At 51.6% G+C, this 71,180-nt stretch overlaps 2 protein-coding genes across 2 annotated transcripts; both read right to left on the bottom strand.

The window, feature by feature from the left end:
- Positions 1–27,754: 27,754 nt before the first annotated feature.
- LOC149349864 (endothelin-converting enzyme-like 1) lies at positions 27,755–30,229 on the bottom strand. Its single transcript, XM_089576832.1, has one exon. The coding sequence runs from the start codon at positions 30,227–30,229 to the stop codon at positions 28,196–28,198; it is 2,034 nt and encodes a 677-aa protein (XP_089432958.1). The 3' UTR covers positions 27,755–28,195.
- Positions 30,230–38,335: 8,106 nt separating this feature from the next.
- LOC149349863 (uncharacterized) lies at positions 38,336–57,550 on the bottom strand. The gene is made up of 2 exons (XM_089578837.1): positions 53,671–57,550; positions 38,336–45,101 (listed from the first exon to the last, which is right to left on the bottom strand). Exons 1-2 carry the CDS (start codon positions 57,526–57,528, stop codon positions 38,406–38,408), a joined length of 10,554 nt encoding a protein of 3,517 aa, XP_089434963.1. The 5' UTR covers positions 57,529–57,550; the 3' UTR covers positions 38,336–38,405.
- Between the last annotated feature and the right edge of the window lie 13,630 nt (positions 57,551–71,180).

Below are 71,180 nucleotides of genomic sequence, written 5' to 3'. Positions count from 1 at the left end.
GAAGGGGCTGCCACCAGGGAAGTGACGGACAACGAGGGCTTCCACGCCACTTGTGGCGCGGAAGCAAATAAACGCGCTGCTTTATGGCGATGGGTGCGACGCCTCCGCGAGCATCAGTTGCAGTTATCCTCCTCACGACTGTGCGTCTTTGAGCGTGCTATAATGTAGGAGGCTGCTTACCTTATTAATCACCTCTGGTGCCAGCCTGCTAGACACCTTGTTTGTTCCTTTTTTAATGGGAGCAGATGCGCGTTCATCAAAAGTTAGCGTGCACACAGGCCCCTGCATTGTGGCATGGTATATATGGTGCAGGGCAGTTTCAGTGACTATGATTTTTGTAATAGATATCGTGAAAAGTAACTTTCTTTGGCGGTGTTAATTCTGGTTTCGGCACTTCCAAAATACCTCTAGGTTCGCTCTGTTTTTCAGGATTATGGAACACTCCAGAGAGTTCCATAGAATACGCATACAAGAGGACTTTCTGGTTCACTCTGGTTTTGGTCACTTAGCACTGCATTTTAGGAGTTCTTCTCTTGCAGTCTGTGCAGTTTCACGTCCTGATATATCTTCTTTGCCAAGTCCGCGAAGGTGGAATTTTTCCTTTTTAAAGACACGTACATGGTCTGTTCTGAAAGTAGTAGGACTCATTTTTTTAAACAAAATTTATTCAAGAGAATAGCACAAACGATTACAATTTTTCAAGGTAGCACCCTTCCGCACCTACACGCTGCTGCCAATGAGTTTTACAGTTTTCCTACTCCTCCAGGAACGCCTGGACCGGAATGCTGTTTAGCTCCCTCGTCACGGCCTGTTGAACCACCTCTACCGATCCGTGATGTTCCCCCTTGAGCGTCGATTTTTTTCTCGGGAATAGAAAAAAGTCTGGCGGGGCCAAGTCGAGGCTGTAGGGGGGCTGAGGCAGCGTTGCCGCCATGTGCTGGGCAAAAAATCGGGGTCCTCATTCACATGATGAAGAAGATCCTACCGGTTGGCCTTTTCCTCCTCTGACAACACTCCCAGCACCAACTTCGCGCACGCTTTCCTCATGGATAAGTTTTCTGTCACGATCTCAAAAACTTGGGTTTGAGGAATGCTCAAGTCATCAGCAATCATTCTGATACTTATTCTACGATCTCTGTTAAGTAAATGTCTCACTCGCTACACATTTCCGTTGGTCTTGCTGGTCGAAGGGCGTCTAGAGCGGTCGTCTTCCTCCACTCTTTCCTTACCTTCTCGGAACACCTTGTGCCACTCAAAAAACACCTGATCTACCCATGGAAGCGTCACCGTAGGCCTCCTTAATCATGTTGCGAGTCTCTTTGCCGGTTTTACCAAGATTTACTCAAAATTTGATCGCGTATTGCTGATCCAGTAAACGCTCTATGATTCTGCGTGACGAGACGTTTCGACAGGGGTTCACAGTACAAGCGACCTGCTCTCTTAAACGGCCGAGAGCCGACTGCCGATTTTCCCCAGCATTCCCAATATTCCCCTTCCACGATCCTGCACGCGCAGACCACCTCTCGTCCGCCAGTTCGCCCAGGAAAAAACCAGTCCTACTACTTTCAGAACAGACCCTGTATACGAAGAGAAGCTGCGCTGATTCTTAGCCGATACTGCGCTACGGTTAATTGCTGTTAGATGTTTGCATAACAGCGCCCTCGTAGCTGCCTTGGTGTTCCCGTGAACTTATTTTTTACTGCGTACCTAATACTGGCTCCTTTCTGACAGGTGCACTGTCCAAAACGATGGCGGAATACCCGCCGCTTCCATTGTCCACCTTGGGTAAGATTTTGTAAGCTACAAATCAGCTAAACGCAAACGAAGTCACCTCACAGCTCCCGGAATCGTCCACCTTACCAGAATAGGGAGACACGGTGTATGACGGTAGCTGCACCGAAGTCGTAAATACATCGATTAAGTATGAACATGGTGCCACCAAGTACACCAACCTGCCCAGTGTCAGTGCCCAGGCTTACACGATTTCCACCGTATACCTGTCGCGGCTATGGACAATATGAATGTTCTTAAAAGTGAGGAAAGGGTTCCACATCTTGGAAAGCTGGCTCTTCGGTTAACGAGGCCCATATCGGCGCTACAAGGAACTATTTGTCGATGTATTCAGCCGAGCAAGGTCAAAGCCGTGTGCATGCTATATGGAAGAACTCCACAGCGCTCGTTCTCCGCAAATGGAAGCAACACAACCGCGATCATGGTTTCAGATGTGGGCTTGCACGTCAATAGGGACCTTTAGAATAGGGTGACGCTATCGGCTAGGGGCATAGGGTAGTATCGAGGGGGCGGGGGGGGGGGGGGGGGGGGGGGGGGCAGTGAGCAGGCACAGGAAGATAACCGGACAATGACCCCAGTATAAGAATTTTCGACACCCACTGCTTCCGACGGTCGAGCGGCTGTTATGACCCTACAGTTGGCGACGCGCAGTGTGGCGAGCCGAAGATCGAACAAGGCGTGGTGCAGCGCGGAGAGAGCGTCTGCGGGGGTTTCCCCCGCTTCGAGGGACGAAGAATCCTTCCCGGAAACGGGAAAAAAGGGCGGCCGTTAGGGTGAAGGAAGGGACGGAGCCATAAAGCGATTACACGCATCCGTTAGGAGCCGTGTTAAAAAATGTAGAGCCCGCCGTTGTTTTGTACCCGTGTATTTCGGGTCAGCAGCCGAGCGCCGTAACCACTGAGCCACCGCGGCGGCTCCTCTTAGTGGTGCAGTGGGGCACTTACGGCACCCGTTACGCTCTAAATCTGTGCAAGGTAAAGAGAATCCTTGTCCTCACATTCCGAGGCCTTTTAGTCTTGACGGGGTGCCGTAAGGGTTCCCCTGAAAAGCAAACTCCTCTGCACAGTTACTTCTTTCGAGATGGTGCCAATAGCTCGCGCACTCTAAGACATTTTAAATGAGAGATTCTTTTGAAAGAAATGAGTGAATGGCAGGTAGAGCACACCCTGAAAAAAAAAAAAAAACCCTGTGAGTTCGCAGTATCCACAATGTGTGCAAAACGCCTTAAAGGGCAACTGCATAGGTTTTAGAAATTGAAGAGCTTAAAGGGGTCGAATGTGTGAAAGTTGCAGGTAAAGCATGCCAAGTCCTTTTGGGCTAACATTTGAAACGGTCACGTAATCGCCGATTAAAATCGCGACGGCCTTCAATCTTCTCCGCAGCGCACAGCACCAAGTGGGGAGAGCATGATGACGTCATCGAAGGTACCGGTGCATTTCCAAGGCGTAAACACTTGTTTTAAAGGCAAAGAAAAAAAACCAACCCTACAAAAGGCAAAGCCCGCCGAGCGTTGTTTGGCAGCATCCAACGATGCACGGTAAGGTGTGGTTGACGGCAACGGCAATTTGAAATCTTACCTTCCGTGACGTCACACCAAACTTCCCCGCACTCCTTCATTGCTTTGAGGAGAAGCCGACAATTCAATCGTCGGTTACGTTGCTATTTTAAATGTTAGCGCAAAAAACATTTGGCATGCTTCACCTGCAGCCTGCATAGATTTGAATCCTTAAATATTGCGGAATTCTGATAAAAGTGGTGCACTTGCCCATTAATTAAAGGGTTAAGTCAGATAGAGGCACATTCGCATAGCGTGCCGCCGTTCGACTTGCCAAAACTTTCAGCGATTGCATTGTTTTGGGCTTGAGTCGCGAAGTCCCGGTCAGTCCATCGCGCCACCAGGCAAACAACACCGTTAACAGTGTCAACGACGAACCCCTCACAAGTGCGCGCGGCCACTTGGCCCTGCTCGGCCGTGCGTCTGCTCGAACGAGAGCGCAATCGTCTCAGAACAAAGAGGACCCACATCGTTCGTCGTTCTACACTTCTCTCGCCGTAGAACAGAGAGGGGGGGGGGGGGGAAGTGACCGTTTTGCATACACAGTGACGGGTGATTGCTCGCCGTTTATCTCGGAGGCCGAGCAAACACCTGCACGGCTCTCACTCGAGTCACGATAGAGGGGCCTTATGGACCCAGCGTTCTGATATCGCGCGGCGTAAGGCCTAGTGCGTGAGATATGCGTGCCGCTCTCGAGTAGATGCATCCCGATATACCGGCACACAAAAAGCCCCCCCCCCCCCCCCCCCCCCCCCCCCCCCCCCAGAAAAAAAAAAAGGCGAAAGTGCATCGGCGCCACGCGTGTGTACACAAGAGGGCCTCCTGTATACACCGCGTGATGCCGCACTGAGTTGTTTTGGAAACGAAGCCTTCCACCGAGTGATTTTAAATGTCGCTTGCAGCCCGAGAAAAGTGACACCCGCGACAGCTTATGGAAGCTCGGAAAAAGCGAGAGCATGGCATGGTGAAGACGGCGCGCAAACTGCGTGAAAAACGGAAGCGTTCCTGTTTATCGCGCACTTTTCCTCGGTCTTTTTCACGCTGTGTCGTCGTTTTTGTTGGACTCTTCGTGAACCGTGTCAGCAGATTGTCTATTCTATGCTTCAGAAACAATGCTTGCTGATTAAGTGCACCCTTTAGGTTGAGCGAGAGCTATATATGCTACATGCAGAACCAGCACCGTCGCGACGATAACGACTGGCGCTATTGCAACCCTAAGTGTGACCTGAAGATTACAATTATTTTGTCGTCTACACACATAGTAGCATCGTGCTTTCAACAACTTTCTGGTACGTGACCACAAAGTGTGAGCCGACTTATTCCGGGAAAATCTGCAACTTGGAAGGAGTCTACTGAAAAGAAAAAAATGTCATGCGGCTAATTGCAGCCATGTGGTCACATAGGAAACCAACTCGGCCCCTCTATAACTAACTTCGCTGTTGAGAAGGTAAATTGCCTTGGTCAGGTTATTGAGCCCGTTAGCACCACTTGATAAGGATAGCCGATCTACTAGGTTGGCTGATAGACGCCTACCATTTGGCAATATCGAAGCAGTGAACAGCACTCACCAACGAAACATTCACAGCTGCTCACCACGTCTTCAAAATGCTTCCTCTTCCTTGAGGCGAATTGCGGCGTATTTCTCTGTCTTCCCTTCCTTTACGGTTTTGCCTGTACCTGGCGAACTCTTCGATGTGCGAATATTCGTTTCCTGACACGTTCAGTATACAAACTACTTTGGCTGCTTGCAAGCTGTGCTGATCTTCGGCTGCGAAGACTAGAACGACCATTTATATTGTGGATATTTCCAATGTCACAAAACTGGTTCTGGCGAACTGCCTAGAAATTGTCATTTACAAACGATGCGAATCATCAAGTGTTGAACGCAAGTCACCCGTGAAACCCGCGATGGAAAGGTTAGATCACCAGCGCGATACTAGCGGCTTAGACGACCCGCTTATTAAGCTCCAGCGTAGGGCTGTAGCATCGAATGATGTAACGGCGCCGGCGAATGGGTCAGGCGTCTAGTCAAGGTGGCCGAGGTAATTGCTTCAGAGAGTAACTCATTAGGTTTGCGTCCTGCATCTCTTTAAGAAAGATGCCTTTCGTGAGAGCGCCGCATTTACAAGAAATTTATTGCTATTTGTATTCCGAAAACAAAGAAGGGGTGAAACTACCGCGTGAAGCACAAAATGACGCTCAATCCAAAGGTGTCATCAAGCAAAAATAAGAAAAAAAAATCACGAGCAGGCAAGCGTTATAACTTCGCCACGGGGACCCCTCGCACGAATTCGACGCGATGCTTGCGAGAACTGGCCTCTAGGAGCTCGGCTAAATCCTTTGACCTTGTTCGAACGCTGGACAAATCGGCAGCGGGGAAGGAGCAGTTGGGAATTCGACCTTCGTGTCCGCGCGTCGGCGTCGCCAAACGGCCGTCACGCCGTTCGCCCCAGTGCGACTCTGCAGTTCCCCGACCTTGTCCGTATAGAAGCACTAGATCGTTGACCGAAGGAAATGCGCGTGCATTTACGACTCGCCCGAAGTTTCGCCTGTGCATGAGGAGGACCTAGTATACGCATGACACGTGTACTGATGTCTGCTTAATTTGACCCCCCCCCCCCCCCCCACACACACACACACTCACAAACACACCATTTAGTGTACTGTCCCGGAAGAAACAGACAGCGCGGGAGTTGACATCGGAGCTTTCATAATGAAGCAACGTAGTCGCTTTTGGCAGTGGAGCAAGCTCGTCTGGAAGCTCTAACTATGTCTCGAGACACGGTCGTTAGGCGGCTCGTTAGCCGAGGTCTACTCCTGTTGCATCAAGAAGCGTCGTCTTGTATTCCTAAGATGAACTCCTCGCGGGCCACCGCAGTGGCTCAGTGGTTATGGCGCTCGGCTGCTGACCCGAAAGACGCCGGTTCGATCACGGCCGCGGCGGTGGAATTTCTATGGAGGCTAAATTCTAGAGGCCAGTGTGCTGTGCGATATCACTGCTCGTTAAATAACCCCAGTTGGTCGAAATTTCCGGAGTTCACTACGGCGTCCCTCATAGCCTGAGTCACTTTGGGACGTTAAATCCCCATAAACCAAATAAACTATAAACGTTTCGCCATCTCCATCCGAATATCCTATGTATGGTGGCTGAAACCGTGTGCCAAGATTCACAAGTCTGTGCGCATGCCTACGCACAACCCTGGCAACGATGGCGTCAGTCACACCTGAAACCAATAGCTGGGGTAGGCATTAATAACAAGAAGGGAATTTATTTAGATCTTTATTTTAGATTGTGGATACAGTAAAAAAAAAAAAAAGAATCCACAGTATGACACCAACAGTGGCGTACTGTATTTTTCTTTATGTACAGTTCATAGACTAGCATCAAACAATGCTTCCTTTCCCGAGCTAACTTTACATGCCGTCCTTTGTTTCAGTATTTCTTGAAAGGTTCCATGGGTGCATATGCAGAGGACGGGCCTCCTCGTCCCCAGAATTATTGCTCTGCTAATCACGTAGCAGCTGCGCGATTTTCGGCCCCCGCCTGCGCCGGGGCAGCAGCTCGTACGCCCTGCGGCACGAGGCTGGCGGTCACGTGACCGGCGCTTTTGTACCGTTTCACCGTCGCCTCCCTTCCTCATTGCGGCTCGCCTCTGCTCGCGACGCACGTCGGCACCGGCCCCCGCCCGTGCCAAGGGCGCGCCACGGCCGGGCGTCATTGTCGGCAAAGGTCACAACTACGCGAGTCAAGCGTAATGAGAGAAGGCTCTGTTTTTCTCGACAAAGTCGACGGAACCACCAGAGTTTTTCAGACAGGCTTCATTTTCTACACCGACATTCCACGGCCCCCCCAAAAAAATCAAGAACAGAAGAGTCATTCAGCGATCTGAAAAGACCACGTACACCTGCCTTAGTTAAACCGTGTATCCACGCTATCCGGCGTCGATGTATCGACGCCACTCCTTCTCCGACCTGCCAGCTTTCAGCCAGGAGCAGCCATCGCTGAAATACCCTTTGCAGCCGGATTGAGACCGACAGATACACGAAGCGGCGTCACTTGGTCCTCTTGGATAGCCGAAACAACTCTTTCTGGAGCCAGGCTACGTGATTACCTGATTGGGGATTAGACAGAGAGAAAACTTTAATATGCGTTGCAGGTCAAGGTCGCACGTGGAAGTGGGTGGAGCGTGGTGTGAAGGTTAGCCACCAGGCAGGCGATATGAGCTACCAAGAGTGGCCACATTTTTGGGCGGGAGTGCAGGAGGAGGGAGGGTCTAGCTTTCCCACGAATAGGGTGCATGGGGAATTAGGGGAGGGGGTGGTTAGAAGGAGTTCACACGGGAGGTAATACGGTGATAGAGTGGCGCATACAATGGACCAATATGTATCTGTTTGGTCAGTGAAGGCCCCACATAGCCGACAGCGAGGGTGGCCAGCATGGTCCAGCATGCGGTGATTGTAGAGGGTTACAAGGTTGAGAATTTTGTTTTGTCTGTTGTGAGCAAATTCGCGGGGAGAGAGGTGTGGGGAAGGTAGGGGGCTGTGTGAGTGTCATAGTTTCTGAATCTCTCTATTCTGAGTTTTTGGTGCATGACTCACTAGTCCTTGGTGTTGCAATCTTCCAGTAAGGCCAAAGGGTTGCTTGGGAACGTCTCGCTAGCATGGAGAGAACCTGTTCGTTTCCGTCTTTGGCCCGGTGATAGGGGCATGAAGATGTACCAGGAGGGTATTGGTGGCGAACTCAAGTAGGGCACCTTGGCTGTGCGTTCGCACTGTGGTCGTTTTGTTTTGACGAGAGTTTTGAAGAATGGTTTCGACGATGGCTTTGTCTTACTGTCTTCATTTATAGATAATGCGGTCTTAAAAACAAGACCATGGTAGGCGGGTGCGCACAGTTGCACAATTACACGAAGAAATACAGCAGGCAAGGCGTCGCCAACAACAAAGGTACACACAACGCATTATACCACATCATTACTACAACATTAGAATACGACATCATAATAATGACATCGCGCACAGGAGCATAACATTATGATAATATTGTAGTAGTTTGAACAAAACAATTAAAATTACCGAGTACATCAGGATTCAGAAAATCACCGGTTATTGCAGATGCGTCTCAAACAATGTAAATGAATTCTGTGTTACCATATTATCAGCAAGCTTGTTCCGTTCAGTAATGGTGCTAGGAAAACGGGAATAATTGTAGCAGTTAGTTTTTGTTAACAAAGGTTTTACTCAGAAAGAATATCGTATGAACGTAGCATAGCAGAGTAACTAATTATTTGAGAGTTGTTGATAGTGTAATGTCGCTGATAAAGTGTAAAAAAGAATTTCAAGCGACAAAATACGATTCCTATTAGCAACAGACGGTAAGCCACTTTTTCTGAGAAGGTTGGTAATAGAGGTGCGGCTATAGGAAGTATAAATAAATCTCACTGCTTCTTTTTTACTCTTCCTAATTTGTGAGTATTGAACTTAGTTTAGGGGCTATCTCCAGTGGTGCTGCTTCCTGTAGTTGCACTTCCAGTTGCTTCCAAATAAACTGCGCTTGGCGATGGAACTAAAATTTCTGGATCTTGCACACTCTTTTGCCATGACCAGCAGAAGCCTTATTGCCCGATTCGAAGTTCGCTGTGGATACAAATAAATCGTCCGAGGAGTCGTTAACCACTGGACGTCTAGTATCCTGGCTATACTACTTAAAACCCCTCTATTGTCGCTGGAAACGTCATGGAGGGGCTTTATAGCTACTGATGAACTGGTGAAGCACTGCATCTAGGATGGAGTGGGCGAACAATGGATGGAACAGCGCAACCGCGCGAAAAAAAGAAAGAGCAAGGAAAATAATACAGATGGGCGCTGACTCGCAACTACATTTTTTTTTGCTTTCAGAAAACAACATATTTATAGCAACAACCACAAGGCACAACAGCTCTCGTGCACATGCTAAGGGTATACAATCTCTGTCAGCATAAGCCTAGAAGATTTCTCCTGGGAAGATTGCTCGATAGCGCACGTGTTGTCCACTTCGTTCCGTCCTTGTGTGCCAAGCGCTACAAGTTTCGCCGAAGAAATGTCTGTAGAGGAAGGGAAGTACTCAACTCAACGGTTTAGTTCGCTCCTTATCGATTCGTAAACAGTACAGGCCTACTTATAGCGGCGGCAGATATAACGAACGCTCGTTTATTACAAACAAGGGCGGTGCCGCCTTCCATGTATTGTGGCAGTGGCAATAAATCTCGGATAAAGCAAACAGCTCTGGCCGCACCACTCGGTTATCACTAACGGGGAGGCGCCGTAACCTCACCTCCGCAGTAGGAAAACTCACGCTTCAAGCAAGCGCCGAAACCGAACAGCGTGCCTTAGCCCCCGTGGCACCACCCCAGAACGAACATGGTGATATAAAAAAGCAATAAAAATGGTGACATCTAAACTGTGGGTAACTACCGGCCAAGAGCGCGCCGATGACCTACGAGTTCAATCAATGCGTGCATGTGTTCCGGCTGGGCAAACAAACGTCTAAAATAGGAGAAACGCCGTGGACGAGCGAGAGGAGTAGTGTGGAAAGCGGAGATATCTGCTGACAGTCTGGGACCGACCAAAGGCAGCGATTTGCGAAGTTTGAATGCCTTGCTGGCCCCTGCTGTTCACGTGGTACGCGATGCCTGCCCAGTTGGCTCTCCCCCTTTTGTGCTGATACAGAGTGTGGATAGCGTTCTGACAGGAAACAGTGCAGCTGATACGTATTGTGCTTAGGCGCGCTGCGCTACCTTCGTCGCTGCATGTGCTCAGGAGTTGCAGATGACGCTCGCGAAAACCCACGTGATGAGGCGCATGTGGATCTGTAGCAATGCGTATAGTTGATCCACGCCGTTCGGAAGCTGGTGTCGCCTAGTATTACCAGAGTCCCTCAATACTTTCTGGTATTACTTCGTTGATGGGTACACCGACATCGCAGCGACGCGCCCTAAGACAATTCTACGCGAAGTGCGGCCACTCCCTGGTCGCCAAGAATCTGAATAAGGAGGCCTACTTGCCACCAGCTGCTGTGAACGCTTCATCCGCGATTACATGTATCATGCCCGTAAAGCAGAGTGCTGGCAGCAAGGGTTTCGGCGAGGAAAACATGACCACGCTGGAGAGCTTGGAAAACGCCACGAGAGGGTCTGCTTTGAAGAAGTAGACGCATGCAGCTCGCTTTTTCAAAGAAATAAACGCCACTTTTGATAGACGGTATTTTACATTGTATGGCCTGCCATAAAATGGAAAGCATATTTACTACGCACTTCGGATACAACGAACGCCATCCGAGTGGCCGCCAGGTTCGTTATAAGTGGGCTCGACTGCATTAGTAAGAAGCACGCATAATTTCACAAGTTAAATTGAAAACGTCTGCATGCGTTTATTTGTAAATCTTTACTCTTTTTTTCAGCAGACAATTTCTGGGCCTCCCGCCCCCGCCCCTTACCCTCCACAGCGCCTGAAAGAGGGCTCGAGAAGGAATGCTTCTGTTTTGCTTCTGTACGCATCGGAACTACGATTTAGAAACCAAGAGTAAAAGTGGAAAGTTATGTTCAGAAAAAAGAATGTGCTCATGGTAGAAAAGCGCATTCAGCTTCAAGCGCGGCTCTCTTCCCTGCTTTTCTGGCAAATTTATCAATGTTTCCTATTTTGTAGTTACAGTGAACTGAAGAAGAAAGGTACGAGGAAGTTTTGTGATTATCTAGCTGTGATGACCGCTGAGTTCTGTTTCGTGGCACTAGTTCACCTGATTTATATCGCCCAGTGACAAAGCGGCAGCGAGTGATGAGTTGTATCTAAAGCATACTTGATTAGAAAAATTTCCGGCTATCAAAACTTTCAAAAATCAAGAAACTAAGCAGCAGTTACAAGAAAGATAGAAGCGATGTTGATTCACAAAATATAGGTTTGGTTTATGGGGTTTAACGTCCCAAAGCGACTAAGGCTATGAGAGACGCCGTAGTGGAGGGCTCCGGAAATTTCGACCACCCGGGGTTCTTTAACGTGTACTGACATCGCACAGTACACGGGCCTCTAGAATTTCTCCTCCAAAGAAATTCTAGCCGCCGCGGCCGGGATCGAACCCGCGTCTTTCGGGTCAGCAGCCGAGCACCATAACCGCTGAGCCACCGCGGCGGTGATTCACAACATATATACTGGAAACTCGCTCCTCGGCAACATTTTTTATTTTCACTTCAGGGAGACACAATGCATGTTCACAAACATAATGAAAATTATGCATCGTTCCAGCATAAAACTTCCAAATAACTGAATTTGACACATGGGGGTTTCAAGTTATTTTTCTTTGTTTCCGTGGCCATCGTGTTTCATGGCGCTGCAAACGCCCGTGCTGATGCCGAGATCCTCACACACGCTAACTGCGAGCTCAAGAATTTTTTTTTTTATTTATGATCCTGGCTATTTATAAAAACGCAGGCGGGGCCTCATTATTTTTAACCAGCTACGACCTATCGAACGTTTATAGAAACCCACGATCTCCGAATTCACCCAAATACGGCCGCCACCCCGGACGTGCATAGGACCAGCGTTCTCCCGCCCAATTTGTTGTGTTGGAAAGATCAGCCGTTTTTGAATTGTTAGAGCCAAGGTAAGTTTTGACGCCACCTGTCAACACCACATAATAGCGGATGGCGTTTGCTCATGAGGGTAAGTTCGCAGAAGAACGAAACCTAGTGCCCAGTTTTATCGAAAAATGGAAAAATACGTTGCTATTTGCCGCTTTCGGTTGTTCTTTATTAAGCCACTTTGAGCCGTTAAGAAAACTTTGGTCGCCTTCAAGTAGTTTGCCAACATTATTTAGCTTTTTTTTTTTACTTAGACGTGATTTCAGATGTTGGCGTTCTTTATCGGACCCGGCTAATCTTTCTCTCCTAATGTATTGAATGCGCGGCGGAAAATAAATAAAAGAAAACGTCATCACAAGTCTGAAATGAATAAAGTAGAAATATTTTCTGCAAATGATAGTGAACATCGAAAGCAAAAGGAAGTATACCATTCTGAGAAGAAAAATAACTCGGTTTATGAACACTGTGTATCTTTGAACTGGACTTAGAAAGGTGCAATACTAGGAGTTATTCAAAACCATAGTTTGCAGGTATGGGGTGAAAAGAAGCCAAAGAGGGTGGCCTGCTGAACAGCGCGGCGCCGCTGAAGACAAGTTCCGGCGGCCCGATTTCTGACATCACTGGAAGCAATAAAAAGACTACGACCTAAACTGCCAAGCCATTTTCCGGATACCGATCTTAAGCCGGGAAAAAAATATCAAAACCCTTTGTAAGGGAAGCTGAGAGGCAGCTTTCGAGCAGAAAGAAGGCCCCCCGAACGAGCCGCCCACTTGCGCAATCAGCCCGTTATACTAACAAGCTGACAAAGGTTTAGCGGAGGCGTTTTTGGTCAGCGTAGGCGATTATACACCGGTGTCGAGAATTTGGGACATTGCGAGCAGCCCTTCCGGAAAGGCGTGGCCTATCTGGTTTTTCTTATTTCTGTCTTTTATCAATGGCCGCTCTTACAAACCAGGGCTGCAGCTTTCGCTGAAATAGCTTCGCGCACACTGCGGCACACACCGAACAACGAGATGGGCCCTCTTCAAGCAGATTGCGCACCGCGGGGACAGCGGGGCCTGATTATGCTGCGTGAAACCTTCCAGCAAAGAGGAACCTAAACTGCTCCTTTGAAATTTGCGGCAATCGAGCGTCGCATTTGACGCTGCCAGATGGTTCGTGTTGTCGTGAGGCTGACTAGGGTCTCGCGCATATTGTAGCTTGTCTCCAGGAGCTGACCCCGTTGTTCGCGATCCTTCCTCGCAGTCTGTTCGATTGAAGGCCAGTACCACTAAACGACGGCACGAAACGGGTCTCACTCGGACCTTATACTACCGGGACCCCGCCCTTCTTCCAGGCAGTTTCACGTGGGCCGTAACTGTCGGTATAGTCTAAGAAGACGTGAATGTCAGCGTGCTAGCACTGACGTGACCATGCATATAAATATTTCTCTTCTCCGTCTCAGTGACGGCGTAGTGTGGAGAAACTGGATCATCTAGCAGATAGTTTTACCCTCTTCGGTTGGAGTGATTAGCCCATTTTGGTCCAGCCCGTGTAGTTGGAAGCGATAATATAGTAACAAAAAAGCACTTGAAGCCGAGCCTTCAAACCACTTCAGATTATGGCGTTTTTGTGCAAACCTTAACCGAGCTCTGCGTGCGAGACAAGTTACTCAGCTGAAGCGTTACCTTAAACAGGCTGACACAGGGCGTTGGCGTTGCTTGTGTGTTCTTTACGTGCTTCGCGACGCAAGAAGTTTAAAAATAAAAGCACGCGTTTCTTCTTTTTTGTAAGATGGAGAGTATGTCTTTCAGCCAACACCTCGATAATTCCGGTACTCAAGTCGGAAAGAACAGGCAGAAATTTTTTGTTTTAACCCAACACTGGTTAATAATAGTTGTAGTTAGCATGTGATTGTTAAGTAACTACAAAAATTATTCAGCAATTCAATAACAATCTCAATACGCCAGAGTTCATTACTAACTTAGCAAAGTAGGAGGGTTAGCTATTCACGGTAGTTATTTGGTGATCAGCAATCAGCGATATGCCCAGTAAGCGCTAGTTGATGAGATATTCTTTCATTAATTCGTAGTTAACTGTCCACTGGTTCGTTATCAGTGAATAACTAATCAGACAATATAATTAGTTAATTGTTACTTATTTTATTCATGAACTTATCTTCAATTTGTTGTAGGTTGATTAGTAATTCAAAATTTTATTGACGGGGCAGTTAAGAATAGTTGCTAACAGGCAGTAAATAAAAACTGATCACCTGTTTACTTCGCAGTAACTAGTTAATAGTTATCGCCTACATAGCTCCTCAATAGGTAATAACCAATGGGCTGATATTTCGCATCAAATTAGTAATGAACATATGAGATGTTGCTAACTATGTGGGAATAGGTAATTTATTACAGCAAATTATTAAGCAGCCAGCTGTCAGCCAAGATAGCTCAGGAGCAGCGGCAACTTCGTTTGCAACACTAGCAGCTTTTCTTGGTCCCTTACTGGCCGGAATGAAAAGCATGGAATGTGGAATGTTTTCCGCATTCTCGACTAGCCACAAAGCGGTCCTGTCTCTGTTTCGCCCCACTGTAAGCTCCGCGACCAGCCCAGAAATGTCAGCCGCCGCGGTGGCTTAGTGGTTATGGTGCTCGGCTGCTGACCCGAAATACGCGGGCTCGATCCCCGCCTTCGCGATCGCATTTTCGATGGAGGCGAAATGCTCGAGTCCCGTGTACTGTGCGATTTCACTGCACGTTAAAGAACCCCAGGTGGTCGCAATTATCCGGAGCCCTTCACTACGGCGTCCCTCATAGCCTGTGCCGCTTTGGAACGCTAAACCCCAATAAACCAAACCAAATCATCAATGTCATCGCGTCTAATTAACATCTCTAGTAGAAAGCTATAGATGTTGGTCCAAACATCTCAAGTCTCCTTGCATTCCCCCTTCAAGCATTTCTGATATAGTGGAAACACACCTGAGCCCGCATACCCTGCGTGGATATACTGCGTCTATCCAAGAGAAAAAAAAAGACAATTTTCGCGTTAAAAGCATGTAAATGTGGGGCGCGAGGGCCCGACTCCTGGTTTTGGTCTTGTAATATCAGGATCTCACTTTTGCCACTTTGCTTTTGTACTTAGCGATTTTTATCATTTGAAGCGATCCACTCCGCCGTGCCTGGGATACATTCGCGCTGGCGGAAGGGAGCAGTAAATGCGCTTGGTTTGGTGCACATAAAATTCTCCAAGCGAACATTTCATCGTTTCACTTCTCGTCCTTCGTTGTAACAACGGCACGAAACTTGGAACTATCGGTGACGTTAAATACGACAAAACAGGAATTGAAGTGTCCTGACTGCGGTTGGCATTCAGAACAAACCGCCGATTCACGAAAGAAAACATATAAAACCTGTGATTTCTGTTGCAGGGGTAGACGAGCGGGCGTGATTACTTACACAAAGCTCGTGTTGATAAAAATAAGTTTCAAATTTATCCGCTGTCCGCAACGTTTCGTTTGAACGTAATGCCAAGTATAGAAATTTAGTTTTCTATGCGGAGTCCTGAGAACGAGTGCCATTGATGTTGCTTGCGTCATAGACTCGACGCCGAACACGCGGGCGTAATCAGCCTGTGATTGGCCGGTGGCCTGGCTGTCGCCTCGCTACAAGTTGAAATCGGACAGCCAAAGCGGCCCTAGTTCTTTAATGCGCATGTCAAACCAACAGCACAGATGACTTGCACCGATGTCATCATGCTGGATACTACGGAGCACTTTGAAAACCTGCTCGTTTTCCCAATTCCCAAATCGCCACTTGCTCCAGCCTCGACTCTGAAAGCTGTTTCCGGAGCCTTATCATGACGCCCGTGACGCAACGCGCAAGCCATCTATGTATACCACGCCGTGCAGCCTGCGTAATATTGTTCTTTTGGCTAGTGGTGCTGGGTCTGATACACTGTTTAAAACACTGGCATGTTTTTTTTCTGTTCAAAAAGATCGTTCATGTTGAACTGGTCCGTGGAAACCCACGAAAACGCTCCGACTATAGTTATTTTCTTCCTGCTTCCGAGGAGCACAGCTACTCGCGGGAAGCGGGGCGTCTCGGTGTTTATGTCCGCCTGTCGCCTGCACCGGCGCATTACCTTTGGGCGCGAAACTGGGCCAGAGCAGTTTGCTTGCGGCGAGCTTATCGTTGCGCAAAGTAGCGCGGGTGTACCGGCTATCTAACGAGGTGCTGCGCACGTGCTGCCTTTGGTATGCACGCGTTACGCCAGTCACTCAACGCCAAAAGCAAAGTTGGCTCTACCGAGGAGCTCGCGGACTCTGCTGCAGTGGAGGTGTCCCTGTACTTTGGGCCATACAAACGAAACTTTTTCTTCGCTTGTTCGAAATATCTCAGCGCTGGAAAGCTCAGTATGCTGGCCCCAGCAAAATGCGGTTGTGTCGTGACCGGCGCCGCCGGTAGCAGGACCACGCTGGAAACAGAGCGCCTGCGAAAGTGAGGACATCATGAGTACAAGGTGTTGGTGTTGGCAGCTAAAATATGTGGACAAGGGAATGGACAGAGGTGCTCGTTATGACATACATGATGGAAGCCAATAGTCGCCGAAACCAAGGAGCATAGGGGATGTCTTTTTTTTTTTTAATGGGAGATTAATAAAAGCAGAAGAAAAAACAACCACATGCCGGCGGTGGGATCCGAACCCACGACCTCTGAATTTCGCGTCCGGTGCTCTACCAACTGAGCTAGGTGACGGCTGTAAAGTCTTTGGCTTTCGGACGTATTTATGTTTGCGTGTAACCGAACCTTGAGAGTGTTCACTAGCGCCACCCTTGTCCATAGCAGCAGTTGCAGTATGTCGTGTATTAGGGCGAGTGCCGCGTAGAAACGTGATCGAACAGTGAGGGTGGAAGCTGTGCGAGAACCCTCTTATCCTGCCTATGGCAACAAAACTGTCAGATTCGAGGCCCTCGTGAGACTATTCAGCAGACAAGGGAATGGAAAGACCTGCTCGTTATGACACCGAAACCAAGGATCATAGGGGATGTCTTTTTTTTAAATGTGTGGTTTTCATCGATGGGAGAATAATAAAAGCAGAAGAAAAAACAACAGCACACCGCCGGTGGGATCCAAACCCAGTACCTCCGGCGCTGGATGCGAAATTCGGAGGCCATGGGTTCGGATCCCAACGGCGGCACGTGGTTGTTTCTTCTTCTGCTTTTGTTATTCTCCTGTTGACGAAAACCACAAATTAGAAAAAAAAAAAACATCCCTATGCTCCTTGGTTTCAGCGACTGTTGGCTTTCGTCATGTAGATATCTGCGGATATCCAAAATGTCATTACAGCAAAAGAAAGGAAGCTGTTTCCGTGACGATATCGAGGCTTTGCATGCCTAAACGGCGCTAATTGCAGTACCGTAGATAGCGTAAGTGGAAGGAAAAAAAAAAGGGGGGGGGGGGGGGGGATTGTGTTGACCATGTGAAGCTCTTATGTGCACTGGTGCTGGTATTGCGATCGACCGTAGGGTGTAGCCTTGAGATAGAGTCAATAACGGCATAACGAGTCAATAACGGCATTACTTTCGCGAGCCGTGTCAAGGGCTGTGTTATTTTTACAGTTCGTCATTTATTTTTTACAGCAGCTATATCAAGCGGGTTCTTCGGGCTTCACAACGAGGTTTCAGGTTCTTAATCACGTCGCCAGCTTCCAAATAATGGCCAATGATAACGTGCCGAGTGTGGTCACATGGTCTCGGTCTGTGCGTGTGCTTGCGCGCGTGCGTGGGAGTGGGGGATGTGGTAAAGCTAAGTGTGCCACCAACTTTTAGTCCCTGTCGAAGAGGAAGAATCCAAGAGCCGAATTTCCTATTTTTTAAAAAATGCTTATCCTGATATGGGATGATAAGCAGGGAGATGTAATGGGAGTCGGAGGGCTAGTTTGTGCTATATTTTTAGGGATATTAAAAAAAGAAACAGCGAAAAGCACGTCCGAAGGTACACCAAAAAAAAAAAAAGAAAAGCAAAGGAATGGGGCTCATGTATTATCTCGTGTTGTTTGTTTTCGCCCAGCGGGGAGATTTCTCCCAGCGTCCCTTCGGAAGCCCAAAACATTTCTTTCTGACGCCCCGCAGCTAACTGCGCATCGGGAGTGGCTGACGAGAGCACACATCGAACAGAGCTCGCGGCGAGGCCGGCTCGGAGGGCCCGCTCACAGAGGCTATTATCCAAAGGGAGATACGGGTTCCTCTTTTTAGTCCGCTATCGGTTATCGGTGCACCGAACAAAGCGCCGGAAGAGCTCGGCGAGGCCCAGCGGCTGCTCGAAGGAGCACGCGGCCCCGAGATGGAGTGCGCGCTTCTCGGCTCGACCTAGACTCTCGTGGTGGCCCACTCCAGCCGGCCTTGCAGCGGGCGACAACGCGAGCAGCGACACGATATATCGCGCCGCAAAGGCGTCATCGAGCACCAAGAAGCTGTGGACCAAGCGCCACATTTCACGAAAACTCCTGACGCCACTCTGATCGTTTACACGTATTTTTGTTTTGTTTAGGCGGGGCCACCGGCATTCTACCTTGAACTTTGGGCCAGAACACGAGCCAAAATCAATCCGTCAGTGTCGAGTTACCTTCAAGTGAGCGTCGGCGCCACATAATTGTGCACATAGAGGGAGGAAAACTAAGAGGAAGCGACACCTGACAGTTTTTAAGTCGGGTATAAATGGATGAAGCCGAGCCCCCCAGAAGGAAGAGAGAGGGTAAGGGAAATAAAGGGAGGTCTTAACAGAGTTACATGAGCCGATATCCTGACTGCTGGGACAGTGAGCTCTATCACGCCATCTGAAGTCGCAGAACTTTACAGAGGTGAGGAGAGTGTTAGCCTTGCGCAACCAAAAAACTAAACTTTCATCGATGGTCTCGGAAAGTACAATGCTAGGTCAGTGTGCATCTCGGGCGCGGTCTGCCGCGCTTCACATCTCTCAAATTCCGTCCCAGGAGCTTCGAGCTGTTCTACGCTTACCAAGACGCAAGTCCCGAGCGCTGTCTTCTTAATAGATACAAGCGCAGAGTCTTCGAAGCTCACCTTTCAAAGTCGCTACTCGAGGAAGCCAGATATTATGAGGATATTTTACCGGAATACCCTACTTTTCAAGTTGAGATTTCCAGTGACCGTGGGGCTTTGTCTCGTTTCGAACAAGGGAGGTGACGATTACACGCTGCTATTTATTATGAAATGCTTGTAGCCCCCATTCTGGGCGAGATAAAGCGAAAATTGTCAACAAATCGTGAAGAGCCTAAAGCCGAACATGAAGGCGAACATGAAGCTGAACATGCAGCCGAACATGAAGCAGAACATATCCCAAAACGTACAAACTTTAGATAGGTAGGTAGGTAAGGGAAAGGAAATGAGGGGTTCGTCATACATATGAAAGAAGCCAACAGCCACAGAAACCAAGGAATACAGGGGATGTCTTTCTTTTAAATTTGTGGTTTTCATCAATCGGAGATTAATAAAAGCAGAAGAAAACCCACATGCCGCAGGTGGTATCCGAACCCACGACATCCGAAATACGCGTCCGATGCTCTACCAACTGAGCAACGGCGACGGCTGTCAAATCTTCTGCTTTCGGGGGTATTTATGTTACGTGTGACCTGAACACACTGCTTTCTGCTTTTATCAATCTCCAATTGATGATAACAACAAATTTAAAAAGGACATCCCCTATGGTCCTTGGTTTCTGTGGCTGCTGGCTTCTTTCATGGATAGGTAGGTAGGTATAGGGAGGTGATAGGCAGGCAGGTAGGCAGGCAGTATCACCTGCATATCAAAGTGGTGACAGTCGTCACATAGCTGATAATTTCTAACGTTTCTTTGAATTCGCTGTGTCTGTTAACGCGATAGCACGAAGGCTCTCGTTCTGCAAAAAATCCGGCATCGTCCACGTCGGCGTTGTGAGCGAAAAATCGCCGGATACGCCACCTAGGGGGGCCACCTAGGTCGCGTTACCTACGGCGTCATCGAAGCCTGCCCACCGGATTGTGAGCAAACTGCCCACCGTGGCAGGTGGCAGTTAAATTAAGGATTGGTCGCGGGAGGTTGCTCGTGAATGGCAGCCTGGGTCGCACAAGCCCCACCGCTGGCAGCACCTGCCATCGCAGGGCAGTGGCACATCGCTTAACCGCTGCACCACTGCGCCAGGAGTGGTACGTGGACTACCAGGGCCGTATGAATGTAAAACCAAGAATGATCAATTCTGCATACTGTTAAGAGTGGACAACGTGGTCCTGGAGGCCGGGTGTGACTCATCGCAAAGCAAGGGATATGACGAGGCCTGGCGCCGGCGGCAGAAGCATAGACGACGACGGCCGGGGCTGTTGCACTCCAAATCACCGAACCTCCGAACCGATCGAAGGACGCTGTCTCCCACGGGCCTGGGAGAAATTACTGTCAAACGAGTGTCGTCGTTGGGCAAAGATGCGGCGAGAGCTTGCACAGCAGCACGGCGGAAGCAGCGGTATACGTTGGCCGAGTCGACCTTCGGGTCACCGGACTGGATGATGCTACGCAAGGCCACGCTGAGCGAGGCTGCTAATTGAAAGACGCTGTGTCGAAGGAGTCTCGTGCTTCGGCCATCCGGCGGGGGAGTTCGAGAAGGTTCAACCACCTGCGAGAAGACTGCGGGATTCTGCTTTCCCACGGAGGCAACGCACAGAACACTTGCGGCAGTGGTCAAGGTGACGCATCTGTGTTTGATGACTGTCTTCCCCTTCTCATCCCCCGAGCTGTGAGAGAGCGAGAGAGCTTCAGCACCGCCCGTGCCGTGGGTGGTACCGCCAGCGTCATCAATGGCCCATCCGATTGGACAACGTTATTCGAACCAAGTTCCCCAGTCAGGGATCTAGGGAACGCGAACCGTATTTAACGGGATGTTGTTGTGTGATCGGAGGATTCAGGATTCGCATTCGGCATAGCAGTGCATTCGATTCTCATCTGTAAATATGTAGAATAAACCCTTCTGTACAGTTTCCTCGATAACGCAGTCCGACATCGTCATTCGGAGCCGGTACCTGTGAGGCTAAACGAGTTAGTCATCTCCAGGACCCCTCCGTCTTCAACTCTGGTTCCAGCGGTGGGATAGAAGCCCCATCTTTAACACTGGTTCCAGCGGTGGGTTGTGTGGCCTCCATCCCCAACACTGGTTGGCAGCAGCTGGGATGGACCGTGCGACATCGTACTTTCTCCACGGGTGAGCGTTTTGGCTTTTGCTATGGGATTCGCCAGGCTGTAAGATTCAGAGAATAATCTTGACTGGGAATCAGGGCTTTGTCGTTTGAGAGGGGTTATTCTCAAGGCATTGTGGAGTTAGCAGAGCCAAAGCGGAGAAGGCGTTGTCATGGAACTAATGGAATTGTGGAGGTCGGACTTGCTGTTGATATGCGAGGAACTGTCTTTTGAAGTGCCTAGCAAAATAACCAAAATTGAACTGTGCGAATTCATTCGTAAACAGGTCAACAATAACGATCAACTGCTGGTAGATACGTGGAATTTGGTACAGGGGGAAGAAGCCCGTAAAGAAAAAGCCGAACAGGGGGAAAAAGCCCGTAAAGAAAAAGCCGAACAGGAGGAAAAAGCGCGCACAGAGGAAAAAGCGCGTAAAGAGGAAGCTGATCGAGAGTGGGAAAAAGAGAAGGAACGGCAACGGCAACAGTGGAGGGTTGAAATTGAAACAACGAAACTAAAGATATTAGAAGTTCAAAACGAAATACGAAGAAAGGGCGGTAGAGTGAGAGCCGGAACTCCTGAAAGAGCAAGCGATGCTTATGAAATAGGTCCGCAGGCAAGACCCGCAAAGTCTGTGACCGTAGGCGAGTTGGTAAATCGCGACACCACGAGGGAAGTGGCAGAGAACGTGTGCAACCGGTACGGTAGTCCAAGGAAAGCCGCAGAATTCGAGACCGTGTCCAGTGTAGTTGGACGTAATGCTAAGAGAGAGCATTCCGAGATAGCGTCTCAACGACACGAGTGCGAGGATTCTCCTCCAGGTGAGGTAGCAGTGGCAACGGACAACTTTGTCGGGACAGTTGCGAGCGCGACACTTTCAGTAGAGTCGATACAGGCGTCAAACCGGCAGAACCGCGAAAAGGGAGATTTTCCTAGCGAGAAAGGTTTCGAAGTTGAAACAGCGGAAACCCCTTTTGAGAGTAACAACCGCGGTAAGAGCGAATTGGAATGTCACAGTGGCTTCAGTGGCAAAGGCTCCGGAGAGGCTACCTTGGTAATACTGGCACAAGAAGAGTGCGAGGCTGCCGAGGAAAAGGATAGCCATAAGAGCCAGGCTTCCAGGGAAGACAACTCAGTTGTAGCTGAGCAGGGCGACAGCCAGCCTTCCAGAGAAGACAACTCAGTTGTAGCTGAGCAGGGCAACAGCCGGACTTTCAGGGAAGACAACTCAGTTGTAGCTGAGCAGGGCAACAGCCAGACTTCCCGGGAGGACAACTCAGTTGTAGCTGAGCAGGGCGACAGCCAGGCGGGCTCAGTTGTAGCTGAGCACTGCATTAGAGAGAATGGCGCGCAGAGCGACAGCCAGGCGGGCTCAGTTGTGGCTGAGCACTGCAATGCAGAGAATAGGGCGCAAAGCGACAGGCACGCGGTAGAGGACAACTCCCTAAGGAATGAGCCAGGGATCTCAGGGGCAGTTTCATGTCCGTCTGTCAGCTGCGTGGAGCTGGCACTCTGCTGCGAAGGTACAGAGGCCAGTTTGGAATTTGAGGAAAATTTCCGAGGTGCGACGAAAAAACTAGAGAGAGCTAGTTGCGATCAGGAGACGCACGCGGTACAGTCTAGGCACAGAAAAAGAAAAAGGGCAAGAACCAAGAGAAAACGAATCAAATTCAAAGCCCTAGATTCGGTTGCGCACACAGGTGCGAAAGAAAGAAATGCGGTGGAAGGAAAGGCGAAGCCTTCCCGCTTTGCGCCTCGTAAACTTGCGCTTGCAGTTACTGGTCAGGCGGGACGCGAGTCAAAGGCTGACCGCAGTAATGAAAAGGGGAGAGCACATCTTCCAAGCAAAACAGGCGCGAAGTGCTTCAAGGGGCATCGGCCTGTAAGAAAGACTAGACCGCGCCGTCCGGACAAAAAGCCAGTTAGGAAAAAGGCGAAGCGGCCCAAGAGATCAGAAGGCCAGGTTGCACGGTACTCAGCGCATGCAAACGCAGGCGTCGAACAACCGAGACGACGCAGGCAGGCGAGTTCGGCGGGCGCACTTGAAGGGGAATCGTCCTTCACTTTTGGCACCCCATTCTAGGAAGCGCGCAGGACGAAAGGGTGGCCGAGCTTCGTACTTGGGGCGAGAGAAAGAGGTACCTTCTCGCGCTGGTCACTGCTCCTCGTCCAGAGCCAGAGTCGGTTATCGACATTGTAGGCATGACCAAGGTTTTCGGAGAGCCTCGAGGGGGCGCGGAAACGACAGTGAGAGTCGGGGATCGTTTTTTTCTGCAGCCTTTTGTCACGAGTTGACCGCAGTACAATCAGTCAAAGCGCGACCCCGGCGGGCGCGTCTGAAAGACTAATCCTTTCAACTCGGCGGCGGGGAGTCAGCTTTCCCCCCCGCGTGGCGACTCGAAGTAGCTGTTTCGTTTTTTTTTTATTACTCTTTTTTTTTCTGTGTGTTTATGAAATCAGACAGGGAAAGGCTACTTTTGAGTTAAAACAAGTTGATCGGAGGTTACTGTTTTTTTTCCTTACCTTAGACAAAGGCTATGGCGTCACTGAGAGAAATCACAGGTGTCAATTTCCCATGCTACCAAGAGATAACGGCACTCACAGGAGTGCAGCTCGCGTAGAACTACGCTTAGAGTCGCGTAGACGGAGATTTGATCCCTTAATTGTCTGACACCTTACCAAAGGGAGCCTCACTGACACACACTGAAATGACCGAAGAGAAAACTCGTCTGGGGGAAGCGCTCGTGTCCAGACCTTTGCTTCAGACCACTTACTATGGTAAAGAGTTTTTAGTCCAGTGTGACGTCAATGATAGAGGACTGGGTGCTATTTTAATTAAGTCAAGTTGGCGACTGCCACGAAGAGCACCATGTTCAGTACGTCAGCCGCAGGGTGACATGTAGAGAAGCGTTAAGCGCTTTAGACAAAGAGCGCGCGTTTGGTTTAGGCAGCACAGATGTTGTCGGGTTACCAGAGCTACTTGAACGGCGCAAAGTTCATATTTGAGACTGACCATCGTCTCAAACATGATTATGACAGTTTTGTCCCCCCAAAAATGGTCGCTTGCTTAGACGGAGTCCTGCTCTCCAAAAACAATTTCTCGATGCGTTTCAGGAACGGAAAACCGCACGGAAATGCTGATGGATTCAGCCGATTGTTGTAGACAGGAGTACTTGGTAGGACCACCTACTATGTGTGGGTTTTTGTTTTTAACCTTGGTCCAAGCAGTCCGTCTTTGGCGATTTCAAAGGGGATATATTGCGCTTTCTCGGCACCAAAATTACGCCAAAATTCAGTCATGTTTTAGTAAACCTTTGTTGTCATTGTGGGAAGCCTGGTGGGTCTTTGGCAGATTCCGAGCGCTTGCTTGTGGGTCAGTGCCCTGTCTCGTGGAACAGTCCACTGATGCCATTCTTTGTTGAATGTTCGAGCTTGGATGCGATTTCTGGAAACCAGCCCTTCCACCCGACTCCGGCCTCATCTCTTCCTGCCCAGCGGTCGTGAACGCTGGCCATTCGAGATTTTTCGGGCCGCGGACGAGCTGTTAAGAGTGGACAACGTGGTCCTGGAGGCCGGGTGTGACTCATCGCAAAGCAAGGGATATGACGAGGCCTGGCGCCGGCGGCAGAAGCATAGACGACGACGGCCGGGGCTGTTGCACTCCAAATCACCGAACCTCCGAACCGATCGAAGGACGCTGTCTCCCACGGGCCTGGGAGAAATTACTGTCAAACGAGTGTCGTCGTTGGGCAAAGATGCGGCGAGAGCTTGCACAGCAGCACGGCGGAAGCAGCGGTATACGTTGGCCGAGTCGACCTTCGGGTCACCGGACTGGATGATGCTACGCAAGGCCACGCTGAGCGAGGCTGCTAATTGAAAGACGCTGTGTCGAAGGAGTCTCGTGCTTCGGCCATCCGGCGGGGGAGTTCGAGAAGGTTCAACCACCTGCGAGAAGACTGCGGGATTCTGCTTTCCCACGGAGGCAACGCACAGAACACTTGCGGCAGTGGTCAAGGTGACGCATCTGTGTTTGATGACTGTCTTCCCCTTCTCATCCCCCGAGCTGTGAGAGAGCGAGAGAGCTTCAGCACCGCCCGTGCCGTGGGTGGTACCGCCAGCGTCATCAATGGCCCATCCGATTGGACAACGTTATTCGAACCAAGTTCCCCAGTCAGGGATCTAGGGAACGCGAACCGTATTTAACGGGATGTTGTTGTGTGATCGGAGGATTCAGGATTCGCATTCGGCATAGCAGTGCATTCGATTCTCATCTGTAAATATGTAGAATAAACCCTTCTGTACAGTTTCCTCGATAACGCAGTCCGACATCGTCATTCGGAGCCGGTACCTGCGAGGCTAAACGAGTTAGTCATCTCCAGGACCCCTCCGTCTTCAACTCTGGTTCCAGAGCTGGGCTTGTGTGGCCTCAGTTCCTGACAATACATGGAATTAACCCGTTAACGCTATCGCGTCAAGCCCTTAAGGCGGAGTTTAAGAGCCCCCTCCAATCTTTCCTTGTCTGCCAAGCGAATATACTTCTTAGCTCTTCCCCATTACTTGAATCTTATACTACTTGTTACGGACCCCGCCCTGGATATCTTAAAAACGAACAGGCTCTCGCATCTATGTGGCAGCCTCGTGTACACTGGAGGCTCTGGATAAGGATATGCCCCCATGGTTTTCCTGTCTTGCATGCTGCAAAAGTTGGCTTTCAGCTGCTGCGTGGCGTGAGAAAGATTTCGCATTTCAGCTCGTGCTTCCACTGCATTCTTATAACAGTAAAGTGAGCGTGGTGCAATAATTTGAAGACATGAACTAGTTCATCTCACTTCAGTGGGCTGTTCTGGATCCACACAGCGCTGCATATCACGTGACGTTTTCGCATGTGTACAGCTTTTTGCAGATGGGCTTATATGCGATCGTTTCCAACCTGCATTCAGTTGAAAGTCAAGAGGCGCCCCGCGTTCTACTCTGTTGGGCTGCGTTCTTTCGCTGGTTGAGGCGTGGGTGATAATGTAACCGCTCACCGAACTCTCAAACCTTCTGCATGTGCCACTGGGCTCCTTGATAACAGCAGAAATATCAGGCTTGTATAATGTTTCTTTGAATTCAATTGGTGCCCAGCCTCAACGCAATGCCGTGCCTGCAGGAACTTTTTCAGAACCTGGTAAGAGCGGCCAGTGAAAAGGAAGAGTAATGTATGAGAGTTGTCTTTAGACAGAACGCCTCCGGGTTTCACGAGGTAGAAACATGAGGGAGTCTGGGAATAGACCCCTTCAATACGAGAAGAGGGGCGCCGTGCATCCCCTCATTTGAGGCGGTCGAGTTAAAGCACTGGGGAGACTTCTAACCTTCGCCCGAAGGGTATGACGCGAGAGCGGTAATAATTATTTGCTACTTTCTAAATTAGAGCCTATTTGGAATTAAACACACTCATTAGCTTCAATAAAACGGAGAGTTGAGCTAGTTGGCACATGTTTCTTGGAAAAAACAGCGCTAAACGAAAGGGCAACGAAAAAGAGTACAAGAGCGCCGGTCCTGTTGTACTCTTTTTCGTTGTCCTTTCGTTTAGCGCTGTTTTTTCCAAGAAACACTCATTAGCATACATGACCAGGCATACTAGACCACGTGATACACCACAAGGCACACAAGGTCTTCGTTTAACAAAGTCGAACGAACGTGCCTCAATGGCATCAAGGTAGTGTGTGACTGGCAACCTAAGGGTCATGAGTTCGATTCCCAACTAATTGCCGCAATTTTCTTTTCTGGGTGTTAAATGTATATCTTAGATTTTAAAATGACATTTCAGTCATGCTACGACCTCACAGTGACAGTTTCATTCGTTTTGATCCCATTACGCAGCTCAACCCGTGACGTCAAAACTCTCTCGACCAATCCTGAATCAATGTGACAACTCGCACGGCTCTTCCTCAGAATGACCGTTCTAACGCTGTCGTATTAAAAATTTGCATCGGTCCTCGACGCGGTTGACGCGAAGCATCGCCCCCCGTGTGTGTGGAAAAACACCTATGCCGGGAATAAAGACGTCGCTATCTCTCGGCAGTAATCACCGCGACGTGGCACTCGTCGTCTATGCGCGTCGTTCTCTCGGCGCGCGCCCGGGCGTTTACACACGTACGTACACCCACGCGCAGCGCGATTGCGCACGCATCCGCGCACCGTTGCGTGTATCACAGGCCCGTTTTTTTAGAGATTCGCCCCCCCCCCCCCCCCCCCCCCCCCGGCGCCCGCAGATCAGCGATAAGGCGCGGGCGCCTCGGACGTCGGTAAACAAGGCGCACATCACAATGAGCGTTGTGGTCCGCCCTAATTTAAGCGCCGTAACGAAAAGCACCGCTGTACCACCGGGCTCTGGCGCTTTTCATTAGGCGTCGCGCTACCGTGGTACGGTGCGTTTTTGCCCGCAGAAACGGCGCTAGACGAGCAAGTAAGCCACAAGCATGAAAAGAGTGAGACAAGAGTGAGGCAGACACGTTTGCGAATTGTGGCAAGCTAAGTAGACACCGCTAAATTCACAAAGACAACAACAGGGAGTGCACTGTATCAGTCCACTATGCTCCCATGAGATGTGCAACGCGCAAGAGGTGCGCAAATAACTAAAGCAGTACACCTGAGCAATAGGCGTCGGACGGGCGCCTGTGTGAGCGAACGACACCTGCCTTCACATGAACGTGTTCATCCACACAAACGCTGGGTCCACCGTGGATCACTGCGAGACCCCTAATGCGCTGGAAGGGGACACCGGGGGAGTTTTCCACTAGAAGCGGTAGTCAGGCGTCGCTGGCCAGTCTCCAAGAGAGAGCGTCATTGTTTCAGGCCCGCTGCTTTTGCGCAACGCCGTTCCTGTGTGGTGCCTTGATGGCGCACAAGACGCGGCCGCATGGTGACAGCTTCAAGCTTAAAAGACCCTTCCATCGCACGAGGTGCACTGCGGCTAATGGAATTCACTGCGTGACCACGGTACCCGTGACAGACAGCCTGTCGTGGCAGACTGCGCGAAAGCAGAATTCGCGGGTGTTAAAGGGAGACCCAAAGTATGCAGGAGCGATCAGGCTTCATGGGTGACCCCGTGCGGCATTCGTAGACAGCGTGGAAGGAAGGAGTGTTCCAAAGTGCCACGTTGGTGCGCCGTTCCGCGTCGCTTGCATCGTTGCAGAAGCCCAGCGCGAAGTAGACAAAAAAGAGCTGGTCGAGACTGAGGTCTTCGGCGTAGCGCAGCCTCAGGTCCTGTCTCAGCCGTCGCCTTTGGCGGAGGTTCTCGCGGAAGAGACGCAGCACGGGGGCGAGAGCCAGGCTGTCTTCGACGGGGGCCGCCTTGGCCATGGTGCCGTACTGGCGGGCCAGGCAGCGGCGCGCGCGGACGCCCTCGTCCCAGTTGGCGTCCGCTTCTGCCCAGCCGAAGAGCAGGCGCAGGAGGCAGCGCGCGAGGCGGAAGCCAGCCCGCGGGAGCTGGCTGCTCTGCAAGTCGTCCAGGATAACCGCGCTTCGGTTGAACATCAGCAAAGGCACGTCGACACGGTTCGCCTGCACATCCAGAACGCAGTCGCTATCCATCGCAGATACCAGCCACGGCTCGGGGGAGCGCAGCTTGTACTCGAAGGCGCGAGCGTGGAGCTTGCAGAATGCCACGATTCCAACGTCCAGCTCGTGCGGTGGCACTGCTGTGGGCGCCGAGCCATTGCGTAGCTCGTCGGGCATGAACAGCCGTATGCGCGTACGTGCGAGGAGCGCGGCTGCCTTTCGCCGGTCTCCCGGTGCGAGCCACGACAGACCCGGCAATGCGCGCACGATGGCGCGTCGGACGTCTTCGGCAAGTCTGGAAGCCCGAGGCGGCGCTCCAAGGGCTTCGATACTGGCTAGCAGGAAGAGGTGAGGCAGCGCCGGCTCTAGCTGCAAAAGGCAGCCGCGCCAGCGTGGGCCTCGCGAGTCGGCCAGTCGGAGCGCCAACTTGTCGGGCAGCAAGTAGGCCAGCTGCATGAGCAACCGGAACCCCATCAGGTTAAGCACGGTGTCGATGGGCGTCGCTGCTGCCGCCTCCAACACACAGCGCACAGCGTCCTTCTGGAGCAGCACCTCGGTCCCCTCATGGACGCCACTGCCCAGGAGCCGGCCCAGAAACTCGATCAGCTGCGGGAAGCCGGCAAGCCGCGTCAGCTGCGCCTCACTGGGCCTGCAGCGCATCAAGCGCTGCTCCAGCCCCGAAATCTCAGCGGCGTACAAGGGAACTAGCAGCCGCGGCCGGAAGGCGCCCAGCGCGGCGGTAAGCGCTTCGCGCGACGTCTCACTGCCCAGGTTTGGCGGCCCCAGCTGCGGCAGGCTCTGGCCCGGCCGCGAGCTGTGGGAGCTGGGCACTGCGCTGAACAGGCTCTCGGCCCCTGTGAGCTTCAGTGCCTGGGCGGCCGTCGACCACAGCGAGACGGCGTTGCGCAGTGGCGCCGCGTACGGCCAGTCGGGCAGGCCGGCCATGGACAGCGCCTGGCGCAGCGCCTGCCCGTCTCGTCGGCTGTGCGCCTCGTTGCACTGGCTGTAAAGGCGCCGCAAGGGCTCCAGCACGGGGCTAGGCGAGGCCCGCCGAAGCAGAGCCGACAGCCGCAGCTCGAGGTCCCGGCGCAGCTGGGAGTCCCCCGAAGTCTGGTCCTGGTGCCAACCCTGGCAGACGAAGCCGTAGAAGTTTTCGCACGGGTCGTACTCCCAGGTGAGCAGGTCGACGAGGTAGCGTCCTTCGGCCTGACAGGATCGCGACACGCACAGATCGTAAGGCGGTTTCTCGAGGGCACCGCGTGGCGGCGGCGTCGTGCCGCTGTCGGGAACCCTGCGACGGGGCTCCAGAACCACGGGTGCCACGCCTTTGCCGTTGAGGTTGTTCACCACCGTGATGACAGCGGTCAGTACGGCCATTAGCGTGAGCAGGTAGGCGAACACTTCGCGCTCTTCGCTCCAGGGGGCCAGCTGCACGGCGCTCGTGTCCCAGTCTTCCTCGCTCGAGGGCTCGGCGGCCGTCTCGTCGGCCACAGTGGCCGCGGCTGCAGCCGGCTGCCCGGCGGCACACATAGTCGACGCTCACAGCCGCCACACGACCGAGGCACTGCTGCGAGCGACGCTGGCGATACCCGGCGCCTCACGGCACGCGGGCGGCGAGAAAAACGAAGCTGGTGTTGACAGCACGGCAGCGCACTCGCTGACCCGCAGCGAGGCGGCAAATGTCTGAGAAGAGCGGCGAAACAAAAGAAAAAGATAACTGCACACTCTGCGAAGCAGCTTTGGAAGGGCATCAGGAAGATGTTAATAAAATAAGTAAAAGAAAGTACAACTATCAGTGCAGAACGAAAGTGAAAGAAGAAAACAAGGAGGGATGCGCTGCCGTATCCCTCTTCTAAATTTCTATCTACACAGGTCTGGTTTGGCGCTGTCTCCCCCTCTGTGCATTCTGCCGTGAGCCTGAGTCTATCGATCATTCTTGGCTCCATTGTCGCCGTTTTCCCTGTTTGAGAAGAAGATTGCTGGAGGAGCCCTTGCACCATCTTGGCCTTAGTTTGAGCAGCCCGCTTTTGCTATCATTTGGGGCCACCACATTTGGGTTCAACCACAGGCCTGTTTATGACGCTGTTCAAAATTTCTTGCTAGAATCTCATCGACTGCCTTGCTAAATGTTCCACTATTTCTTTTTTATGCACTATTCTTACATATTGACTTAATCAATTATTTCTCTTTTTTCTTTCTCTCTCTCTCTGATCCAAACTCTTCTCCCTTTTCAGTCCATGCCCTACTTGAGGTTACCACCCACTGGTGTTGCTACCCCGCGTGCTTTCCTTTTGCTTTTATTATGTACAGGTTCTTAGCCGATCCCGCAGTGTGGGTATGTGCCATCTTTTGAAAGGTTAACAAGAACAACGACAGTGCAAAGACTGATGCCCGCTAGAGTGGAGACTGGTGAATGCAACCGATCGGCCGATTCCTTGCGGATTCTTCAATCTGCGTAGTTCCACTAGACACCTGTAGGACAACGAAGCAACCGCCGGAAGCCAAGATGAAAGTACCGAAATACGATGCCCCTTCACATGGCCTTAAAAATGTTCCTCCTGGTCACTTGGTCATCGCTAGCAGTCTTGCAATTAGTGCAGCCGTTGTAGAAACAAATAGTTTAATTTAGTTTGGTTTGTGGGGTTTAACGTCCCAAAGCGACTCAGGCTATGAGGGACGCCGTAGTGAAGTGCTCCGGAAATTTCGACCACCTGGGGTTCTTTAACGTGCACTGACATCGCACAGTACACGGGCCTCTAGAATTTCGCCTCCATCGAAATTCGGCCGCCGCGGCCGGGATCGAACCCGCGTCTTTCGGCTCAGCAGCCGAGCGCCATAACCACTGAGCCACCGCGGTGGGAGTAGAAACAAATACCATTAAAGCGCTAGCTGTTCTAGCCTAGCTCTCCAAGTTTAGAGTAGTCGCCGTCGTTGTTTTCACAATTATTTGCCTATGCACCAAGCTACCAGCTCGGGGGCACGGCTACTTTATATACCCTTGTCTCCACTCTCCGGCGAAGGCCAGCATGGGCAACTGGTATCAAACCGGAGGCCGTGACTCGGGAACGTGATGCAGAGTATGCTTCAATAAAACTTGGGTTGGGCCTAGTTGGTACATGATGTTGTGAAGGTGTAGGTTGCGCAACCACGGGACGAACCACGAAGAAAAGAGACAGAGACACACACAAGCGCACTAACAACTGTTTACTTCTTCCTGGGAACGCATACTTATACACCTGGCCACGCATGCTCAAATGCAATATTTAACAACAATAGTCATGCCAAGGGCTGTTAACGCAGACGCGAACGCAAAAAATTGATTTCGGCTACCTACAGAGCCACGGACGTGTCACCGGTACATTCTACAGCGTTTTCCTTTATGTGGAAAGCTTCCAAAGCCATAAAGGAAAACGCTGTAGAATGTATCAGTGACACGTCCGTGGCTCTGTACGTAGCCGAAATCAATTTTTTGCGTTCGCGTCTGCGTTAACAGCCCTTGGCATGACTGTTGTTGTTAAATATTGCATTTGAGCATGCGTGGCCAGGTGTATAAGTATGCGTTCCCAGGAAGAAGTAAACAGTTGTTAGTGCGGTGTGTGTGTTTCTGTGTCTTTTCTTCGTGGTTCGTCCCGTGGTTTCGCAACCTACACCTTCACAACAAGAGTATGCTTCCCCTCAGACAAGAATGCGCCCAAACGTGCATAGGCTTCTGCGTCTATTTGTGCTTATGTGGTCCAGCACAGTGGCAGTAAAGGAATGCACTAGCGTAGGAAGACTCCGGAAAAAAAGATTGCGTCCGAGCCGGCAAAGGCACTGCTTAACAAGATCCTCTCGTACGAATGACCACAGCCACAAACATCCATGCGCACGCATTTCTCAAACCACAAAGCACTCATTGCAACATAAAACAAACACATTTTTCGAAACGTCGTCCGTGGCATCCTCGTTGCGGCAAACATTTCAAGAACCGGCGAGCGCAGATCACTCGTAGTACCCTAAGGATAAGCGGCTGCAATTTTTTGCGGCTGGCTTCCACTGCAAAATTGTGTCGCGGCGCTGCTTTTGACCGATTGTATTAACCTGAATTGTTCAGACTTTGCATTCGAAAAAAATCAGTCGCTTCTGCGTTTCCGTCGCGTATTTTCGTCACGAAAAGGGTATGTCCCACAAACTTACCTTTACCTTTAAGCTGCCTTTACCTAATGCACTTCAGTGCTGAGGCGAAGTAGTACAGCCTCACCTTGTCCATGAAAGCAGAGATGGCGTGAAAGACCGTGAAAGAAAAAGCAGCGGTGGCATAGAGGTAGAGCATCCACCTCGAGTGCAAGAGGACCGAGGTTCGAATCCCGGTGCCGCGCAATTCTCCACCATATTAAAAAAAAACGCGTGTTGATGGAAATGCATAACCAGGCTTGAGATGTGGCATGACATCGATGACCAGCACCGACAACGCACTCCCTCACCAGGACAGGATTTGGCCACCCTGGTGTACTACTTGGCCACAACCTCCTATAAGAACAAACTAATTAACACTCGGTCATCAGTACCCAGCGGCAGCGGAGCAGCTGTCCAAGGCGGCGGTCCAACCTGTGACGCAGGGGAAGGTGCTGTGAATCTCTGGCATCGGAAAGGCCTCCATTGGAAACTGAACCTGGCAACGTTTAACGCTATAACCTTATCCAGTGAAGTTAGTCTAAAAGTGCTGTTCGAGGAACTAGTGGGTATTAAATGGGATGTCATAGGGCTTAGTGAGGTTAGGAGGACAGATGAGGCGTATACAGTACTAAAGGGCGAGCACGTACTGTGCTATCGTGGATTAGCGGACAGACGAGAACAATGTGTGGGATTCCTCATCAACCAGGATATATAGCTGCCAACATAGAGGAATTCTGTAGTATTATCGAGAGGGTGGCAGCTGTCGTAATTAAGCTTAATAAGAGGAATAAGCTGAAGGTGGTGCAGGCCTACGCGCCTACATCAAGCCATGATGACCAGATCGTCGAAAGATTCTACGAAGACGTGGAATCTGCAATGAGCAAAGTAAAAACGCAGTACACTGTACCAATGGGTGACTTCAATGCGAAGGTAGGCAAGAAGCAGGCTGGAGACGAGGCGGTAGGCGACTATGGCAGCTTTAGGAATAGCAGAAGGGAGTTTTAGCAGAGTTCGCAGCGCGAAATATTTTGCGGATCATGAATACCTTCTTCCGCAAGCGAGAGAACAGGAAGTGGACGTGGAAAAGCCCTTTTGGTGAGACTCAAAATGATACAGACTTCACAGAATGGTACGTAAGGTCTCGAATTAGACTTCAAGAGGGAGCGTAAGAAACTAGTGAAACGGAACCCCATTAACGAGTTGGAGGTAAGAGGGAAGGTAGAAGAATTCAGGGCATTGCTGAAGACAGATATTTGGCTTTAACTGAGGACGACGACCTTAATGTTCAAGCAGCGAAAGATGATCGCCCAACTGTCATTACGGAGTGCGCAGTATAGAAGCAGGCGGTAGGATGGTTCGACAGGATACCGGCAAGATATCTCAGGAGACTGAAGATCTGATCAAGAAATGTCAAAGCATGAAAACATCTAACCCCACAGACAGAACAGAGCTGGTAGAGCTATCTAAGTTAATAAATAAGCGCCAGGTAGCCGACATAAGGAAGTTTAATATGCAGAGAATCGAGCATGCTCTAAAGAATGGAGGTAGCCGAAAAGCAGTAAAGAGGAAACTAGGGATAGAAAGCATCAGATGTATGCGTTAAGAGAGGAAGAGATCAATGTCATTAGCAATATGGAGATGATAGTTAAAGTAGCCGAAGAGTTCTACGCAAATCTATACAGTAGCTAATGTAATCGGGACGTAAAAGAGAGAGGCACTAACGCACTGCAATGGGACATCCCGCCAGTAACGAAAGAGGAACTAAAGAAAGCCTTAGGAGCAATGCAAAGGGGGAAAGCAGCTGGTGAGGATCGATCAGGTAATGGCAGTACTGTTGAAAGACGGAGGTGAGATTGCTCTAGAAAAATTATTCATCCTGCATATGCAATGCCTCATGGTGTCGAGCGTACCAGAAGCTCGAAGAACGCTAACATTATCTTAATTCATAAGAAAGGAGACGTCAAGGACTTGAAAAATTACAGACCAATCAGCTTACTGTCTGTTGTCTAGAAGGTATTTACTAAGATAATTGCTAATAAAGTCAGGGCAACCTTAGACTTCAATCAACAAAATCATCAGACAGGCCTTCGTAAAGGGTACTCGACAATAAACCATATTTACATTATCAATAAGGTGATGGAGAAATGCGCCAAATATAACCAACCCCTATAGAGGGTATTTCACCTAAGACTTCACAATTTTAAAAAATAGACTTTTTAGTTAGAACGCTTTTTTTTTTCGGCATAGCATTGTCAGCGATGTTGTACATCAGAATACAGCTAAGGCGTCCAAACTAGCAGGCTGGTTAAGTAATATTGAACGATTAACTTTTAACTATTAATATTAGGCTCCTCAGTTATTCAGAGGCGTGTAGCCCACGGCAAGCAATATCCATATCAGTTTTTAGAATTTCGAAAACGCTGTTATCATCGGCGCTGTGGCCAAACAAATTTTGGTTACTTTTACAAGTTACGTGCACTAGAGAGGTTGCTTTGCCTGCAAGCTTCTCGAAAGCGCATGTGCTTTGGCGCGATGTAGCCAGGATTTCAAAATCATCTGACCCTGAACAATTAGGCTGTTTCACTTGCAAAGACGAAATCCTGTGCCGGCGGACGCGGCCAACGAGGAAAGGGAGACCAGAGCCAACCACTTGGGAGAGGGCCTAGGTCGTGGACAGAAAGGTTCTTAGTGCGTTTCACGATGCGCACTGCGCCGGCCATTTCGGAGTAGCGAAGAAGCGCAAGCGGGTGGAACGGTTCTACTTCTGGAGTGGCATGCTATAGGACGTTAGGGAATACTGAGCAAAGTGCTAAAGTGCCAGACTGAAAAACACCCAAGGGTCGCAGGCCAGCGATAATTCAGGTGTTCCCTGAGGTTTAGGCTCCCTTCGAGCGGACTAGTAAGGATATAGTCGGCCCGTCGCTCACGATACCTTCCGGAAACAGGCGCATAATAGTATTTGTAGATCACCTTTCGAAATACGCGGAAGCGCTGGCAATCGTAGATCAAAAGGTAGACACGGTTGCGCGCGTTTGTCGAACAGATCCTGCTCCGACATGGATTTGCAAGCCAACTCTTAACAGACCGAGGAACCAACTTCGTGTCGCTGCTAATGAGGAGAGTATGCGAGCTGCTTAAGATAAAGAAGCATGAAAATGTGTGCGCCTCTTATCCAGTTTCTACGCGCTGTTTTTCATCACGTTCTGATGGTGTTATTTGATATCGATACCGTATAATACGTTCTCTGCACATCAGTGACAGATTGCCAGCAGCAAATTTCGAATTGTGTTAGCAGGATTCCGTCTCAGAGGCGTCTGAATACCCTTCAATACTCATCATCATTATCAGCAGCAGCCTGATTACGGCCTCTGCAGGGCAAAGGCCTCCGCCTTGCCTGTCCAATTAATCCTGTCCTGCGCCAGTGGCGGCCACTGTATCCCCGCAAGCTTCTTAATCTCATCCGCCCACCTAACTTTCTGCCGCCCCCTGCTACGCTTGCCTTCTCTTGAAATCCACTCCGTTACTCTTAAGGATCAGCGGTTACCTTGCCTTCGCATTATAAGCCCTGCCCAAGCCCATTTCTTCCTCTTGATTTCGACTAGGATGTCAATAAAACGCGTTTGTTCCCTCACCCACTCAGCCCCATTCCCGTCCCTTAACATAACTACCATTTTTCTTTTTGTAGCTGGCTGCGTTGTCCTTGACTTAAAGGTGCACTGAAGAGAAATCTAAACTCGTCTTCTTGCCGCGGTAACTCAATCTACACGTTCAGAGCATTCTTAGAAACTTCGAATTATTGCCCTGTGCGGCCGATTTCTCTAATTTAAATCTGATTAACGTCCGGCTCCTGCCTTTTTTTAAATTCCCCGCAGATGGTGGGAGGAGTCAATCAACGCATGGAGTCCCTTTCGGACAGTCGCGGGGCGGCTTTGCTTTCTCTTTTATTTTGCTTTTTAGGTTTCCGTGAATAAATAGATCTAGTCACAGACCACATAGCTGCAAATTAGGCCCACAGAAACAAAAATACGCGTGGACTCTTTGCTTTCGCCGATCACTACGTATCACTCCGCCGATGGCAGAGCAGTAAGCCGCCACGGGACTGGTTGAAAGGTTGGTCGACTCGTCCCACCGTCTGCGGGGAATTAAAAAAAAAAGGCGGGAGCCGGGACGTTTAATCGATTTAAATTAAGGAAATCGGTCGCACAGGGCAAATTCGAAGTTTCGAAGATCGCTCGGAACGTGTAGATCGAGTTCCGGCGGTAAAAATACGAGTTAGATTCCTCTTCAGTGCACCTTTAACCTGAACTCTTTTCGTTAGCCTACACGTTTCTGCCCTATAGGTGTGTACCGGTAAGATACAGCTTTTGTACACTTTTCTCTTGAGGAATGCCGGTAAACTGCCATTCATGATCTGAGAGAACCTGCCAAATGCGCTCCATCCCATTCATATTCTTCGTTATTTCACACTCGGGATCCGGATCTGCGGTCACTACCTACCATGAGTAGACTTCATCCTCCTCCACTTCCAGCACCTATGTAAACTGCTGTTACCGTCCGAGACTGTTCTACATTAATTTGGTTTTCTGCATGTTAATTTTTGGCCCCGCAGTTCGGCTCTGCCTGTCAAACTCATTGATCATGCTTTGCAGTTCATGTGCTGGGTGGCTTAGCAAGGCAATGTCATCAGTGAATCGCAGATTACCTATCTATTAACTCTTATCTCCTACTGTTCTCATTTCAGGCTCCGGAATACCTCCTGTAAACAGGCGGTGAATAGCATAGGCGAGATTGTGTCTCCCTGCCTGACACCTTTCCGTATTGGAATTTTATTGCTGACTTTATGAAGGACTATGGTAGCTGTGCATTCGTTATGGATATCCCAAATATTTTCGCATAACTCTTCTACACCTCGATTCCGCAAAGCCTGCATGACAGCTGAGGTTTCCACTGAGTCAAATGCTTTCTGGTAATCAATGAAAGCTTATATATGGATCTATTCTGCGAGTTTCTCTCCTACCCGAATGATGGTGTAAATACGGTCTATTTTCAAGTATCCATTACGAAAGCCTGACTGATCATTTGTTTGAAGCCTAAGGTTGTCCCGACTTTTAGCAGTTACCTTAGCATTTTTCCAAGTTTCTGGTACGCTCGAGGTCAAGGCATCGCGTATACATAGCCTGCAATACTATGAGCAGCTTTTGTACTTCGCTTCTAGGCTTTGGCTTTCAGGGTTCCGGGCTAAGGAACCGGGTTAGACTGCTCAGTTATACTAGACTGACTTCTTCACCGGTAAATTAGGAGTGTATTCAAAGCACAGCCTAAAAAACAAAGCCATGGCCGCCCGCCAGGGTCTTCCTTTATTCGTGGTTAGCACATTCCTTGGTGGTTGTTCCTCAGCAGCGCATGCACCAAATTTAGTACTGCAACAGGCCGCTGTATTTCTGGCACACAGGTCGGCGGCATAATGGAACAAGTGGGAGAACATGCATTACACAACTCGCGGCCCGCCCTCCAGCCCTCGTGAGAATTTTCGGCCGCGCGCCGGTGCCTTTCACCAGAAGTCACAGCTCTTGCGTGGGTTCATCGGAGTGCCAACGTCGCAGGTGAACGCTCGCTGAAAGCCGCCAAAGTTAAGCAAAGCCAGGTTGACTCGGCGCGCCGCGTCGGAATCGGCGGCGCAGTAGCCAAGCGTGTAGTGGATGAAGAACAGTTGGTCCAGGGACATGGAGACCGCGTTCTCGAGCCGGAAGTCGAGCGCCGGCATGCGCGCCTCGAACGCAGCGTGAGCCACCACCAGCGCGGCGCTCTCCTCGGCCGCGGTGGGTCTCTCGCCGCGGCTCTGCAGCGTGTAGCACTTGCGCAGCTCGGCCAGCCCCTGGCGCGCCGCAGGAGTCCACCAGGCGCGCGGGTCCTCGTCGCGGTTGCCTGCGCCGTCGAGCAGCAGGCGCACGAGACAGCGCGACGCCCGCTCGCCCAGTCGCGCCAGCTGCAGCAAAACGAAGGGCTCCTGGGCTGGCGCACTCGCGTTGAGCGCCGTCAGCGGTACGTAGAGCACGCGCCGGCCGGGTCCCAGCCAGCACTGATCGTCCGAGGGTGCCTGGCCGAGCCACGGGTCGGCGCTGTGCAGCCGCCGCTGCATTAGGTGCTTGGTGATGCGAGCGTACGAGCGCAAGCCCTCGCCTGCGATCACGTGTGGAGCCTGGCGCACGTCCTGCTCGGCCTTTTCCGCGTCGGCCACCCAGGAGGGGAAGAGGAGCCTCGGCTCGAGCTGGTGAAGCCGCTGGAGAGCGCGGTCCCGCGTGTCGCTGTCCAGCCAGTGCAGGAGCGCCAGCCGCGAGGCCAGCGCCTGTTTGAGCGTGCCGCCCAGGTCGGCCGCCAGCAGGGCGTCCAGCAGCGGCCGGTGAGACTCGTACGCCGCTCGGTAGAACAGCGTCGGCAGCGCATGCTCAACGGCTCGCAGGCACACCAACTGGCCCGGGCCGTGGTCGCCCAGTCCCAGCTGGCGTGCCCGCAGCGGCACCAGCTTGCGCACAGACTCGGGCAGGAACGGCGACACGTGCACCAGCAGCCGGAACCCGACGTAGTTGAGCACCACGTGAGGTGCCGTGTCGTCCAGCAGGTAGCCAAGGCGGATGGCGTACTCAGGGGCCTTCAGCAGCAACTCCGTGTCGTCGCTCACGAGACTGTCGTTCTGCAGGAAACCTACGAGTAGCGGCCGGTAGCGCGGCACACTGCGGAGCCGCTCCAGCTTGGCATCACGCCCTAGGTCTCCAGAGGCGCCGGGTGATCGGACCACACTGGCCAGCTGCCGCGCAAAGTTGGTTACGTCCAGCGCCAACGGATGCTTGGCGACATTCTTGTGAGCCACCGAAGAGAGCGCCAGGGATACCGCTTCGTAGTACCAGGAGCTGTCGTTGCCGGGCTGAAGCAGCAGCACAGGCTTGTCCAGAGCCAGCAGAGGACTGCGCCCCAGCAAAGGGTGTTCACTTGGCTCCAACGAAACCAGCGTGGCCAGACCGAAGTAGCGCAGTGCACGCGCTGCGGCCAGCCACACCGCACGTTCCCCTTGAGTAGTGAACTGCAAGTAAGGCCAGTCTGACAATGATGTTGCCTTAAACATGTGTTTCAAGGGACCCCAACCCAGGCGATTTCGTGTCTCTTGGTCTAGGCACTCTTTCCAGAGGTCCTGCATGACTCTAGCGGCAGGGCTTCCCGTGGCGGGAGAACCTCGTAGCTTGCGCAGCAACGAAAATTCCAGGTCGGACAAGAGCAGCTCATCAGCCGGCTTTGGTGGACTGTTGGAGCACACAAACTCGTACATGCTTTCGCACGGATTTACATTCCAGTTCAACTGATGCGACACATAGCTGCCTTCGGCTAGGCATGATGCTGAACTGCACAGTTCAAAGGTAGGTTGACCGCTGACGTTCGCTGGCATGCCGCTCTGTCCCGAGTTGTCTCTGAAACCCCTCATGGTAGCGTTCGGAACTGCAATGTAGCTGCCATTGAATGAGTGCACAGCTGTGCGCCTTCCATAGATGTCGAGTACTGTCCAGAGGCCAATAATTGTCGCTAGTAAAACTACGAAATAAACAACCATCTCGGTCTGAGAATTGCGCATTCTTGTTTCGATTGTAGTGTGCCGATAGTTCTGTTTCCTCTGTGTGTGGGCATGCGCGTGAGCGTGTGGTGAGAGTGGTGGCTTGCGCGCTTCGATCATGTTGGACAGAGCCGCCACTGATTTCGAGTCCATTGTCCCGTTGCCATAATCTGACGCGCTGTCAGTGTCCGGCATGCTGCTTTTCGTAGCGCTTAACATCTTGCGGCGCATGTATCCACCACCGTCAGTGGCACTCGCCATGTTTCGAAGTCTGTTCATCTGGTTGGCTTGCTGCATCCTCTGCATGTGATACTGCTCTTGCATTCTCTGTTGCAGGAGCATCTGCTGCTGGCCGTACTGTGGCAGATTGGGTGAACTTCGGACCAGTATTTGCACTGGACTGCCAGGGCTCTTAGGTGGCCTAGGTGAACTTTGGAGGCGGGCGACAGCTTTCATTTGCTCCTGCATTTGCTGCTGCTGCCTCTCCAGGATTAGTTGCTGTAACTTTGTTTGCAATTCCAGCTGCCGAAAATCTGGCAGGCGGGGTTGCGAAGGAGACATAGGCCTTGGCGGAAGGGGAGAAAATGACCTCAGTGGCGTTGCCGACCGTGGACGGGGCACGCGGAACGGAAACCTCGGGAAAGGAGGTCCAGGAGTCGTAGGCTCGTAGCCTGTCACAGGCAGTGGAATCTGTTGCATGCAAGGCTCGCTGGCTTGCGATGCTAGCCTCCGTTGTTGCTGCTCTCGCTGCTGTGGCACCTGCTGCTGTTGCGGCGGTGGTTTCTGTTGCTCTGATTGCTCAGGTTTGGATTCTGGAGATTTTTGTGTCTGCTGTTGGCTTGAAGCAGGAGTAGATGGCTCCTGGGAACGTGCAGGGGGCGCATCACCTTGTGGAGGAGTTTTCGCTGGCTCCGGCTCTTTCTTGACTGGACCAGGTGGGGGCATGCGCGCTACCATCCGTGGCGGAGGTGGGCGCTGCGGAGGAGACGGCATGGCAGGGCGCATCTCGGGTCGAGATGCCGGTTGCATTCCTCGGGGGGGCATCGGTATGCGAGTCCTCCACGGCGGTGGCCTCATTGCGAACTCGTCCGGACCACTCCTAGGAGGCCGCGGCATCCGTGGTTCGCTGCTCCTGGGCCGTGGCATTCTCTCTGGTTTTGGAAGGCGGATATCTCGGTCAGATCTTTGAACCATTACCAGAGTGTGAGGTTGGGACCTCTGTCGCAGCAGCTGCTCTTGGCGCATATCCCGAAAACGCATTTCTGCTGAAGGCATTCTCGACCCAGGTAGGTGCACCTGCGGGGATGAACGACTTCCCGGTAGTTCTGTCTGCATCATCATTTCGTTCATCATTTGCATTGATGGAGATGGCGGTTGTCTTCGAGGGCTAAATGGCAGCCGTGATGGCAGTGGCTGATCGAACAGGCGGAGTTGGCCCATTGCCTGACGTGCGCCATCTCGCATAGCTGGCCCTGACATTGGCCCCGACATCTGCAGACTCTGCGAAGGCATATGCATCAGCGATCCCCAATCTTGCATTCGTGGCACGGGCTCTCCTTGCATTGACTGGTGAGCCCAGTCTCGCATCTCTTGCATAGGCGATCCTTGCGGCTGAAGCTGATGTATTGAACCTTGCATGGCTTGTCCTGGTCCGTGAGGATAAGTCCCCGTTGAAGATACACCGAGGTGAATTTGTCGCTGGAACTGCTCTTGCTGATTTTCTAAGAACATAGCCTGAGCGCTCCCTTGATCCATTGGCATGCACTGAAACGGAGGCTGAGGTAAAGGTCGGGTAGGGAAGTCTGTTGAAGGCATAAGTGTACTTTGGAACTGCATCTCGAGGAATTGCTGGTCAGCTTGTTGGCCGAATGACACAGGGTGACCAGACATTCCCATTTGCTGCATCGACGAATGAAGCATAGGCTGCTCAAGCTGCCCTGCTTGCTGCATTGACAGCTGGAGCTGAGATATGGTTTGGTTTGGAAGTCCCATTTGCGGCGCTGATGACCAAGGAACATGGTCCGGTGGCATAGACTGGCCAGAAAACTCCATTTGTGCCATTAATGACTGGTCAATATCTCTTGTCTGTGCCGTTTGCTGGTTAACGAACCCCATGGAAGCTGTCGATGGACTATGGAATTGCATTTGGAGCACTCCAGGCAGCTCGGGTTGCTGAACCTGACCAGTCGCCTGCATAGGAAAGCCTAGCTGGCTTTGGAACTGTTTCTGCTGTGCTAATTGATCTAACTGTGGCATCTGGGCCAATCCTTGCATCTGCATCTGAAACAAGGCAGATTGATCCGCTATGGTGCTTTGCGGTTCTGGGGGGCTCGGGAGTTGAATGCCTCCAGTCTGGTCACTTTGCGGAGATTTTGACAAGGTGGGAAAATCCACAGCGCTTTGAAGCTGTGCTTGCAAAATTGAAAGTTGATCGGTTTGTGCAGTGCCTTGAGTAGACGGTGAATCTAGTGGACTTTGAAGTTGTATTTGCAATACTCCTGGTTGTTCGGGTTGCGTGGTCCGTGAAATACTGGTAGACTCTATCCGTCCTGGTTCTGAAGGCACGGCTGGACTATGGAGCTGTACTTGTATCACGCCCGGACTCTCCGCCCTTGTCGGGATTTGAGCTTGGAAAACTTGAGGGACTGGCTGCGATGGGCTCTGAAACTGTACTTGAAGCACGGACTGTGCTAGTGGAGTCGACGGTTTTCCTGACGGGTCAACAGGGCTTTGAAATTGAACCTGCAGTACAGGTGCACCATCTTGTTGTTGTAGGACTCTCTCCAGCTCCTGAAGCTGCTGCTGCAACTGCTGCCGCTGATCGTCAACACCTTGCAGCGCATTAGAATCCTGGTGAAATAGCTTTTCAAACTGAAGTTGCTGGTATTCATATACCTGGTGCGCAACCTCCCCTGCGCCGTATTCATTTTCAGAGGAGCTCGACTCTCGTCTCATACCAGCTGTAGTGGCTCGTAGGGCTGCAATTTCAGTGGGTGTTGGTGGTGGTAGCATAGGTGGAACAGGTGGCATTGGTGGGGGGGACATTGTTATACGGATGGCTGAAGCCGACGTGGTCGTGCTCTCGAGACCAAGTGGTGCCATTGAGAAGCCTTTAGGAGGGGGCATCGGTGGCGGCACGGGAGGTTTCGGTGGCGGGGGAAACAAAGGACCGCGCGGAAAGAAATCATCGCGTTCAAGCCAGTCTGGCGAGCTTCTCCGGGATGGTCTAGGGGGACTATCTAGCTCTGACGAGGACGTGTCGCAGCCGAGACGCGACGATGATGCTACACGTAGTTGCAGCCTGGCTGGCGACAAGTCTTGTTTTCGAGGGGACAAACTGCGGCTGCGGCGAGGCGACGACGGAGTGCGAACTTCTCTTGAAGTACTGGCCTTCCGCGTGAGTACCGACGGAGAACCTCTGTGAGAAAGTCTCGGTGAAGAGGCGGTAGGGCTGTCTCTCGGGAGAGACGCGCTACGGGCCATTCTTGACGAGCTAACTCTGAAAAGCAGCCTTCCAGGCGAGCCTTCGTGATCGGCTCTCGGCGGTGAGCCTCTGCTGGCTCTGGACAGTGAGGTGTCGCGGCCTTGGGAGGAGACTTCACGGGCCCTTCTCGGCGCGGCCAGATACGCCCTCATTGGCGAAGCGTCACTATACGGTCTTGAGGACGACGCCTGGCGGCGAAGTCGTTGAGACGAATCGTACGATGCCACCCTCGGCGGTTCGCAATACCGGTCCAGCTGCGAAGTGACGCGGTAGTGCCTGGGCGGATCATCACCCCGCTCGTTATTCAGCGCCGTTGTGGAGGATACACTTAGAGAGGACGTCGAATGGCTGCCGTGGGATGGCACACGAGACACGTAGCTGACGCGCATTTTTGGTTCGCGCCACTTGCCTTCGCGCTGAGTTTTCGGCTCATCTGCGCTCATCTGGAAACGTTGGTCTTCTCGACGCATAAGCCGCGCGCGGTCGCGAACCACTGGCTCGGCGTAATAGGCCGTCTCGTCAACGACTTCGAACACCGTCCTCCGAGGGCTGCCGCCACGGACAGGACTGCGAACACGTTGGGGGCTCGCCGAGTACATGCGCGCCGCCGCGGCTGCAGCCGCCGCCACCGGATAACCGGGCTTGGGAGAAGGGCTCCGGGAGTAGCCCCGTGGTGAGCGGAACTGAGCCTTTTGCATGGCCAGATGGCGGCTGCATGAACGCGTCACATGCTGAGGGGGCCGTGGCGGCGTCCACTGGGGGCTCTCTGGGCGGGACCGAGCTGCCATGATGTGACGAGCTCTCTTCTGCTGGGACGATGGCGACCGCTGGGGGGTTACCTCATCGCTGTCGCTCAGGGAGATGGTCAGAACGGAAATCTGGCTGGAACCCTTGCCCGAGCGAGCACCGCTGGAAGGTGTTCGCGCCTTAGCCGGTCTGTTCCGCGGAGTGCCGAACGAGATGGAGCGCTTGCCCATGATTGTTCCATCGCTCGATGACTTCCTCACCACGGTCGTCGTGGCCTCGGTGACGTCATCGCTGATTGAGATCGACGATGACACTTCTGTCGTTGAGATGCCGGCCTTTCTAGTCATCTCCGGGGCGGACGCCATCTCCGTGAAATTCTCGCCAGACTTGGAGCGCCTCTTTTTGCCTTCTAGCATCTGCACAGAGACATCGCGACCATGCATGACTTGCACCACGTGAACCTATGATGCGGTAGAGTGGAAGCCACTCGCACAAAACGCATTTATGCTCGTCAAGTCCGCATCAGCAACATAGAACGGAGTACAAACAATTTTTGTCTTTCTTCTGCGATGCTTACGCGCAATGGACAAATACTGAATCGCCACTTCGCCAACCTAGTTGTCACAAGGAATGACGGCAACTTTGACGCGCGCATCAGACAGGGGTCACTTCTACGCACATAAGCTGAGTAACACAAGCTCAACCTACAGTAACCTGACGTGACCCGCCAAGGTGGCTGAGTGGCTTTGCCAATCGGCTGCTGATTCAAAGATTGCGGGCTCGATCCGGGTCCGTATTTCGACGGAGGCGAAATAGAACAACGGCCGTGCGCTGCGCGATGTCAGCGCGTAAAAGAACACCAGAAAATCTTCATTAATCCTGAGCCTTCGACTACCGCGTCCCCCATAGCCAATATGTCGCCTCGATGTGTTAAACTCCGCAATTGGCAACTGTCCCCTTCTTGTTCTGTGCCGTCTTTGCGCTGTAATAATGAATCTAATCATCTTGTACGACGAAGTGAGTTAAAAAGAGCAATCAAACAATCTTTTTCAGCGTTCCGTACGTTCGCGTACTGTAATGTCCTCACATTTGTCTAAAACGCTTGAACGGAGTTTTCTGTAGCGCGTCGCTGACACCTAACGTTTTCATCTGGGTACACAGTGGCTGGTTTCAGAGCACACGCTTAGAGCGCAACGTTGAGCGGCGCGCAATCCGCCTCTTTCGCAAGGACGCTCTGCGCATGCGCACCACTTCTCACACAGCCACACTAGTTGAAAATGAAACCACTTGTTCTTACTGCGCGTGCGCAGTTCATGTTATTGCAGACGCATGCGACAGATGGCGGTAGCTGTCAAGAACACACGGCACACACGCGCCACTTTGTAAGCGCCGCTGGCATCCTCGTGGAAGCAGATCGCGCCTGCGTCTACCATGAGCGTTTGATTTCAACCAGTAGCAGTCGAATTTTCGCCCCTCCCCAGAGGGCGCAAATCTTGATAAAAAGCCGGATTCTGTTCCAGGGCAAAACACCCTAATTTCCGGTTTGCCTCCCACCTTGTCTCACAGAATGTTAAACGACGACTGTGGCTCAAAATCCAGCCCAGCAGGTAACACACACACGAACACGCACACACAACAAACACACACATACACACAAACACGAACACGAATACACAAGCACACAAACACACACACACACAAACACACACATGCACAGGCGCGCGCGCATGCACACACACACACACACACACACACACACACACACACACACACACACACACACACACACACACACACACACACACACACACGCACGCACGCGCGCGCGCGCACACACACACACACACACACACACACACACACACACACACACAATGCCGGCGGCGAAATTAAAAATGCACACATGCATAGAAAGTGATAAGTTACTCGGAGGCCGCCGCGGTGGCTCTGTGGTTATGGTGCTCGGCTGCTGACCCGAAAGACGCGCGTTCGATCCCGGCCGCGGCGGTTGAATTTCTTTGGAGGAGAAATTCTAGAGGCCCGTGTACTGTGCGATGTCAGTGCACGTTAAAGAACCCCAGGTGGTCGAAATTTCCGGAGCCCTCCACTACGGCGTTTCTCATAGCCTTAGTCGCTTTGGGACGTTAAACCCCATAAACCAAACCATAAACCATAAGTTACTCGAAGCACTTCAGAAGCGGTAGGCGCATAATGATAGCCTATTCGTGCTATCTAAAGCATAGAAACAGCTAGGGCGGAAAACAGGCCAATGTATTTAGCCTTCATAGGCATGCGGCGCGTATCCCAACATCAATAAGGAATTCCAGTGGAACATACTCAAAGGTGAAGGTACCGGCCATGAGAATTGATTCTTTAAAGGAAATACACCGAGATAAAAAAGATGAATTTGCATGGTAAGTGATAATAAGTACGACAACTGTCTAGGTACGGAAATGATTAAAGCAGGGTGTCCTCTATCGCCGCTGCTGTTCATTATCTATAGGATAAATATGTAAAGAAGGCTACAAGAAGTAATCAGGGTTATAATCTATCATACAGATTAGGCGGAAGGATCGTAGAGCAGCAGCTCCCCGGTTTAATGTATGCCGACTATTTTATACTATTTGCTGATAGCCAGGAATATTTAAAGACTCCGGTTAATTTCTGTAGAGACAAAGAAGACTCTACAGAGGCTTTACTTTTAGCGCAATTAGATCTGGTCTGATGATTTTTAACGATTCCACTGATCAAGTACGTACAATAAAAGACCATGAGATACCTAGACTGGCAGAATATAAATACATTGAGGTATGGGTAAACGAAGGACAGCTATACATCAAAAAGCGCGAACAGACAGTATGGAAGGACGAAGAGGTGCCGCGATAATTAACCCTTTGAATGTTTTTGCCGTATATGTACGGCGGCGGTTTTCTGCCCCGCAAGGTCTTTGCCGTACGGGTACGGTTTCGATCTTCCGTTTGAAATTTTGCGCCAAAAGAACAATGCGTGCTCACTGGGGGGTGCTGCCACCTCTTAGGACTTGCAAGAAGTGTTTGAATTTTGTGCTGCCTTCTTACGGAGATAAGCAGAACTTATGTCTAGCTTTAGCGCGGCGGCACAGACTGCGGCAACACCCCTTTTGTAGTTTTGGTTTCGCCGCGTGATCGCAAGGGAGTCACGCGAAATTTGAGTTTTCTTTTTGTCAGCACTATCTTGCAGGGGCTGCCGAAGTTGATTTCTATCTTTATTGGCGCTGCTCTTAGCTTGCTTATCACGTTGCTCGCGAGGTATTCTCGCCCTCTGTGGCAACGCGCCTACGCGGTTTCGATTCCGCAACGGGATCGCAACGGAGTCGCGCGAAACGTGTTTTCTCTTTGTGGGCACTGTTTTGCAGAGGCGGCGAAAGTTGATTTCTATCTTTATTGGTGCTGCTCTTAGCTTGCTTATCAGCGTTGCTATTCTATTCTATTGAACATTTTCCAGTTGTGAGTGATGCTGTCACCAAAGTACTGTTCCTAATTTTTTTTTTTACTATTTATTCTCGATTATATACATTTTGTAGATTCAAGATCCTCAATAAAGTAATTTGACCACCTGGGAAAGTTTTCTTCAAAATAATTCGACCGTCAAAGGGTTAAGCATAGGGCATTATGGGGATACAACAAGTATGAAGTACTGAGAAGTATTTGGAAAGGAATAATAGTGCCGGGTTTACTTTTGGGAATGCGGTTTTGTGCCTTAGGGCCGACGTACATTCGGGACGAGAAATAATTCAGTGCTGTTGTGAACGCTAGCACTAGATGTCCACGGCAAAACCACAAACGAGGCAGTAGGAGGGGATATGGGCTGGACATCGCTAGAAGTACGGGAAGCTCAGAGTTAAATTTTATAAGAATAACGTCTGAGGAAATTCGACGATAACAGGCGGGCAGCTAAGGTATTTAAATACCTACCCAGAAAGAGCGTTGACTCACAACGCAGAAGGTAAAAACTGGATTAATTCAATGCAAGAGAATCATAGTGTAGAACTATATCGATACTGGAAAAGGCAGATCAGGATGGAATCATTCTAACTAAAGAGGCAGTTCCGTACTCTTTGAAGCTAGATCAGATTGTCTTAGAACGCGAAGCTACAAAAAGAAATTTAACCAAGATGATGACGAATGTGCAGTGTGTGGAAAATCTGTAGAAACAGTTGAACAGCTTATACTAGACCGTGGCAGTATCCATCCGGATGTCGATGCAGGCACACAGTTTCCCCGAGGCCTTAGCGTATATCGATAACATAGGTCATGCGAATGAATCTGTGGTAGACGTTAGCAAAAAGCGACTGGAATATATGTGGCTCAAAAGCAGGGCAGTGACGTTAGGTTACAAGTTCAGGATTAAAAATTGCATTTAAAGAAAAATTGCGCATTTATAGATAACATCGTTAAGTTTGACGGATTGCCTAGGGAAATACAAAAAAAAAAAAAAAACGAGCATGGTGGCGACTGCCGCCACCCCGTGTCAAAGGGGACGCTAACTCTCTCCTTCCATCCATCCCAGGGCCTCGAGCATCATCATCATCGAACACTGTGCCCTTAAAAGAAGGGATTCATAATTCAGTGCCGGAGGCATACACCTACGCGTGAAAGCGACGCTAGGCAATGGTTGCCGCCATGCGCGCTAGAGGCGTTGCGAATAGTTGCTTCTGGTCGTTGCTAAAAAAAGCCTCGGGTATGTGTAAGACAATCTGCCTCGAACCAAGAGGCCACTGAAGCAATGCGGGGCACTAGCGCTCAAATAAGTGAGGGCCACTAATAAATTACTTACAATAGAAGGCCATGAGATACCAAGACTAAGGAAATTAGCCGAGAACCATTGCGCAACCTGCCGCAGCAGCTATTTTCGAGAAGGACATTCAACAGCCCTGCAGCTGTCACCAGAGTGGAGATCGGAATTTCGTTTGATGCGCGACGCCACAGCGGAGTGGCGAAAGGGGGACGTCGACCACCGAACTCTGGACGATTTCAGGGTGCCGCCATGGTGACAGCGCCAGAGAGATCTGGCATGACTTTACTAAGTACCTCTACCTCCCGGAGCAGGCGGGCGGGCTGAATGTACCGACTGCCTGGGCGGTCAAGCTGCAGGAATTTCCACAAACGCGTGTTTTAGTTTCCCTCGCCGTCTCCAAAGGCGGAAGCGAGAGTAAGCGCGGGAGTTGAAGGCACACTGTAAAGAAATGAAATTCAGTTGGTTACTTAGCGACCGACCCAAAGGGTGTCCCGAGCGGAACGGAGGCTATTCTACCTAAGTGCGAAGATGACAGAGAGGCAGCTTGCAGCAGATTCCAACTCACTTCGAGGCGAAAAACGCAGACCTCGATTGGTGTGGGCTTTTGCCCGATTTCTGGAGCTCTGCAGCTTTTCGAGTCCAGCAAACTGGATTTGCATTTACGGTTCGTGCGTGGCCGTACCGTAAACAGTGTAAAACAAGTCCAGGGCCCGTGCTCGGACATCAGTTTTAATTGTGAGTAAACTGCGGAATATTGTAAGCTACCATAATGAAAATATTGAAGGTAATAGCCCATTCTTCCGATACGTAGCAAAATATTTCGTTTAAGTCTTCTCTATCGCTCGCATCGAGAAACTGCCATCGAAATCCAATGGGGAACGTTTTAAACTATAGCAATAACGTAAATAGCAAAAAAATAATACGAGCCTCCCGAAGGAAGATCTGCGGACATGTTGATTGTTGTAGTGGAATCTTAAGATATACGAAAAAATTTCGTTCATAAACAACTTCGCGTTGCAAAATGCGCTTGTCCAGAATTTTTGGGTATGAAATTCATGTAGGTTGGAGAAAAGTCTGACCTCTGCGACGCAGCAGCCGCAGAGTCAGTGAACTTCGGCGAGACCACCACTGCTGGCTGAATGGGCTCCATATCTTCGAAGTGCGAATACGTGTTAATGTGAAGGGGAAATGAGCAGAGACAAAAACTGCGAGGAATGCTCAGCTTTGCCTTCTTGGCTCGCACTTCTTCAAATGGGATAGAATCGAGGTGTTGCAGTCACATTAACGTTTGGAATGTAATTTTTTGATGAGACGCATCATCTTTCAACGTAATCCCCACCAGCGGTAATGCACTCACGGCCCCCTGTGCTGCTAGTCTCTGCATGGCGTCGTAGAAGCCTTCCTCATTCGGGCAGTAGTACACTGGTGTCGGAAGTGTCGGAAGACTGGGTCGAAAAGTGATGCGCTCTTGGGAGGCCGAAGGGGGGGAGGAGGGGGGGGGGGGGAGGGAAATCTACACTTTCATGCGACTGCAACCACTTCCGGTTTGATCACTTAGAAAGCTACATATCAAGAGGCAAAACACCGGGCATTCCCCTTAAGTACATGCAATACTAGCACAGCCAGCAAAACTGTGCGCGATCGGCCCCCGAGTCTTATCGCGCACTAATGAAGACCGGGAGGCTGCAGAAAAGACTGGCGGTCCCGAAAACTGGCGCGAAACTACGGTGCTCAGTACCTGCGCAGAAGTGCTTTGGTTTGGTTTGGTTTATGGGGTTTAACGTCCCAAAGCGACTAAGGCTATGAGGGACGCCGTAGTGGAGGGCTCCGGAAATTTCGACCACCTGGGGCCCTTTAACATGCACTGACATCGCACAGTACACGGGCCTCTAGAATTTCTCCTCCAAAGAAATTACAGTCGCCGCGGCCGGGATCGAACCCGCGTCTTTCGGGTCAGCAGCCGAGCACCGTAACCACTGAGCCACCACGGCGTCCGTAGAAGTGCTTGTAATCTGTCTGGCGTTCATCATCATCGTCGTCGTCATCACCCCAGCTACGCCCACTGCAGGCCTCTTCTACTGTTCTTTAATAAGTGCTCTTAGTGCGCCTGCAGCTGCTGCCATGTTATCCCCGCACACTTTCGAATCTCATCCGCCTACCTCACTCTGTGGCCCTTGCCCACGTATACCATCGATTGGAATCCAGTGTATTGCACAACAATTCAGGGGGCACTTTGTTGACCTAAAGTGCGGTGAGGCGAAAGCCTTAAGCGCAGTGTTGCTGCTTGTGTCACTGATGTGTGGTTAAGATGTTAAGCTTCGCCTTTAAGAGTGGAACGCGACAGCGTCTTGCAACGCTGCCAGGGAGTCCACAGAACGCGATCGCCCGTTCGATTTTACGCCTTGCTCGTCGGTAAATTGGTTTTTGAGGAAAGGGAATGTATCTGTCTCGCATACCTCGGTGGACACCTGAACCTCGCCGTAACGGGAAGGGAGGAAGATGGGAGTGGACGAAGATACCGTATTCACCAGACGCGCCTTTGTTTATTCCGAACCATCGAGCTGGCATGGCGGAGTGGTAGCGTGCTCGTCTCGCACTCCGGAGACCGGGGTTCGATTCCCGAGCTCGACCAGTTTCTTACTCGGTTTTATTTATTTATCTGACCTGACTAGAAAGGTTAATTAGGTTAATTAGGTAATTAAGCAATTAACTCAACTCATTCCCACTTACTTGGAGCATCACTATACGACCCCTGTAATTGGTTACTATATAGCCAAAGTACAATTGGCCCCGTTTGAAATTCGCGCACTGTGACGTCACGACCATTTCGACCAATTGAAAAGCGTGACATTTCTGTCGACAACTTCTGCTTACAACGACGAGGCATTAAAGGCTTCCGCCTTAAAATACTACGATAATCTGTTCCCCGTTGCATGCCCTGCCCATGTCGCTCGTTTCTTTTGTTTCAGCCGAATATCATTAAACCGTGCGCGTCCCAGAGCCCACTGTGCTCAGTTCCTGTTGCTTTACCGTTATGCGTTACTGTCTTTCCATGAATGGATAAGTTCTTACTATAATTTCAAGCCTCCTTGTTAGAGTCAAAATTTCTGCCCCACAGTCAAGCACTGGCACAACTAGACAGGAAAAAGAATAACTTAAGCATCCGGCGCGCTTGCATTCAAGTAACGCAAGCTGTTTTTTTTTTTTTTTTGGGGGGGGGGGGGCAGTTTTACTTGTCTGCAGTGCGATCTATGCTACCTTTTCTCGCCAGCTGTTTAGCAAGCCGAGATAGTCGTAGCTGAAGTAATTGGTGCCCATTGGCGCAGGGAAGCTCTGGCCATAATGCGCCAACCACCAACCGAGATCGCGTGAGCCAAGGGAGGCAGGACCTTTCTGGCTTTCAGTCTTCTCTCCGGACAGCCCCCGAAAGACCCGACCTCACCATGGTCACCGCAATTCACCGCTAAGCTCGGGTTCGCGGCAACCTTGAAAGTTGTGAAATATCTAAGCACATAGCATTTTAACTGGCGGGCCTGGGAGCTTTCTTCGACGCACGCGCACGATAGCATGTCTTGGAATAATTTACGCCCCTAAATCACAGGTGGTGCCAGCAAATCAGGTGCCGGAATCCCTAGGCAATTTCGTTTGTTGACGAAACGCCGGCATAACGCGATTGCTGAAGTAACAGGGGCGAGTCACTCGCAAACGTGCGAGGATAGTCCAGGCCCCGATCTGCTGGTGCCATTGCCTGAAATCGTCAGAATGTGCATGGCTGTTTTCTTACGCTTAGTTCAGGCGAGTTCATCGCCTTCCTTCTTGTCCCCTTATCCTCACAGTTAGTGATACAGTTACGACCGCTGAACGAAAGCTAACCCCATCATGGCAGTGCTGAGAAAACTCAGTGCGCCGGCCGTGAATGCCGCGGCCGTTATTCACGACGGGAAGCATAGGATATCTCGGCGTATTATGTCTCAAATTCGACTGCAAGTATTCTCATTAATGAAAATAACACCTGCAGGATAATTTAGGTAACTCTTAAGCTGGAGCCTAGGAAATTGCGTGCCAGTAAGATTAAAAATAACACGAACACACTTCACCGCATTTAGCAGTCCATGTACAATACAGCCCCTCCCTAATACGACGACCACCGGACACGCTTGTAACAAGGGACTTAAGAGAACTAAGTCTCTCTCGGGGTTCATCTCTGACCTTTCCGCTGAGGCTGATCTTGACGGGTACTCCCTCCTGGACCCTGATCAGCTGTCTCTGCGGGCTCTTGGTCGGGCTTCCACGCCTCTTCGGAGAATGGTCTCGACGACCGCGCAGCCGTGGGCTGCCCCGGCGCACCCTGGAGGAGTCGTCGTCCTCTCCACGGTCATCGTCCGCCTTGCGCGACTTTGAGCGTCGTTTGCGCGCCCGGAGGCGCGACGTATCGTCCTCATCGCCCTCGTCCTGCTGGCCTCGGCGGCTGCCCTTCCGCCGTGCTGGCTTCTCGTCGTCGTCCTGGTCTCGGCCCTTGCGTCGCGGAGCCCGTGCCTCGTCTTCATCCGGCCTCCGCCGGGACTTGGTGCGCACCGGTCTGCGCCGCTCCTCCGGCTCGTACTCGTCGTCGGCGTCGGCGCACTTCTTACGCCGGCCTTTGCGGCTTTCGTCGTCCGTGGCCTTGGACTTCCGCCCAGGTGCGCTGTCCGGAAGCATATGAGGCAGCAGTTTGCGGGGTTTCTTCGGTACGTTTCGAGGCATCCCTCGAACTTCTGTACCGTGGGCAGTTTCTTCAAACGCGAAGCTCCGCAGGGCGCCTTCAGACATGGCGTCGGAGATTTTGGACTTGACCGAGGACTTGCGCTCAGCGACGAATCCTTCCGCTAGGCGAGATTCGACGTCGATCAACTGACGAATTTTCTCCTCCGCGTTCAGCACGCTAATACGAGACTCCTCATTCGCCACCATGTCGGAGTTCCTGAAGTTCGAGAGCTCGTTCGCAAGTCTCATCTCCAAGTCGATTAAGTTGCGGAGCTTTCCTTCCGCTTCCAGCATGTTGCCCATGCACCGGTCTTCGCCGACGCCACCCAGCTCAATTGCGCGCCTCGCTAGAATCACGTCCTGGGAGACCTTGATTACGCTGTCTATGAGCTGGCGTAACTCTTCTTCTTTCTCGCGGACTCGATCGTCGCGGTCCCGGCTCCGTGATCGGCCGCGGTTCTGAGCCGCGGCCCGCTCGGTCCGCTCGGCGGCCACAGTGCAGGCGCCGCCGCGGGGAGAATAGATGCTTTGGCAGATCCACTGCCAGAAGGACGGCCCTGGAGGAATTTCGTCGTCGGCGGCCACGCGACGGTCGCCCAGCTCCGGAATCTGCGGCGCCAAAGGCTCATCATCGTCGTCAAGGGCGTCATCATCTTCCTCCTCGATGGTGGGTGGACTTGGTGAGCGAAGCGTGGTCGGAGAACGTGCCCGTTGCGCTTCCGTGGAGCGTTTTTTCTTAAGTGGCGTTGGCGGCGGTGGTGGCTCCTCCTCCTCGGTCTCAGGTTTAGACCGCGTCGCCGCCTCGGTCTTCTCCGCCATGGACAAAGGCTTGTTGGTACCTTGGGGGATGATCTCGATATCAATGGCTGTTTTCAGCTTCACGACAGTTGTCTGGTCATCGGCCACCTGCTCGAAAGTGGCCACAATCGGCTTTCGCCCAGGATCGATGCTCTCCATGGAGAAAGCAGGCTTGGACGCTAACTCCATTGCATGAGGTTCCGCTGACCCGCAACGAATAAGCTCAGAGTGCGTGGTGTGCTTGATCACCTGAACACCCGATTCTCCGGACACTTCAATGTTTTCTTGATGCCGAACCAGGTCGTTGCCAATTTCTTCGATGGCCCCCAGAGTCGGTCCTGGGCCTGTTCTTTGAAGGACCGTCTGTGCCATAGGCTGAGGCATCACAGGCTGAGGCACAGGCTGCGCCATAGGCTGTGGCATAGGCTGCGGCATCGGCTGCATCTGAGGCATTGGTTGCATCGCAGGCATGGGCTGCATCTGAGGCATGGGCTGCATTTGCGGTGCCATCTGGGTTGTCATTTGTCTATAGTCAGCACGGAACTCAGCTGTTTGTGGATTGTAATCCATCTGGCCTGCGTACTGGTCCATGTACTCCGGGGAATACTCTCGACGGTCATAGTATTCTCTTCGATCCGAGAAATCTCGCCTGTCGCTATCGTGATCTCCGTATCTCTCTCGATCTGCATACCTGTCCCGATCGCGACGGTCATCAGTGTCACGACTATCCCTCCTTTGCCCCCTCTCTGGCGATCGCTTGAGGGTAGCCTTGGTGATGGTGCCATCAACTTCCACTGTTCCTGAAGCTTCTGATTCCTGCCCAAATAGCTCATCTGCGATCTGAACTTCTAGGTCACACAACCTGCGCAGTTTTTCTTTCAGTTCCTTGGAGGTTAGCTCACGACCCTTTTTCCCTTTGTATTTTCCTTTGAGCATGTCATTGGCAATTCGAAATTCAAGCTCGTGCAACTTCAAGAGGTTATCATCGCACACTTGAGAGTCTCCGGTCTCAAGCTCTATCATGCTCACTCGTTGCACTTTAGTTTGCTTCGCCTCAACTTTTTCTTCCATTTCTTTCTTCTCTTTCTCTTGTGCCTCCTTTTCAGCCTTGGCTTTTTCCTTTGCATCTTCTTTTTCCTTCTCCTTGTCCTTGTCTTTGTCTTTGTCCTTGTCCTTGTCCTTGTCTTTACCTTTTCCTCGGTCTTTATCTGTGTCGCTTTCACGGTCTTTGTCGCGTCCCCTGTCGTCACGGCCCCTGTCGCGGTCTCTGTCGCGATCTCTGTCACGATCTCTGTCACGGTCTCTGTCACGATCTCTGTCACGGTCTCTGTCACGATCTCCGTCGCGATCTCGATCTCGATCCCGGTCTCTGTCACGGTCTCGATCCCTGTCTCGGTCTCGGTCCCTGTCTCGGTCTCGGTCCCTGTCTCGGTCGCGGTCCCTGTCGTAGTCTCTGTCTCGATCTCGACCACGATCCCTGTCGTAGTCCCTGTCTCGGTCTCGACCACGGTCCCTGTCGTAGTCTCTGTCTCGGTCACGACCACGGGGACGATCCCGGCCTCTGTCGCGATTCCAGTCCCTGTCGCGTCCGCGGTCCATGTCTCTGTCCATGTCTCCATCCATATCCTCCATGTCGGGTTCATCCACCTGATCCATTGATGATCTGCCCATGGGACGACGCCCTCGCTTGGCCAAACGCATCGCCAGCTCTGACTCCATTCGGTTCAGCTTTCTGATGTCTTGTATGGCGCCCTGCTCCCATTTGTCTAGAGTCTTGAGTCTGTCGGCAGTTTCCTTCTTGATTTCGGCATTGATCTGGTCCAAGGTTTCCTTTGCAAGCTTTAGTCTTGTATCCATTACCTCCATCAATTTGTCCTTCGGGCCCACTTTGCCCGCCAGCTCGACTTCGTCCTTGTTAATGGTCATGAGCTTGCGTAAGGCTTCAATGCGTTCCTCATTCTCCTTGGAGAGTGTTAGCTTGTCCCAAGCCTCGAGCTTTTTGTTGATTAGCTGTTGCAGCTCTTCTTTGGACTTCTTCACGAGCACGTCCCGCTCGTTGTCAGCGGATGCGGCTGGTGGCGGTGGTGGTGGCGGCGCAGGAGCCGGCGCCGCAGGAGGAGGTGGCGGCGGCGGCGGTGGAGCGGACGCGTCGGCTGGGGGAGCCCCTTCGGCCGGGGGAGCTCCTTCAGGTGGCGGCGCGCCGGGTTCCCCCGGCGGTGGCGGAAGTCCGGGCGGCGGCGGAAGTCCCGGCGGCGGAGGAGGCAGCACCGGCGCCGGTCCACCGCCCGGCGTCCGGGGAGGCGTGAGACCAGTCGGAGGAAAACCGGGCCGCAGGGGTGAGCCTCCCGGCGGCCGGGGCGGCGTCAGTCCCGTGCGAGGGGGCGTTCCGCCGGGACGCAGCGGGAACCCGGGTCGAGGCGACCCACCGGGTGGCAGGCCCGGAGAGCCACCCGGTGGCAAGCCCGGTGGGCCAGGGGGGAAGCCCGGGGGCGGCGCCCGGGGTGAACCGCCGGGAGGAGCGGCCATGTTGCTAGACTGGGCTGGAGCGGCGCGGTCGCGACCCGCGCCGGGTGGAGATGGTAAACCCTGCGGGGGTCTGCCGAGGCCACTGACCTTTGATGGGCCACGGGATGGGCTTAAGGCGGGGACTTGCGCTGAACGCCCGCCGTTTCTTCGGTTCGACTCAGCATCGCACTTCGCGTGCGGCCGTGACCGCGAGCTCCGAGCCCGTGCTGCTCACGCCCGCTTGCGGAGCCCCCGCGCCATGGCGAACAATGGTCGTGCACTGGCGATGCTACCTCCCTATGACACATGTCTTCGTCGTCCTCTCGCCCAGGGTCCCCTCGTCTTTCCCCTTCATGAACGCTTGCGTAGCGCTCGTACTTTAAGCACAAGAACCTTTCATAATTTTCCATCTTTTCTTGTTCTGTAAAACCGGATTTTCACTATTCCTCTTTTTGAGTTCTTTAACTTCTGTAGATTTAACTGTCGCGTTTAGGTGCAGCTTCACCTCTTTTTCGCCCCTGTGTTACAGTACTTCGCCACTGATAAAGAGATCCTACTCACAATCGTACGGCACTGTCAAAAGTAATACTTCACAGCCAGAGAGTCAGAAAAAGGACGATTATTTTACAACAAATGCTTTTTGAGTACATTGTGTCGTGTCGATAGAAAGAAAGATGGGCGGAGCGGCAGCTGTTTCGTGCGATTTTACAAACCATGTGAATGAAATCTATAAATCACAAGGACATGTGGGGCACCGGGAGAAGCTTTCACTGAACAGCATCCCTTTTGGGACTTGTCAATGTCTTTTCTATTTCGCTTTTCTTTTTTTTTTTCTGGGCACGTTTGTGGGTTTGAAGCCGACTTTTTGCACACCAGTGATGCAAGTCGGGCAGTCCCTGCTTTTGTAAACGCTATTAACACGGCTACGACCAAACTATTTCAATAACCATTGTTTTCATTACTTACAGTGTACGGCTGTGGCGGCTGCGTGCGCGAGGAAACGCTGCCCTTACGACAGCACGCTTTGACGAAAATCAATGATTTATTTCTGTGGAGAAAAGGCGGAGGGGTTACGCGTGTTCTAATGCCCTTTGATCTGCGCAAGGAGGGAGAGTTTTCACGTTGCATTGCAAGTAGTACGTGCGCATACTGACCCCGTGTGCTAGAGAAGGCGCCTGAGGCGACTGCAGTCGCAGGATATGCTAATTGCATCTAATTTTACTAGGTGTTGTTGATAATTTTTTTCAGTTTGTGTTCTGACTCATAAAGGCGCTCTATCAATTTAAGTAAATATGCTCTGCTCATGAGATTTAGGATTTACAGGTTGACTTAGCGCGAGACAAACGAGGACAAGAGAGGACGAGCGCTAACTTGCAACTGAAAGAAAAGGAAGCAGAATTAGGAGCTCGAGGAACTGAAAGCGCATGCCCAGCTAACCACTGATAAGACGATTGATGATAGGTTATCGCTTTGCTTATGAGATTTATTTGCACGTCAAAAATTTCTCTCCAGCAAACCGAGAACAACGGCAACTCAACTGCATTGAACACTCAGCTCTAGATTACAAATGCCGTAGAAAGTAATGAGAAGTTAATATTGTGTTACAACCTGGGTGAATCCGATTTTCATTTTTTTTTCTCAAGGAATACAACGTTCAAGGAGCGTAAATGGGCGGCTCCGTGCAGCTGGGCGAAGCGTTCACCGCGCACACAGAGGGCGGCACAGATTCACGCGACCAACGAGGCTGGCCACGTACGCTCATTTGAATCGGGATGTCATGGTTCTTGAGAGGCCCCCGCCTGGCACGCACAGAGGGTCAGCTAAACCGGGTGATTTGTAACAGTTTGTACGAGCGACAGACATCTGACGCGCAAACACGGACAGTGGGTCGCAGTGCAACAACTGGACAGCGGATCTCTCGGACCTGCTCTGGCGCGCATAGGAAGCGCCGCCGTCTCGAACGTGTTCGACTCCACTCGAGTCGACTTGTTTCAGGGAGCTTAGTGAAGCGCGCGAGCGCGGCCCCGACTTCGGTGGGCCGCTGTTTGTACGACCGCGAGCGCTGGCGCCCTTGTGCGGTCGTTCAACCCCACGCGTCCACAGGGTACGCTTGCCGTTTGCCGTCCACTCGTTGCGCCCCTGCATTCCACGTGCTTTTAACGCGCCGCCGAGGAATCTGATTACAGGAGCCCGGCGGCCAGATGAAATGCACGAGGTGCGGTAGCCTGCCCCGGCGCGCCCGCACAGAGAGGCCCGGCATTCCCCGCTGGCCTGGATCGGCGGACTTCCTCGAGAGCAGCTGGGTGCCCACTCGACGCGCGACTGCCACTCTTCGACGGAGCCTCTCAATCGTCGACTGTCAGTCATCGGAGGCACGGTGCGCTGCCGACTCGATTAACTGGCCGGGGCCGGCCGCTTACCGACTTTCATTTTCCAGCGCCGGTCTGCTGACGGGCAGCCCGTTTCCCGCGCCTCGTTTGAGGCAGATCTGCTGCGGGACGTTTGCAGACCTCGTTTTGTGCGCGCGCCACGCTGCGTGCTACGGAGTCGTCAATCGCGGCTTCGCGCGTGTTCGATCCGGCCGCTGTGAGGTGTAGACCACGAACGCAAAAAGAAACGCTCGGCTGCGGGTATCCGTAGCAGTTTAAGCATTGCCGCTGGTCGTGGAGGCCACTGGGAAAATGCTGCGCGGAAATATCATCGTCGTCCGCTTTCTCACGAGTAAACATAGTTAGCAGTGTTCCACTTGACTTCCAGCGCATGTGATAGGTCATCACTTTTGCAAAATTCGATACAGGGAACGAATGGTGTACGCATTCGAAAGAACGGGTGCCGACCGGATCACGTGCTTGTAAAGGTGCATCTTTATTTAACCCATCTTACCCTCCCGCACATTCGCAGCTAAATAAATATAATTAGAACTGAAACTGAATCAGCTCACGTCTCATCCAATGCTGAAGCTTCTTCCCTGTTTCAAGTTGAACGGTGTCTTCCTAAAATGAGAACGCACAGGCGTACACACACTTGAGCGCTCGCGCGGCGCCCAGCGTTGTGTATTTGACACTGTTGTCGCTGCCTGCCTGGCTCAAGGGTGCTTTTTGAGGAATTAAAAATAAACCATGATCCATGCGAATGAGTATGCTCGATAAAGTGATGTCTCCAGCCCTAGGTCACTCCCAAATAACGGCATTGCACTCCCCAATGCGCCGTTAGAGCGCTATCGACAAGTGTGGACGCTTGTACCACCTCGTTTCACTTTCAGTTTTTCATGGATGTCACGAAAGGTTGGCACCCACCTTTGCTGGGCTCTACACAGCCCGCGTGGGCTGTGTCCATGACGCATCGCGCGGGCAGAGCTTAGAAAACACGGACTCGCGAAGTACTGCGCGCCGGAAGCTCAGTGCCAGAGGTGGCCTGTTTTATATGTCCACCAAACAATGGCTGCCGTTAGCGACCGATCTGCAATGCCGCTGAAGATTTGTCTGGAAACGAAAAGTGTTACTCCAGCTAAAAAACCAACACGCGATGTGCGAATTTTCCTTTTAAAGCGCTGCAAGCACAGTGCGTCCCTAGTTCTGCTCAACGTCCTCAAAAGACTTGGGCAAGGAAATGCAGGTTTGGATAGATGAATGGAAGACAGGTTGAAACGAGGTGGTGGCAGTTGCCACCATGCTTTTCTTAATAATAAAATTCGCCATTTTCTTTAAATACGCTTTCCTACACTTCTAACCTTATGTTACCTTTCTGCTTTTTAGCCACCAATCTTCCAATCGCTTTTTGCTAACCGCAGATTTATTTACATGACCACTGTTATCTTTAAACCCTACGGCGTCAGGAAGAGTGACTGTGCCTGCATCGACATCCGGATGGATACCATCACATTTGAGTATGAGGTGTTCAATTGTTTCTAAAGATCTACCACACACTGCGCATGTGTCATCTCCGTTAAATTTATTCCGTTGCGAAAGCAACACCACGCTAGTCGCCGAGCCATTTCGCGGAGCCGAGGAAAGGCTATACTGCGCATGCGCGAGGAGCAGTGACGTCACATGGCGCACAGTTGGCGCTCCGCCGCCGTCGCTGCGCGGGTGACTCTGAGGTGCCGCCGCCGCGCTCGCCGGTTGCGCATGCGCAGTAGCGGCGCATAGCTATCGTGCCGGGGCCGCCGCCGCTGCCGCGCGCTCTCCATCGATTCTCTCTCTCTCCTCTCCGATGCGCAGTGGTGGCGCACAGCTAGCGTGCCGGGGCCGCCGGCACGCCAGCTGTGCGTAGTGACGTCACTAGCTCCTCGCGCATGCGCAGTATGGTCGTGCAAGAGCACGCGAAACGGCGAGACTGTGGGCAATGTACGAAGGGCGTTCAATAAAGATTTCCCCTGACTCACTTCCATTTATTGCAGGACGCTGAAACTGCGCATGTGTAATGACTTAGCCCACTATAGGTGAGGTGGCAATGTGCAGCTCTGAACTAATAACAGTCTTTGTTTTAGAGGTGCTGAAGTGGTGTGAGGTGTGATAATGGATGCATTGGAATACAGAACAGTCATCAAGTTCCTGTACCTGAAAGGCCGCATTCCAAGGAGACATTCAATGAGATAGAAGAGATTTATGGGGAGGATTCTCCATCATTTGATGTAGTGAATAACTGGTATCGTCAATTCAAATGTGGTTGGACTTCGGTGGAAACGGCTCCGATTGCAAGGCGACCCCACTCCGCTATCGATGAACACAGCTTCCAGTAAGTGGAGGCCGCAATTTTGGAAAACCGCCGCGTAACCGTTCGAGACCTAGCCCAAAATGTCAAAATTAGTGTGGGGTTCATGAAAAAAATCATTCAGGACTATCTTCACATCCGTAAGGTATCCGCTCACTGGGTTCGCCGGCTGCTCACACCTTTGCAAAAGCAGGAACGAGTCGAATGCTCTCAGGCTCTTTTGACCACGTGCCGTGGAAGCCGGGAGGACTTTTTCAACAGACTGATTGCACAGCATTAAAGCTGGGTCCATCACTCTGATCCGGAGACTAATGTCCAGTCGGTGCAAACGAAGCACTTGGACTCACCGCCTCCAAAGAAGGCACGCGACCAGCCCTCGGCGGGCAAGGTTATGCTCACAGTCTTTTGAGACCAGCACGGAGTAGTCTTGATGGACTTCCTAGAAAAGGGTGCCACGATTACTGGGGCATAGTATGCTTCACTGCTGCGGAAATTGCGGAAGGCCATCGAAAGCAAGAGACGTGGCATGCTCACCAAAGGTGTCCGCCTTCTGTACGACAATGCCCCAGTTCACAATTCGCATGCTGCCCAGATGGAAGCACGCTGCTGGGGCTTTGAAATTCTACCACATCCCCCTTATTCACCCAACCTCGAACCATCGGACTTCCTCCCCTTTCCAACAATGAAATAATATTTGAAGGACAAGCATTTTCCAGATGATGAGACTCTGATTTCTGAAGTCACAACATGTACCTTTGGAGGAACCTGTCGACTTCTACATGCGAGGTGTTTGCAGTTGCATAAAAAGATGGGAGAATTGTGTGTCCCTGTGTGGCACCTATGCAGAGAAGGACTAATAAATCTGCAAAGTTTCATTGCTCTCCGTCCACAGGAAGTGGGTCAGGGGAAATCTTTAATGAACGCCCTTCGTAGCTCAGGCAACAATGTATGGCTACGCGCAGATGTTGCTTTCGCAATCCTCCAGGTTTAACCAGAGCTAAACCGCAGCCGGTTTTTTGTAGCTGCGCGTTCTAAGACACCCTGACCTAGCTTCAAAGAGTGGAGTAAGTTTACCGCTGTGTTTGAGCGCCGTCTTCCGGAGTCAGGAGCGAACTCGGTTGCCGCAACATTATTTTTCTGCTCTCGCTGCGCGGACCCTTATCGCAATGATGCCGTCCCCAGCACCGTGAACATCTTGAGTCAAGTACGCGGGAACGAACACTGTATCGGGACGGAGATTTGTGCTGGTGGTGCGTTGCGTAGTTCTGGGGGAGGTACGAGCGAATAAAGAAAACGACAGAAGGTCCGTAACGGGGGGAGGAGGCGAAAGGCTGTCGGCCTGCATTGTCGACTCACTCCCCGCAGCATCGTTTTATTTTTAAATCCTGCTCCGCAGTGACAATACTATCTGCAGGAAAAGCGAGCTTTCTCTCTCTGCTCTTTTGACCGCGTGGCGCATTCCGGCGCCTATGCGGTGAACTGCCTTTGCTCACTTCGCGGAACCGAGCCGCTGTCCGCTGCGCCGTGGACGCGGACACGTGCGCTCGCTCGGCGGTTGGGACGACGCGCTGGACGACGAGCTGTTCAATACGTGGCGCAAGGGAGGCGTCGCCCCGCGCTCTTTCGAGCGGCCTCTCCACCGACGCTCCCATTCATAGCAGCGGTGGAGTCGAACGGCAGGAAACAGTGGTCCAGCTACGCTGAATGAGCTCGACTTAGCTAGGGTTATCAGCTGTGGTAAGGCGATGAGAGCTCTCGCGGGTCACGGTCACGCATACCAGCAGGGCGCAGTTGTTAATTTCCACAGGATCGCCTACAAAATGCGGCTGGAAGCTGCGTTCACTTCCGGTTACGCCTTTGCGCTGCCTTCTATGCCTTTTATGTCGCAGCGCTCGCTGGCGGTGTCTTTGGTCGATTTTCTTAGCAAAGGGTGTGACTGCAGGCGTTTAGAGCCCATTCATCCCGACAATACAAAGTGCCGGGCTGTTGGAATCATTTCCAAAATTATTTCGACATGCAGTTAAAATGGGCATGGTAGTGTAGTGCGCGTCTCTTAAAGAACTATAAACACCAAATTTTCGCTTACGTGTTTTCTTCTTTCAAACGACGCGCTAGGCATTTGTATACACGAAGCACTCCGTGGTATTCGCCTACGACCGCTAAATAATTTATAACTCAATTTTTTCATGACGCTGTTTCGGTTTCGGTTTCATGAAACGAACTATGGCTGTGACATGTAGTTGATGTTTAGTTCACGTGAGGCATAAAAAAAAAACGGCAATATAACTGCTGATGCGTCGTTTGTTCTAATTCTAGCTATTGAAGCAGGCTGGTTTAAGTGCTGTAGTGAGTTTAAACTATGTATCGGCGTTTATATTGCGTTTTTTTGTCCGTCACGTGACCTAAACATCAACTACACGTCGCAGCCATCGTTCTGTTGATGAAACCGCAACAGAAACAACATGAAAGAAGAAATCCAATTATAAATTATTTAGCAGCGGCAGGCGAAAACCACGGAGTGATTCATGTATTCTAATATCTAAAGCATCATTTGAAAGAAGACAATGCTCAGTAAAATTTGGTGTCTATAGTTTTTTAATAATTTCAGCCTGCAAGTTCGTGTCTCCACTCTTGCGCCACGTGGCTACGCGCGCCGCACAGCTGTGTCCTCACAGCTGAAACAAAGGCCTGAGTTTTCACTCGTGTATGTCTCATACAGCTTACAGCTCTTTCGGTTAGGTACTCAGCTTGAAATTTAGAGGATGCCAGTTTCAGTCCAAAATTCTGGAAAGCGCATGGAGCACATTCATTCGCATATGCGGGCACGACACAATGAATAGTTGCAATCTTCCAATTTTTAACAAGTAAATTCTACACCGAGCTACCTACCTCCTCTCATAATTATCGGGTGGCTCAGAATAATGAAAGCTCGTAGCCAGGGGTGTGCGAATCTTAGAAAATTTCGAATAAGAAATATAATATCCTCCAATCTGATTCGCTGAACGAATTAAACAGTGCGAATTTTCAAAATGAATCGAAACTGTTCAAATATATTCGCACGTTTCTGAATAAATTGCGAACAACTGGCACGAAGTTACGCCGTAGTTTTCTACGAAGACTGCTTCGAAAACAGACCCCACTACTACGCCACACAGCATGCAGCTGCGATTGGTCTGTGCGAGAAGGAGGGTTCAGTGCTGCGACGCCGTCTCTTCGTGTGGCGACGTTCGCAATGCTCATACATGGCCTCCAAGATCGGACGGTTCAGCAGGGTCGTCCGATCTCGGAGGCCATGGCTCATAGCCTGCTTCCTTTTCATCGGCTGTGATGAGATGCTAGTTTACAAGATGTGGTAATCAGCAGCAAAAGTTGATACTCTTAGACGTGTGAGATGACGGTCATAGAGGTGATGTATTGAATCGATGTTGTGTCCCAGATCAGCGCTGCGACTCTTCACAGCTACAACTCCATTGGTTACAGCACTATAACGCAGCGCTGCCGCTAGCGCTTCGCTGTTTTCACTCGCACGCCACGAGCATAATGTATTCGTATTCGGTTCGGTTCAATGACTATACGATTCGTATACGAATCGTCTTTTAGCTACGCTATTCGTATTCGACTCTGTTGTTAAAAAAAAAAAAAACTACTGTTCGCACACCCCTACTCATGGTCAAAGTCAGCGGCAGGAAACCTAATTTCACATGTGTGGGTGACTATTGCCACAACTTTAGTAAACAAGTTAATTTAAGTCAAGTACATGAAGTAGGTGTGGAAACTGCAAAAATGTTAAAAACCCCTTATCCAAATACCGCCACAGGTGGCGCCAGCCTCTGGTTATCTCCCACGGGGGAATAGCCGGCTTTCCAAATCCAAACTCAGCAATGATCCAAGAGCTCTGCGCAGACAGGTCTCTCGCAAAGCCTTCGTCTCCATCCGTGCACTCTCAGCGCTCAAAAGTGGCTTGCAGTGATCATGCGTGACAAATAAGTGTGGCGTCTGCTTCTGTTGCGTCACAGCGCAAGCGCGGTTTCATAGCACCAAAGTATTTTTTACTCCACTGACGCAGCAGAAACCTTCCAATGGCATCAAAATCGTTGCGAGTAGCTAAAAGTCGAAAAGAAACCTCTGAATGACGAGACCAGAAATTTATCTTTTCATCAACGTAACGTTACTTAGCGGTGGCGCTAATGCTAAATGAAAGAAGAGTGCTTTTTGTAATACTCAGTGTGTACATAGGCCTACATATCTACATTGCTTAACGTTGTCGTGCGAATATTTTGCGCACCATAATGTACTGCACAGCTATCAGTGAATGAAACACGATACGAGCGCGCGTCCTTAAAGGACAATAGACGCCCTATTTTAGTAGCGTGTTTTCTTCTTTCAAATACTGCGTTATACGATAGAAAACATACGCGCGGTATTCCCCACGAGAGTAAATAATTTATAATTGAATTTTTCTCTCATGCTGCTCTGGCTTCGGTTTCATCAACCCAACGATGGCTGTGACATGACCTCTACAGGCCATGTGTGGCACGGAAAAGCCCGAGATATAAGCGCTGATGCGTAGTTTTGCTTCATTATAACACTTAAATCAGCATGCATGCATCAAGAGCTGTAATGACAACAAATGACGTACTAGCAGTTATACCGCCACTTTTTTTTTTTAGTGGACTGTTGCGTGCACCTGAAGCAAGCACAGTGGAAGCGGCAGGGGAACGGGTTTGCAACAGCTTAATAAGGAGGCGTTTCGGCATCTTCCTCGCCCAATGAAAAGGTTTATAAAGTGAATTTGGCGCGTGTAATGTCTACTGGGAGGGCTGCTACGAAGAGAAATCTTTCCATAAAAGCTAAGAGAATGCTGCACGTTATTCGGCCATCACCGAAGCAAGAGCCCAAGAGCTGTTGTTCTGGGCCATGCTGCGGCTTATTATGCATCGCCGACTTTCCAAATCTTTGAAATTGAAAAGAACTCTCTCTCTCGCCCTGTCGAAGCTTAGGACTTCCACGGATGCTACAGGAACTCTCTGCACGGTTAAGAAGCAAACCCCTTGAGCTCTATACTTTTGACAAAGGCTGTACACCACAACGACGCAAAATTTGCCCATTGACATGAGCTCGTATTATCCAGTTTCACTCGTGTACCACTGTACTGCTTATCGCCCTAGTCGTGCTTTAATTCAAGATGACACTAGATGCTCCTGTCATACCAAAACTTAACTCTTGATTCCAAGCCAGCACCGTCTGCAAGATTTGGAGTATAGAGTGACATTTTAGGATGACTAACTTCAGGAGAGAGTGGAGGCTGAAGTCTGCAACAAGACAGTTGTAATAGGTCAACAGATCTCCCGTCTATAAGCAGACTGCTTCCGTCCTACCGTAGAAGCGCCACAACACAACACAGACAAGAAGGGTTTAAGGCACGTCGAAGTCAAGATCCCCACACTGCACACGTCTCCAGTTTAGCCATTGCGTCCTTCCGACTACAGTTAAAAGTATTTCGGAATTCAGACGAGCTGCTCAGCGGAAGAATCACTCGGCTGCGCCACTGGCAGAGGTCGGCCGAGAAATGAGTGAAGAAGAGGTCGCCTGACGAGCTGCTCCGAGAGGTGTTATGACGGGTCGCCTGGAACAGCTCCCAGGCTACGGGCAGGGCTGCGGCGTCGATTAACACCTCCCTAGAAGGAAAGCAGCGCTGGAAAAGTGAAGAGGGCGCGTCCAGGAGCAGCTCTCGCAGGAGACAGGCACTGGCGCGGGCGCTCAGCCGCGCCACTGAAGGCTCGGCAAGCGACGCCGGCACGTAGAGGCTCCGCGAGCCCCGTGAGCAGTGGCCGTCCAACGGTGAACCCAGCCAGCGGGCCTCAGGCCGCACAGCCTGGCGCAGAGCCGTCATACGCGAGTTGGCCTCGACGAAGGCTCCGAGGCCGCGGCTCGACAGCGGCTCCTCCCCGGGTGGGGCACGAACCCAGTCCGGGAAGAAGACGCGCACCTCGAGCCGCCGCAGCCGCCGCAATGCTTGGGTGCGCGTGGCCGCGTCCAGCAAGCCTGCCGAGCGTTGCAGGCGCGCCTCGACCGCTGCCCGCAGTCGGCCGGCGAAGTCGAGCCGCCACAGCCGGTCAAAGAGCTCGCGGCCGCCCCGGTACACGGCAAGAAGAGCGAGGTGCGGCTGGGCCTGCGCAGCCAGCCGCAGACAGGCGTGAGCTGTGTCCAGCTCGAGCGGTCGACCATGAGCCAAGTGAAGCGCCAGCAGCGACCCCACGTCGCCGGGCACCGCAGGCAGGAACGGCGCCACGCGCACCAGCACCCGGAAGCCCAGGTAGTTGAGCGGCACACGCGGGGAGGATTCGTCCAGCAGGAGCAGCAGCCCCTGCACGAAAGACGGCTCACGCAGCCAGATCTCCGTCGAATCTGCCACGCGCACGAGGCGGTGCAGGGCCTGCGCCACAAAGTGCCTGAAACGGAACAGCGCGGCCATGCGCTCAACGCGGCCCGACGACCCGGTGGGGAGTGGTTCCGCCAACTGGGCGAGACGCCGCTCAAGGGCAGTGACCTCAGGCGCAGCATCAGAGTCCTCCAAGCCGAAGGCCGACAACACCGCGCCCGCGGCCCGCGTATGCCACAAGACGCTCCAGTTGTGAGAAGCCGCGCTCGAGTTGATGAGGAGACGGGGTGGCTCTAGGGCTACGATGAACTTTCCATGGTGGTCAGGGTGGTCCCAAACAGAAAGCGACGCTAATGCTGGTAGGTTCAGGAGCCGCAGTAGGTGCGCTGCAGCTTCCCAAACTGCTGCCGGAGGCCTTGCTGGGGCGGTCCTGCTGAAGGGCCAACCTTCAAGAGAGACTGTGGCAAGTAGCTGCCGGAACTGCGCCCAAGCATCTGGTCTTTGTGAAGCGTTCACGCATTCTTCCCAAAGCGTTCTCAGTGGAGAATCATGTTGTTGTAGAAGGACGTTCTCAAGGTGTCTAACTACAGCTACGTCGGTGGCAATCCGCGCAGTCGGCTTGAAACAAGCAGAACTATAAAAATCATGACAGGGCGAAAGACCTCGCAGAGGACGTTGTAGTGCTGGGGCGAACTTGCGTATGGCAACTGTCGCTGCAACGGTTTGATTTGTGTTAACCTCGTTACCAGCACGTACACCCTTGCTTGCAAAAAGATCCACAACAGCCAAAAGGCAAACTAGGGCTGCCAACAACAAAAGGAAATAGACGACAGCTTCTGTGTGGCTTCGACGCGTCTGTTGCTCATGGACGTGTTTGACACGTGGTTCTCTCGATCTTGAGAAGGAATAAGAAGGAAGGCTTTGTGCAGGTGTTCCGTAGCTTGACTTGCCGGTCGCGTGTGACAATGAGCTGGAGCTGACTGTTTCAGATTGCTGCTCTTGTGAATCGCTTTTCTCATGAGCCTTGGGCTCCACAGGTGCAGCAGGTCCCGGGGCTTGGACGAATTCGGGCGGACGAAGCGCAGCTGCCTGCTCTGGTGCGAAAAGGGGCGGGTACGCTACTACGGCATTGTGCCGCTCAGGTATCTCAGCCAGCCGCGAAGCAAGTGCCGCTGTTAGATCCCCCTGTCCCGTGTCATTGTTCTGCTGGTGGCAGATGAGGACCTCCTCTTTCCACTGTTTGCTGTCTGGTTGTCTGTTGTCCTGATCTGAATTTCCACGGTGAGCTCGGAAGCTGCTCGGCTTGCTGTGCCATTGCATCGGCTGGTCCCACTTCTGCTTTTGACCACAGCCGAGACCTTCACGCTCCAACAAGTGCGGTTCCAGGGGAAGCTGGCGGGACTCTCTCAAGTTCCCTGAGCACGCGACTGCCGGTGGGTCCGATGAGATCTGAGCGGTGTTTATCAGCAGAACGGTGCTGTGCGATGGCTTGCTCTTCACCGATGCGTACGTATGTGCTGGCCCATCGCTCAGCTGCTGCCAGGCATAACGTTCCTGCCGCGCGCGCTGCCGCGGCGACACAGAACGAGACGTCCTTGCATATTCGTAATAGCTGCACGGAGATGCGGGCATCACGGATTGGCTTCGCTTTCTGTGAGACAGTGTTGCAGCGTTCGACGTTGAACTTATGGTCGTGGCTGCCCTGGTAGAAGTCCTCGTAGTTGCCCTAGTAGACACAAGGCGGGTCGATGGCTTGCTTGACGCGGGGGCCAGGATTGACCTTCTTTTCGATTCTTTGTTGAAAACGTGGACACGGGCCGAAGGTCGCGTGGTAATCCTCACGGAAGAAAGGCGAGGCCGGACTGAATAGCGTCGAGACTCTTGGTAAGAATCTGTACTCTCACTAGTGTCGTCACGATTACGCTTGCTTCTTGACACACTAGGCTTTGCCTTATGAGTGAACGTGAATTTTGCTGTATCGCTGCTCTCCTCGGTGGAAAGGCTAAATTCAGAGTAGGTACTTTGTCTCTGGCTTTTTAGGCGCGAAATCTTCATTCCTGGCTTAGTTTCTGTCGTCTGTGATGCCTTATGTTTGAACGAAAGAGGATGCCTTTCTGGTGTGGCAGCTCTTGGTGGTGTAATGCCTTTCATTTGCCCTTTCTTTTTCGGCCGCGACATGCTGGGACGTGCTGGTTTTCCACTGCGTTCGTTGTACGACCGGATTAATGAGGCACTTCGGTGCGTAGTGGTGGCCGTGCGGTCTCCGCGATTTGATTCCTTCTTGTGCTGTGTAGATAACAGAATTTCTAGCCCTCCGTCCTTTACTTTTCTGCTCCCAATAAAGTACAGTCCTTGTTCACTTTCGTCTTCGGAAGCGGTACTGCTTTCAATGAGCAGCGACGCTTGCGTTCCCTTCGTCCGAAACATACCGGAAGCCTGCGGCCGAGGCAACCAAGATGAGCGTCCAAAATCTGGTGAAGGGGGAGGCGCTTTTGGCGTTTCATCGATGTCCTCGCAGTGAACATCGACCGCGAAATCTCTCATCGTAACACGCTCCTTTCTGGGCGACTCGAAGACG

The sequence above is a fragment of the Amblyomma mixtum genome, chromosome 3 (genome assembly GCF_055824585.1).
Source record: "Amblyomma mixtum isolate Tamu chromosome 3, ASM5582458v1, whole genome shotgun sequence".
In the NCBI taxonomy this organism is placed as follows: Eukaryota; Metazoa; Arthropoda; class Arachnida; order Ixodida; family Ixodidae; genus Amblyomma; species Amblyomma mixtum.
The sequence above is the reverse complement of the archived record's forward strand: the minus strand, read 5'-3'. Positions and strand labels throughout refer to the sequence as shown.

Bases quoted from the DNA above. Each gene is read 5' to 3' on its own strand.
- LOC149349864 (XM_089576832.1), bottom strand. From the start codon at position 30,229: ATGTGTGCCGCCGGGCAGCCGGCTGCAGCCGCGGCCACTGTGGCCGAC.
- LOC149349863 (XM_089578837.1), bottom strand. From the start codon at position 57,528: ATGGCCGCTCCTCCCGGCGGTTCACCCCGGGCGCCGCCCCCGGGCTTC. The intron at 45,102-53,670 runs GTCAGAGATGAA...GTCTCTGTGCAG, and splicing joins AGATCAGCCTCAGCGGAAAG to ATGCTAGAAGGCAAAAAGAG.